The sequence below is a fragment of the Helianthus annuus genome, chromosome 1, assembly GCF_002127325.2.
Source record: "Helianthus annuus cultivar XRQ/B chromosome 1, HanXRQr2.0-SUNRISE, whole genome shotgun sequence".
In the NCBI taxonomy this organism is placed as follows: Eukaryota; Viridiplantae; Streptophyta; class Magnoliopsida; order Asterales; family Asteraceae; genus Helianthus; species Helianthus annuus.
The window spans coordinates 88,511,414-88,583,502 of NC_035433.2; the positions used below are offsets into that span (position 1 = coordinate 88,511,414).

The following is a 72,089-nucleotide window of genomic DNA, read 5'->3' on the forward strand; positions in this document are numbered from 1 at the left end:
CTGAAAAGGAGACGATCTCTTGGCACAGACGGATGGGTCATATTCACCTCAGAAAAATGAATCACCTTGTCAAAAACAATCTGGTGAGAGGTGTCAATGTGAAGAATTTTCAACTTCAAGATGTCTGTGTGCCGTGTCAGAAAGGGAAGCAGATCAAGAAATCTCATCCATTGAAAAAGGTTAACACTGTAAACATGCCACTCGAACGTCTGCATATGGACCTTTTTGGCCCAATCAAACACAAGAGTGTGCACGGGGAGGTCTTCTGCTTGGTAGTCACTGATGACTATTCAAGATTTTCATGGGTTGCTTTCATGGTCCACAAGAGCGAGACTCCAGAAATTCTAAAGAATTTGATCACCTTGTTGGAAAATCTTTATAATCTAAAGGTGAGGCGAATTCAAAGCGACAACGGAACCGAGTTCAAAAACAGGGTTATGGATGAATTTTGCACTGCAAAAGGAATCCTTCATGAATACAGCACTCGGTACATGTGACATTTGTGCTTGTAGACATTGTAAACAGTTCAGTTATCAATGAAATAAAGTTATTTGATCCCAATGTTTGTTTATTTATGTTTGATGTTTTTCATGTTTTGGCTTTTATTCGATTTCAAACCCTATATCGCTTTCTGGAGAATTATATGCAAACTGGTACGAAAACGTAATCAGTTATATGCAACAAATACTCCGGAACATGAATTTATGCTTAACATACCTTAAATAACCTTTACATAACTTAGAAATAAGTTTCGAAGGCTTTGGTATGGCAAAATCTAGTTTATTCGCTTACAGTGACTAAAATTGACAAACTGCGAAAGTATGCCAATCTGAACTGTAACGAACATTCCGAAACATGATCATAAGTTAAACACACCTTAAATATCCTTTACATAGCTTAGAAATAGGCTTTGAGGGGTTTGGTGTGCTAAAATAAACTTTATGCTCATTCAGGGACTAAAAGTGTCAAAAACTGCATAAGTTTGCACATTCGCGCATATCTTACGTTCTGAATACTTCCGGACATCCAAAAATTTATGTAAGCATTAAAATATTATGTTTTAATGTTTGGCATGAGAAAAATCCATTCGTCGCGCAATTTGGATCGTTTTTCGCGCTTATGCGCATTCCGTCGTAATTAAGCAAACATCGCGATCGTATGACCAAACGAACCGACATCCGAGATATTTTTGAGCATGGTTTGAGTTCCCTATACTTTAACTTCATTTTAGAGGCTTGAAGTGAGGTTAACGGGCCTTAAACGTGTCAAAAATGGCCTTAAACGCATGCAGGGACCAAAACTGTCATTTTGCAAAGTTTTTGCTGATCTGACATGGCTAGGCGGCCCGCCTAGCATTTTGGTAATTCTCACGCGGGCCGCGTGAGGTCCCCAGAACTGCAAAAACAGTTTTAACAGCTGCTAACAGCTGTTATGCACTCAAAAACCCATTGCAAATGGTATTTTCGAATCAGGGGACTGAAATAATGGGCTCAAATGGTTTTTAAAAACTATGGGTACACATGGATGGCCAAGATCGAAGCACGCTTTGCGAGAAACGATCTTAACGGTTCACCAAATCCTATATATACCCCTCCATGTCTTGCCCATTTCCCTCACACTTGAATTCAGAGGTTGCTCTCTAAGTTGGGGTGCTTTGACACTTCATACCTGAGAGTACTCGGAATTCAATCTTGCGGGGACCCGTTGTAAGTATTCTTTCGTTCTTTTATTGCTTTTCGAGTCCGAAAGTCAAACTTTGTTTGACTTTCTGCATTGACCAGTTTATGGTCAATGCGAAGTTCGTTTGAACTTCATAACGTGAGCGTAATCACGTTGGTTATAGTCCCTAGCGACTATACCTACTGATTACCACGTTATCTAGGCTTAGTGACGAGTCGTAGTTTCGGTCAAAATGCGTTTTCTTGCGCATTTTGTAACCAAACTACTTTAGGGTATTAAAACCGTTTGTTTTAATACCAAACCTGTTCTCTAAACATGTTCTAGCATGTTTAGCTCGTCGCTTTTAGTTTTGTGCTTGTCTAGGGTCGTAAAGGTAAGCGATCTAAACAATCGCTTATGCTTACGAACCCGACCCATTTGGTCGATCATTAGGATCCGACCAAACACATTAGGTGACCATAGTGTATAGGGAATAACCTTCCGAGGTTATACCTTATGGTCACGCCGTTTAAGTAGTTGTATGACAAGTGGTTCTTATGCCTTAGGTAAATTACCAAAATGCCCTTTTTACACTAAAATTCATTTTAAACTTATGTAACATAATTTTTTTGACACCTAAACTGATTTAGCAACAATATTAAGTGTGTTAAGGCATATCTTGCTTGTCATAGGGCTAGTTAGGCGTTTCAAGCGCGTTTTACGCAAACGACGCGTTAAAGTAGCATAAGCTACCTAAGCGGGTCGTACCGGGTCTAAAGCACTTAGGTAAAGTTTCGATTAGTATGTAGGCTTTGTCAAACCATATTACATAAGTTCCCACACTTATTTGGTTTGCAAACCCTCGTACTACCCGATCCTCCAATAGGTCCGGTTATTAATGTAGATGCCTTTATAGGTGCCGTTTGATTCCGTGATCTTCTAGCATTGCTTAGTGGTTGTTCTACGACTTCTAAGCAATCTCAAGTGAGTACATAGTCCCCTCTTTTACTGTTTTCCAAACATTTTGGGGTGAAACACATGTGCCTACTTGTTACTTTCATTCTTTTCATGCTTTCATATCATATACTTGCTATGTTCATTAATACATTTGTTTTACATGACATTTTCACGCTATGTATGTTCATCATACTTAGTACATTTGTTTTACATGACATTTTCACGCTATGTATGTTCATCATACTTAGTGCATTTATTTTACATGACATTTTCACGCTATGTATGTTCATCATACTTAGTGCATTTGTTTTACATGACATTTTCATGCTTACATTTTGGGTATGACATTTGGTTTGTTTAAGTGGGACAATATACATTCATTAACATTGATCACGCCGCTCGTTAGTAGGTAATGGTACCATAGGAATTGACAACTCCCGTTCCTGAAATCCTGGGTATGTTTGGATTGGAAGGAATGACCGAATTCGATTAAAACATTTAGACAGATAGACCTTTAATTTGTTTAAAGGTTTATCACCACAGTTGCAAGGCTTGGATGTATGCATTTTCACAATACCGCATAAATGTCTGTATTCATTATAGCATGCATTTTCCACAAAACATAGCGTTGATTTAAACCATGTTTTACTTCAATACACTGTTTTGTGCATTTTTCCTATGGTTTAGTTGATACATATTTCACTAACCATACATTGACATTTTGAGTACACATTACATGATTGATATTTGACATAGACAATGTTGATATTGATATATACATTTTGACATGGTTTTCACAATAACATTGGGCAAATGGTTTAGACATGGGCAACTTTCATTGGGTGGTTTATTTAAGTCATTCAACTTGGACTTATTCATTTTTCTTACAAATAACATATTTTTCACAAGACATTGTTTTACAACACTGTTCGATATATATATACAAACTCATTTTACTTAGTTATTCATTTAAACCTTACATTACTTTTTCACATATCATCTACTTTATCATCGCTTTTCAAATAATTTATAAAACAAAACATGTTACAAGGATCATGACTGACTTTGTTAAACAACCCTTTTCTAAAACCTAAGTCATGAATCCTATTTTCACAAAACCTATGTTACTCACTGGCATTTTTATGCTAACGTACTTTATTTTCACATGTGTTTCAGGAGCAGATGCGTAGGATGATCGTGACACGCTAGGGTGGACTTGGGCCTTAGTGACATAAAACAAAACTAGACGTAGTTTAATTTCGTCATGTGCTCTTTATTTCTGTAGTTTTAAGACAATGTGGCTTGTTGGTTCTTGTTTGAACAATGAATTCCACCCTCGGGTGATGAATAAGATAATACTTTAAATGCCATGGTTGTGAAACAATAATTCTGTTACAACACTCCCCGACGTTTCCGCCACGATTTGATGTTTTACGTGGTCGGGGTGTGACAGAAGAGTTGGTATCAGAGCCAATGGTTATAGGGAATTAGGTTATTAGTAATGCTTTGACCTAGACTATAACCTTTCTAGGACCCCAACACAAGTTGTCTTGTGTTTAGATTTTAAAACATGCACTTCACCTATCCTTAGGTGATCATCAAAACAAGAACCCAGATTTCTAAAACGATTTTTGAAAAACAATCCTCCATTTTTTTTTCAAATGATCCATTTTATTGTTTTGAACCCTTTTGACTTTTCAAATTGATTTTGGAAATTTATCATTTGCTTTAATGATTCTTTTGGCCTTGTGCCTTTCGAGTTTTCAAAATCCCGTCAAAGTTTGGGTCTAGATGATGTGAACACGTGCAAACTGGAAGGGTGAATGCCTGTACCCTGGGTTTTCTGTCTAAGGCTAGAGTGTTCGTACAAATCCACATAATCGGACCAGTCACTCTTACCTGGGAACTCTTGGGGTGAGTGTTCACTTATAGGCGAGCATGTCTTCGTTAAGCATTGTTTATGGACCCATTTACTTTGATTAGTCACTGTGCGTCATTTGTTTGCTTTGTGATACAGACAAATGACCACCATCCTTGCTTTGTTGATTTTGTTTCATCTCGTTCTTTTCATCTAATCTTCTCACTCATTCCTCTCGTGTTTTTCCTCTTTTTAGCATGCCTCCTCGATGCGAAAATCAGCTACCCAATGCCGAATTGGCGGAAATCATCGCACAGCATATGGCTGCGGCGTTCCCGAATCTTATTGCTCAGTTTAACCAAGCAAACGTCAATCAGAACGCTCCTTGTAACTTTAAGAGTTTCAATTCGGCTAAACCACTCAAGTTCAGTGGTACCGAAGGAGCAACTGGGCTTCTTCAATGGTTTGAGAGCATTGAGAATACTTTTCGTCATGTTCAGTGTCCTGATAATCGCAAGGTCGAGTTTGCTTCAAGTGTCTTTCAGAAGAGGGCGTTGACATGGTGGAACGGGATTATGAGAGATCGTGGTGCTGAAGTCGCTTTAGCACAAACGTGGGCTGAGTTAAGGACTCTCATGATGAGTGAGTTCTGTCCTCGTCATGAATTGCGAAAGTTGGAAAGGGAGTTTGACGATCTGAAACAGGTTAGTGGTGAGCACCGGGCGTATACTGATAGATATGAAGAGTTGAGTTTGCTATGCCCAACAATGGTCACCCCACTTGACAAAGCTATCGAAAGATACATCGATGGTCTACCTGATTCTGTGCAAGACATCGTTACTGGTAGTAAACCTACCACTGTCCGTCAGGCAATTGAGTTAGCTGCGACATTGACAGAATCGCAGGTCAGAAAGGGTAAATTGCATATGAAGGGTGACAAGGGTAAGAAGCAGGATTCTGACAAGAAGGATAGCAAGAAAGGTAAGAAGGGGAAGGATTCTGGCTCATCAAGGGGCTCTAGGAAGCGAAAGGCTTCCCAAAATTTTGCCATCACTGCCCAACAGAACCAGGCAGCTCCCAATCAGCCAGCGCAGCCTCCCGCGAAGAAACGATATGAAGGGAATGCACCTTTGTGCAATAGGTGCAATAGTCATCATCAGCAACAACTCCCGTGTCGTTTCTGTACCAACTGTGGGAAGTCGGGTCATCTTGCAGAAGTTTGTCGTTTTGCTCGAAATCAGGTAGCTCAACCACCTGTTCAACAGCAAGCTGCACGACCTCACTACCCTCCCGGCTCATGCTTTAATTGCGGAGACCTGACTCATTATCGAAACCAGTGTCCAAGGCTGGTTAATGCAAATCCAGTTCAGGCTCAGGCTCGTGGACGAGCTTTCAATATGAATGCTGTTGAGGCGCAGGCAGACAACGAGGTGGTGAACGGTACGTTCTTAGTTAATAATCAACCTGCGTCTGTTCTTTTTGATTCAGGGGCCGATAAAAGTTTTGTGTCTTTATCTTTCGAACCATTGCTTCGCGTGTCTAGAACAAAACTAGGTAAACCTTTGACTGTTGAAGTTGCGAATGGTGAACCCATTGTTCTTAATTCCATTCTTCGCAACTGCCAATTAAACCTTAGCAACCATCTTTTTCCTATTGACCTCACGCCTATGCGTCTTGGAAGTTTCGACATTATTGTGGGTATGGATTGGTTAGCCAAGCATCGCGCAGAAGTGGTTTGTTTTGAGAAGATCGTTCGTGTGCCGCTCCCGTCAGGTGAGATCCTACAGGTTCGTGGTGACAAACCTGTTAATAGCCTCAAGCTTATGTCTTGTTCTCAAGCTCGAAAGTATCTGCGAAAGAACTATGTGGCCTTCTTGGCACATGTTACGGCAGATAAAGACCAAGGTAAGTCTATTCAAGATATCCCTGTTGTTCGGGATTATCCGGAGCTGTTTCCTGAAGAATTGCCTGGTCTACCCCCAGCACGCCAAGTCGAGTTCCATATCGATCTCGTACCTGGTGCAAATCCTATTGCTAGAGCTCCGTATCGCCTTGCACCGTCTGAGATGCAAGAGCTATCTAAGCAGCTTCAGGAGCTTTCTGACAAAGGTTTTATCCGTCCTAGCTTTTCTCCTTGGGGTGCTCCCGTTCTTTTTGTCAAGAAGAAGGATGGATCCTTCAGAATGTGTATCGATTATCGTGAGCTGAATAAGCTTACCATCAAGAATCGATATCCCCTACCTCGCATTGATGATCTCTTTGACCAATTACAGGGTGCTACTTGCTTTTCGAAGATTGATCTTCGTTCTGGGTATCATCAACTTCGTGTGCATGAAGAGGATATTCCCAAAACAGCATTCCGCACTCGATACGGGCATTATGAGTTCACAGTCATGCCATTCGGTTTGACCAATGCTCCTGCTGTTTTCATGGACTTGATGAATAGGGTCTGCAAGCCTTATTTAGATAAGTTCATCATCGTTTTCATTGATGATATCTTGATTTATTCTAAGACGCGAGCTGATCACGAGCAACATCTTCGTCTTACTCTGGAACTCCTAAAGAAAGAACAACTTTTTGCCAAATTCTCCAAGTGCGAATTTTGGCTTAAGGAAGTTCAATTTTTGGGACATATTGTCAACGAACAAGGTATTCATGTAGATCCCTCCAAGATCAGTGCGATTAAGGATTGGGATACGCCAACTACTCCTACTGAGGTTCGTTCTTTTCTTGGTCTTGCGGGTTACTACCGCCGCTTCATTAAAAACTTCTCGAAGATTGCAGTTCCCCTAACTGCTCTAACTCAGAAAAACAAACCCTTTGAATGGGGTTCTAAGCAAGAAGAAGCGTTTTAGACCTTGAAGCAGAAGCTTTGTGATGCACCTATTCTAACTCTGCCTGAGGGCAACGATGATTTTGTTGTCTACTGTGATGCATCGAAATTGGGTCTTGGCTGTGTTCTAATGCAAAGGAACAAAGTCATAGCCTACGCATCTAGACAATTGAAGGTACATGAGAGAAACTACACCACTCATGATCTCGAGTTGGGTGCAGTTGTCTTTGCTCTCAAAATATGGAGACACTATTTGTACGGTACAAAATGCGTGGTTTTCACTGACCACAAAAGTCTCCAGCACATCTTTAATCAAAAAGAACTCAACATGAGGCAAAGACGTTGGGTCGAACTCCTAAACGACTATGATTGCGAAATTCGCTACCATCCTGGTAAAGCGAATGTCGTGGCTGACGCATTAAGTCGTAAGGAACGTACTCTGCTTCATTGTATTCGTGATTAAACTGCTATCCAAGCTCGATCCGATATCCAAGCGCGCATTTCTCAGGCTCAGCATGCTTGTGTTTCACAAGACTTGATGGGTAAGGAATTACCCTATCACATTAAGCCTGATCTTGTTCTGAAGGAAGATGGATTGTATTATTTCATGGACCGTTTGTGGGTCCCAAGCCAAGATGATCTTCGTACTTTGCTTATGGATGAGGCCCATAAGTCTCGTTATTCTATTCATCCTGGCTCAGACAAAATGTATAAGGATCTTCGTACTCGGTATTGGTGGCCTGGTATGAAGAAAGACATTGCCTTATACGTTTCAAAATGCCTTACTTGTCTTAAGGTTAAGGCTGAACACCAACATCCTTATGGTCTTTTAGAGCAACCAGAGATTCCAATTTGGAAATGGGAAAACATTGCTATGGATCTCATTACTAAACTTCCGCGCACTAAGAAAGGTCATGATGCCATCTGGGTAATTGTGGATCGTCTTACTAAATCAGCGCATTTCTTGCCAATCCGTGAGGATTTTTCTGCTGAAAAGTTGACTAAAATCTATGTGGATGAAATTGTATCACGACATGGTGTTCCTTTGAACATTATTTCGGATAGGGATGCTCGTTTCTCTTCTCGATTTTGGAGAACCATGCAATCTGCTATGGGGACCCAACTCAATCTGAGCACAGCCTATCATCCACAAACTGATGGCCAAACTGAAAGAACAATCCAGACTTTGGAGGATATGCTTAGAGCTTGTGTGATCGACTTTGGTGGTAGTTGGGATTCACATCTTCCATTGATCGAATTCTCCTACAACAACAGTTATCACTCCAGCATCAACATGGCTCCTTTCGAGGCTCTCTATGGTCGAAAATGTCGTTCACCAGTCTGCTGGAATGAGATAGGTGAGGCTCAGATTACTGGACCTGACCTCATTCTGGAAACAACTGACAAGGTAAAGAAAGTTCGTGATAACTTACAGGCAGCTCGAAGCCGTCAAAAGAGTTACGCGGACCTAAAACGCAAGCCCTTGGATTTTCAAGTCGGTGATCAAGTATTACTTAAGGTCTCACCTTGGAAAGGTGTGATCAGATTTGGAAAGAAAGGAAAACTTGCACCTAGATACGTTGGACCATTCCAGATCATTGAAAGAATCGGTAAGGTAGCCTACAGACTTCAATTGCCTCCTGAACTTGGAAATGTTCATCCAACTTTCCACGTATCCAACCTCAAAAGGTGCTTAGCTGATAAGAACCTCCACATACCTCTCGACGAGATTCGTGTTGATAAAACACTCCACTTTGTTGAGAAACCTGTGGAAATTATGGATCGTGAAGTCAAATGGCTTAAACGCAAGCGCATTCCGTTGGTTAGAGTTCGCTGGAAATCTAAACGTGGACCTGAGTTTACTTGGGAACGTGAAGATCAAATGAAGGCGAAGTATCCACATCTATTCCCACGAGTTTCCTCTAAACGAATTTCGGGACGAAATTCCCACAAGTAGGGGAGACTGTGACATTTGTGCTTGTAGACATTGTAAACAGTTCAGTTATCAATGAAATAAAGTTATTTGATCCCAATGTTTGTTTATTTATGTTTGATGTTTTTCATGTTTTGGCTTTTATTCGATTTCAAACCCTATATCGCTTTCTGGAGAATTATATGCAAACTGGTACGAAAACGTAATCAGTTATATGCAACAAATACTCCGGAACATCAATTTATGCTTAACATACCTTAAATAACCTTTACATAACTTAGAAATAAGTTTCGAAGGCTTTGGTATGGCAAAATCTAGTTTATTCGCTTACAAGGACTAAAATTGACAAACTGCGAAAGTATGCCAATCTGAACTGTAACGAACATTCCGGAACATGATCATAAGTTAAACACACCTTAAATATCCTTTACATAGCTTAGAAATAGGCTTTGAGGGGTTTGGTGTGCTAAAATAAACTTTATGCTCATTCAGGGACTAAAAGTGTCAAAAACTGCATAAGTTTGCACCTTCGCGCATATCTTACGTTCTGAATACTTCCGGACATCCAAAAATTTATGTAAGCATTAAAATATTATGTTTTAATGTTTGGCATGAGAAAAATCCATTCGTCGCGCAATTTGGATCGTTTTTCGCGCTTATGCGCATTCCGTCGTAATTAAGCAAACATCGCGATCGTACGACCAAACGAACCGACATCCGAGATATTTTTGAGCATGGTTTGAGTTCCCTATACTTTAACTTCATTTTAGAGGCTTGAAGTGAGGTTAACGGGCCTTAAACGTGTCAAAAATGGCCTTAAACGCGTGCAGGGACCAAAACTGTCATTTTGCAAAGTTTTTGCTGATCTGACATGGCTAGGCGGCCCGCCTAGCATTTTGGTAATTCTCACGCGGGCCGCGTGAGGTCCCCAGAACTGCAAAAACAGTTTTAACAGCTGCTAACAGCTGTTATGCACTCAAAAACCCATTGCAAATGGTATTTTCGAATCAGGGGACTGAAATAATGGGCTCAAATGGTTTTTAAAAACTATGGGTACACATGGATGGCCAAGATCGAAGCACGCTTTGCGAGAAACGATCTTAACGGTTCACCAAATCCTATATATACCCCTCCATGTCTTGCCCATTTCCCTCACACTTGAATTCAGAGGTTGCTCTCTAAGTTGGGGTGCTTTGACACTTCATACCTGAGAGTACTCGGAATTCAATCTTGCGGGGACCCGTTGTAAGTATTCTTTCGTTCTTTTATTGCTTTTCGAGTCCGAAAGTCAAACTTTGTTTGACTTTCTGCATTGACCAGTTTATGGTCAATGCGAAGTTCGTTTGAACTTCATAACGTGAGCGTAATCACGTTGGTTATAGTCCCTAGCGACTATACCTACTGATTACCACGTTATCTAGGCTTAGTGACGAGTCGTAGTTTCGGTCAAAATGCGTTTTCTTGCGCATTTTGTAACCAAACTACTTTAGGGTATTAAAACCGTTTGTTTTAATACCAAACCTGTTCTCTAAACATGTTCTAGCATGTTTAGCTCGTCGCTTTTAGTTTTGTGCTTGTCTAGGGTCGTAAAGGTAAGCGATCTAAACAATCGCTTATGCTTACGAACCCGACCCATTTGGTCGATCATTAGGATCCGACCAAACACATTAGGTGACCATAGTGTATAGGGAATAACCTTCCGAGGTTATACCTTATGGTCACGCCGTTTAAGTAGTTGTATGACAAGTGGTTCTTATGCCTTAGGTAAATTACCAAAATGCCCTTTTTACACTAAAATTCATTTTAAACTTATGTAACATAATTTTTTTGACACCTAAACTGATTTAGCAACAATATTAAGTGTGTTAAGGCATATCTTGCTTGTCATAGGGCTAGTTAGGCGTTTCAAGCGCGTTTTACGCAAACGACGCGTTAAAGTAGCATAAGCTACCTAAGCGGGTCGTACCGGGTCTAAAGCACTTAGGTAAAGTTTCGATTAGTATGTAGGCTTTGTCAAACCATATTACATAAGTTCCCACACTTATTTGGTTTGCAAACCCTCGTACTACCCGATCCTCCAATAGGTCCGGTTATTAATGTAGATGCCTTTATAGGTGCCGTTTGATTCCGTGATCTTCTAGCATTGCTTAGTGGTTGTTCTACGACTTCTAAGCAATCTCAAGTGAGTACATAGTCCCCTCTTTTACTGTTTTCCAAACATTTTGGGGTGAAACACATGTGCCTACTTGTTACTTTCATTCTTTTCATGCTTTCATATCATATACTTGCTATGTTCATTAATACATTTGTTTTACATGACATTTTCACGCTATGTATGTTCATCATACTTAGTACATTTGTTTTACATGACATTTTCACGCTATGTATGTTCATCATACTTAGTGCATTTATTTTACATGACATTTTCACGCTATGTATGTTCATCATACTTAGTGCATTTGTTTTACATGACATTTTCATGCTTACATTTTGGGTATGACATTTGGTTTGTTTAAGTGGGACAATATACATTCATTAACATTGATCACGCCGCTCGTTAGTAGGTAATGGTACCATAGGAATTGACAACTCCCGTTCCTGAAATCCTGGGTATGTTTGGATTGGAAGGAATGACCGAATTCGATTAAAACATTTAGACAGATAGACCTTTAATTTGTTTAAAGGTTTATCACCACAGTTGCAAGGCTTGGATGTATGCATTTTCACAATACCGCATAAATGTCTGTATTCATTATAGCATGCATTTTCCACAAAACATAGCGTTGATTTAAACCATGTTTTACTTCAATACACTGTTTTGTGCATTTTTCCTATGGTTTAGTTGATACATATTTCACTAACCATACATTGACATTTTGAGTACACATTACATGATTGATATTTGACATAGACAATGTTGATATTGATATATACATTTTGACATGGTTTTCACAATAACATTGGGCAAATGGTTTAGACATGGGCAACTTTCATTGGGTGGTTTATTTAAGTCATTCAACTTGGACTTATTCATTTTTCTTACAAATAACATATTTTTCACAAGACATTGTTTTACAACACTGTTCGATATATATATACAAACTCATTTTACTTAGTTATTCATTTAAACCTTACATTACTTTTTCACATATCATCTACTTTATCATCGCTTTTCAAATAATTTATAAAACAAAACATGTTACAAGGATCATGACTGACTTTGTTAAACAACCCTTTTCTAAAACCTAAGTCATGAATCCTATTTTCACAAAACCTATGTTACTCACTGGCATTTTTATGCTAACGTACTTTATTTTCACATGTGTTTCAGGAGCAGATGCGTAGGATGATCGTGACACGCTAGGGTGGACTTGGGCCTTAGTGACATAAAACAAAACTAGACGTAGTTTAATTTCGTCATGTGCTCTTTATTTCTGTAGTTTTAAGACAATGTGGCTTGTTGGTTCTTGTTTGAACAATGAATTCCACCCTCGGGTGATGAATAAGATAATACTTTAAATGCCATGGTTGTGAAACAATAATTCTGTTACAACACTCCCCGACGTTTCCGCCACGATTTGATGTTTTACGTGGTCGGGGTGTGACAGTACACGCCACAACAAAACGGAGTCGCTGAAAGAAATAACAGAACCTTAATTGAGACTGCAAGAACCATGTTGGTTGAGTCTCAGCTTCTAGTTCGATTCTGGACTGAAGCTGTTGCCTCGGCTTGCTACACGTTAAACAGGGCTCTCACAGTGAAAAGACATGGCAAAACGTGCTTCGAACTCCTACACAAGAAGACTCCTGACTTGGAATATCTAGAACCTTTTGGTGCACCATGTACCATGATTGAGCCTGACGGGAAGTTTGGTGCCAAAGCTATTGAAGGTTACTTCCTTGGGTATGCTACTCCTAATCTGCGAGTATGGAACCTGACTACCAAGAAGATTTAAGAGTGGGGTGAAGTAAAAGTTCAAAGATATTCTAATCCACCGAAGCCTTCTGGAGACCCATGGATGTTCGATTATGATGGTCTTTTCGACTCATTCAATCTGCCGACATTTGATGATGACAATGCAATTGCTCAAATGTTTTCTGAAAGCGAGAATGCGACTGGCTCTCAGTTAGTTCGCCCAATCATTGTTGACTCACAAGCATCTTCTTCTGTCAACAATCTCGTTTCAAATGAGGTGTTTAATGATGTTGTCGACTACAATTTTGTCATCGGAAGATGAGGAGTATGTTGATGCAAATGATGGTGATGCACGGGGTCCGGTTCAAGGTACTTCAGAAGCAACGGATCCAGTGTCTGCGCCAATTGTCCAAGAAGAAAATGCATCATCTTCTACAACTCAACAGCTTCAGAATGATATCGGGAATTTAAATATCAATAACTTGAGGACCAATGTTGAAATTCCTCCAGTTCCTGAAACCCGAATTCATAACATTCATCCTCAGCAGAATATTATAGGTGATGTTCTCAGTGGTGTAAGGACAAGGAATCAAATCAGAAATAACGAAAATGTTGGCTTGTATGCTGAGATACGAGAATCGGGACAACAAAATGATTGGTCTTTCGCCTGCTATGTTAGCCAAGAAGAGCCTAGATCTTGGAAGGAGGCATTGAAAGATGATTCCTGGGTGGAAGCAATGCAGGAAGAACTGCAACAATTCCAGAAGCTAGGTGTCTGGAAACTCGTAGAGAAACCTGCTGGTTACAAGAAGATCGGAACCCGTTGGGTGTTTAAATGCAAAAAGGATGACCGCGGAGTTGTTATCCGGAACAAAGCACGTTTAGTCGTTCAAGGTTTTCGTCAGATTGAAGGGATCGACTACAACGAAGTGTATGCACCTGTTGCACGTCTGGAAGCAATTCGGATCTTTCTGGCTTATGCCTCATTCAAAGGATTCAAGGTTTACCAGATGGACGTCAAAAGTGCATTCTTACATGGTGTGGTTGAAGAAGAAGTGTATGTCGAGCAACCACCGGGGTTTGAAGATCCATTACATCCTGACAGAGTTTTACTACTTAACAAGGCGTTATATGGTCTTCATCAAGCACCCCGAGCCTGGTATGAGACACTGTCTACCTACCTGCTGAACAACGGGTTTAGACGGGGTTTGATCGATTGTACCCTCTTCATCAAAGAAAAAGGTGAAGATCTTCTGTTGGTACAGGTATACGTCGATGACATTATCTTTGGTTCTACCGATGATAAGTTATGCAAGGAATTTGAGAAGGTGATGCAAGATAAATTCGAGATGAGTGCTATGGGGGAAATGACCTTCTTTTTGGGCCTACAAGTACAACAAACAGAGTCTGGGATATTCATTCATCAGACTAAATATGTTGGCGACATCTTGAGCCGGTTCCAGATGTCTAATGCAACGCCCATTGGTACCCCATTGCCACAAAATCACGGAATTACTCCAGACTTGAAGGGTGAAGCTATTAACCCCTCATATTACCGCGCAATGATCGGATCTCTTATGTACCTCACAGCATCAAGGCCAGATATAATGTATCCAACGTGCCTGCTTGCCAGATATCAAGTTAACCCAAAGGCCTCACATCTTGCAGCTGTAAAAAGGATCTTTCGTTATTTGAAGGGTTGTCCTGACACCGGTCTATGGTACCCTAGGGATAATAACTTTGACTTGATCGCTTTCAGTGATTCTGATTTTGGCGGATGCAAAATCGACGGCAAATCCACAACGGCTGGATGTCAGTTTTTAGGAAATCGCCTAGCCACATGGCAGTGCAAGAAGCAAACGTGTGTCGCTACTTCAACATGCGAAGCTGAATACATTGCTGCCTCAAGTTGTTGCTCCCAAGTCCTTTGGATCCAACAACAATTACGCGACTACGGTTTTGAATTCCTAACTACTCCTATTTACGTTGATAATTCTGCTGCATTACAGATCACTAGAAATCCTGTGCAGCACTCAAAGACCAAACACATCGATATCAAATATCACTTCATACGTGATTGCTTTGATAAAAGGCTAATCGATGTTGTTAAGGTCCACACCGATGACCAACGTGCCGACCTATTTACCAAAGCGTTTGACAAATCAAGATTTGACTTTTTATTATTGGTAAACGGCATTAAGGTCAAGCAAGAGTAAACCAACATCGGAAAATCATTTTTGTAAATATCTTTGTGTTTTAAATTTGTCTTAGTTTCTTGATTTTAGGGGGAGTAAATCCAAAAATCTGAAAATCCAAAAACATCGAAAAATTTCAAAAACACAAAAACAATAGAAAAACAAAAATGAGTTTCCTGGCGAGCAAAAGAGAAAATGATAGTACATCAGTGGTCTATCCAAACCTCTTTAAACCTTAAATGAAAAACGATAAGCAGCTCTATATAAGATGTATCGGTAGGCTCACAATCATTTTAAAGTGTGCAGGGTGATATAAATCTTAAATCGACTGAAGACCAGGTGGGAACCGCTCATTGGCATATGGTCTTGGTACCGAAATTTCGTTTGATAGATTGCCGAGGTTCTGAGATATTCGGGGTTTATGCTGTTTATCATCTGGGTATCATGGTTGTTTCTATAAAGGACGTAAGTCTAGATCTTCCATGATACTATACATACGTGTACATACTGCATTCGACCTCAATAAGTGATAAACAATCACATGTCCAAACAAATAAGTGATAAAATATCACATTTATCCGGGAGTCAAGTTCGTCTCTCTGCTGTACGGAAGTACTGACCTGTTCACGGACTTGCTCCTGTGCCTTCATGCATATGAAAATCAAGTTCCTCATCAATAAGTGATTCTATCACATAGGGCTTGTTTTCAAATCAAAATAAGTGAGAATCTCACATCATATACGGTCAAACAGATGATAATCGGTATACTCACCGGTAAGATGAAACCTCGTGCATACCTTGATACGGGAATGTGTCGTGATGTGGATGAACACCGGTCGGTAAGTATAAATCATACCTTAACGTATCTCCTAAACATGATTACATCTGATAAGTTGAGCTTAAGTGGACAACAATACCGATAATTGTTATAGGATGCTTATCTTGATGCTAACTAACTGAACAACAAGAGCGTTTTGGCATGACCGTACACTGATATGATTCTCTTACCCTCGAAACTCACAAAAAGAATGTCTGTAAATATTTATTTACTGCTTTTAGTCCTTACATTTCAAATATTAAAAATACCAAAAAGATTTTAGGTGTGTTTTAATATAAACTTTATAAAAGCCAAAAAGATTTTATTTCTATTTTATTTTCGATCGTACGATGTTGGATCTCGAGTCTTCGTTACCTGAAACCTGAACGAAAACCGAATTGACTAAATCTTCATAAACGGTCGAAATTTGCAAGTTTTGAAAGTTAGAAACTAAAACTGACAAATTTACTAAACTTTCAAACTGTCGGACGGTGTTTGATTGTGACATGGTCATTCGTGTGTCATTTGTTTATATAAACTATATTCCAAGCAGTTGTTCTCATTACGCGTTTAGATTTCTTGCATGTGCAGATTCTAAAGGCAAGAAGAACATGGTCGATGACAAGCTTCGGAATGAAGACACGACGTGAAGGCCCTCAAAAGATGAAAATGATCGAGTTGCCGCTGACCATCATCAACACCACAAGGATCTCAAGCTATAAGAATCAAGTCTTTCACGAGCATAATTCAAGGGGGAGCTTATGTTAAGGGGGAGTTTGTCAACACACTTCCTACATGAAACGGGGAGTTTGTTGATACACTTTCTGCTTTCAAGACGTGAAGACTTTGAAGATCCTCCGACATTGAAGACTTGAAAGGACGTCAGAGACTTGAAGACACGAAGATCGAGACAAAGCTACAGCCAAGGGGGAGTTTGTTGGTGCACTTGTGTCTATACTTTGTCTGTATTTTGTCATGATACAAAACGATGTCTTTTGTTAGTCTGGGTTACGTCTTAGGTTTGTTAATATGTGTGTTTGATGTAAGTTTGACCAAGTCAACCATCCTCCTGGTTTGACTTGGCCAAACAGTTAGAACATGGTTTGTAACATGTTTGTGTCGAAGGATGAGTCATCGAAGGATTGTTTAGATCCTTCGATGAGCTCGAAAGATAAACCTTCGATGGATGTTGATGGACCTCGAAGGATATCATCCTTCGAGGTATATGTGGATCCTTCGATAGGTTTCAGATCGATAGATGATCCTTCGATCAGTCTATCTGATCCTTCGACCAGACGAGCTGTGATGGGTATATATACTCATGTAATGTGTTCACTTCATTTTAGGGAGTGTAAAAGTATGTGAGTGAACTTAGTCTTGTAGAGAGCGTATTTTCAGTTTGGTCAAGGGCTGTAACCGTGTCCACTGAAATACAAAAGAAAACTTTGATATCTCGTGTGTCTACCTTTCTCTTTGTAGCTTGTGTTCTCATATAAACTACCGGTTTGCATTCTAGCTTGGATTCCGCACTTGCTAGTGTGTTAAACATAACAAGGATAAGGTTTAACCTCAACCTCCGAGGGACCTACAACTTCTCCCCAACATACCGGAGTTCGACATTTTCTGCCATATAACAATTCATACGGGGCCATCTTAATGCTCGCGTGATAGCTATTCTTATATGCAAATTCGACCAAGGGTAGATGGACATCCCAACTACCTCCGAAGTCAATAATGCAAGCCCGCAGCATATCTCCCAACGTTTGTATTGCTCTTTCACTCTGCCCATCCGTTTGTGGATGGTAAGCAGTGCTAATGAACAATTTAGTTCCCATTTGTTCTTGGAATTCACGCCAAAATTTCGAAGTAAACCGAGTATCTCTGTCTGACACAATGGATATCGGTACCCCATGCCGTGCTATGATTTCATTGGTGTACACTTCCGACATCTTCTCGGATGTATAGGTCTCACGAATTGGAATGAAGTAAGCGCTTTTCGTCAATCTATCTACAACTACCCATATAGCATCAAACCCGCGGTTAGTTTTGGGCAATTTGGTCAACAAATCCATGGTGATTTGTTCCCATTTCCAAACCGGAATTTCCAACGGTTGAAGTTTACCGTATGGTTTTTGGTGCTCCGCCTTGACTTGTAAACATGTCAAGCATTTTTCTACGTTCTTCACCACATCTCTTTTCATCCCGGGTCACCAATAGTTTTGCTTTAAATCATTGTACATTTTGGTCGCTCCCGGATGAATTGAATATCGGGATTTATGAGCTTCCTCAAGTAGAAGCGCCTTCACCCCACAAGTATTTGGAACCCATATTCTCCCGAATCGAGTCTTCAAGCCGTTATTCCCATCTGTCAAATCTTTCAACTGCCCGATTATTCTTTCCTTCTTCCAATTCTCCTCTTTTACTGCTTCTAATTGTGCCTCTCGAATACGTTCAAGTATGCCCGAGGTCACCACGAGTTGCATCGACCTTACCCGTATTGGGACGTAATCCGCTTTTCTGCTCAGAGCATTCGCTACCACATTTGCCTTTCCGGGGTGGTAGTGTATTTCACAGTCAAAATCCTTCACCGTTTCTAGCCATCGCCTTTGTCGCATATTTAACTCCTTCTGATCGAAGAAGTATTTCAAGCTCTTGTGGTCGGTGAATATGGTGCACTTTACCCCATATAGGTAGTGCCTCCATATTTTTAAGGCAAATACCACCGCAGCCAACTCAAGATCGTGCGTGGGATATTTCTTCTCATGTATTTTTAATTGCCTTGAGGCATAAGCTATAACTTTGCCCCGTTGCATCAAAACGCATCCGAGCCCCGATAGTGAAGCATCCGAATAAACTACCATATCTTCGACTCCGTCCGACAATGTCAGCACCGGAGCTTGAGTTAACCTTTCCTTTAGCGTTTGAAACGCTTTTTCTTGAACGACACCCCAAATGAACTTTTCTTTCTTTTGGGTTAGCTTTGTTAGCGGTGACGCAATCTTGGAGAAATCTTGGATGAATCTCCTATAGTATCCCGCAAGCCCCAAAAAGCTTCTAACTTCCGAAGGGTTCTTCGGGGGATTCCATTTTGACACAACCTCGATCTTGGATGGATCCACCAATACTCCGTCGGCACTTATGACGTGGCCAAGAAATTGTACCTCTCGTAACCAAAAGGCACACTTAGAGAATTTCGCATACAGCCTTTCTCATCTAAGTGTCTCTAACACTTCTTGCAAGTGGTGTGCGTGTTCAGCTTCACTCTTCGAATACACCAAAATATCATCGATAAACACGATGACCGACTTATCCAACATTGGCTTGCAAACCCGGTTCATGAGGTCCATGAAAGCCGCGGGTGCATTTGTTAGCCCAAATGACATCACGAGGAATTCGTAATGTCCGTATCTCGTGCGGAAAGTCGTCTTCGGCACATCTTCTTCCTTGACCCTTAGTTGGTGATACCCCGATCTAAGGTCAATTTTTGAAAACCAATTCGCGCCTTGTAATTGGTCGAATAAGTCATCTATCCTCGGAAGCGGGTATCGATTCTTTACCATGAGTTTGTTTAACTCCCGGTAATCGATGCACATGCGCATGCTTCCGTCTTTCTTTCTCACGAACAGTACCGGTGCGCTCCAAGGAGACACACTAGGCCTTATGAATCCCTTGTCTAGCAGATCTTGAATTTGGGACATCAACTCTTGTAATGCCGACGGTGCCAGTCGGTACGGTGCTTTAGCTACGGGTTTTGCGCCTGGAATCAATTCGATCCCGAACTCTACTTCCCGTTCAGGCGGTATCCCCGGTAAATCCTCCGGAAACACATCTCCATAATCTCGTACTACCGGTACATCTTCAATCCTCCATGATTCTTTCTCGGGTTCATTTGCGTATATCATGAATGCCTTGCATCCTCGCTTCATAAGCTTGTGAGCTTTCAACATTGAGCACACTATGGGGTTACCTCCTTTTTCGCCATAAATGGTGACGTGTTTCCCGCTTGGAGATATTAGTTTTATCTCTTTACGAAAACACACGACTTTTGCATGGTGCTGAGATAGCCAATCCATCCCAACGACTACTTGAAATTCCCCCATTGACATCGGGATTAGGTCTATCAAGTATTCCTCATCGTCGATGCTTAATTTGTAGCCTCGACAAACATCACAAACTATAAAACTTTTGTTGTCTCCTATTTCAACTTCTAAGGGCACAGGTAATTTCGTCAATACAAATGGAGGATGTCGAATAAATCCATGCGAAATGAAGGATTTATTCGCACCCGTATCAAACAATACACGTGCTGGAATTGAGTTACTTGTGAATATACCTGAAACCACATCGGGTTCTGTTTTCGCTTCAGCTGCGGTAAGTTGGAAGGACCTAGCCTTTGCTTTGGGGGCTTCTGCTGGAGACTCCTTAGCATCTCTCTTTCCAACTAAGTCCGGGCATTCGGACTTTTTGTGGCCGGGTTGATAGCAATTGTAGCAAACTGATACTTTTCCCGGGCATAGCGAGGCCGTGTGCCCCGTCTTATTACATATGGGGCATGGCTTGTCTTTGAATCGACATTCCCCTTTATGTCCCTTCCCGCAGACTTTACAACTTGGCGACCCACCTTCTTTCCCGATTCTCCTGTTCGGGCTTTCTTTGTAGGGCTTGGATTCACATCATGTGCCCTTCGCTCACCTTTTTCCACTTGTTTCTTTAACTCGATTTCCCGTTCCCGGGCGGTGTTGATAATCTCCGTGAGGGTTTCGTATTTTGACGGAGTCATAAATTCCCGGTACTCAGCACTCAGCATGTTGTAATAGTAATATATCTTTTGTTCTTCAGTGGTGACTAACTCATCACAAAATCTGAGCTTATCCATGAAGATGCCCGTGAGCTTATCGATTGTTTCACCCTTTTGTCTCAGCTGGATGAATTCTTCTTTGATTCTGTTAATAACCGCTTTGGGACTGTGGTGTTTAAGGAACGGTACCTTAAACTCGTCCCAAGTCATAACCCTCGCCGCTTCGGCTCCCATTTCCTTCTTTTTGTTATCCCACCAATCCTTGGCTTGATTTCTCAATTTACCTGTTCCGTAAGCAACAAAGTCACCTACGTCACAATGGGTTCGTTCAAACACTCCTTCAACATCACTTATCCATCTTTGGCAAATTATCGGGTCAACCTCCCCGTTATAGATTGGCGGTTTACACGCCATGAATTCTTTATATGAGCACCCTTTACGTTCTCCAGTTTTGTCTTTCATAAGGTTGACAGTATCCTCCAACCTTTTAACTCGTTCTTCTACGAGCGACAACACCGTGCTTTGAATCTTGTCTATAAACCCGGATAGACTGCCTTCAATTGCCTTTCCTACTTCCTCGGCAATTATTTCTTTCATTTGTTCGGTGCTTGTCGGCACCGGATCATTATTGTTCCCTTTCGACATCTTGAAACTGAAATGTTTACATCAAACATTAAACATTTCATTCATGACATTGCTTTGTTTGTTTCGGTTTACCCAAGTTCCTAACTTGCTTTAACCGTTCACATTTAATGCACTTTCCGGGTTTGAGTGTGTTAACACGCTCTTCCCATGCATAACAATTCATTTCTCATTCCTTACATAAGACATAATCTACTAACATAATAAGTTAATTCTTACCGGACGATCGATCAAGCTTGAACCGAACACTTTGTTGACAACCTAAAGCTCTGATTACCAACTTGTAACACCCGTATCAAATTTACTTGAAATTAATAATAAATTATACCATTACAAATAAAGTATTGATTAAAATAAAAGATAACCTTCATTGAAGAGATCCATAAGTAGCATTAACCTTAGTCAACTAACGACTAAGTTAAAACGTTACCAAAAGTTGTTTAATAATTGTTTACAACCCATACACAAAGTCTATTAAAGATTTAAAACATTGCGGAAGCTTCAAAATGTAGTGTTCGGTTCTTCATCATTCGCTTGATCGCCATCCGTAAGATCCACTTCATCACCTATGGTCAAAACCGTTAAAACATTAGTTTTGACATTATTATATAGTATATAAACATGAGACCCAACATCTGATTATGAATAATAAACTATAAGTTTTTCTGGTTCCACCGTAACTTACGGTGTCACCGTAAGTTACGGTAGGTCCTGGAAATTCCTGGTCCACCGTAAAACAGGAGTAACCCACCGTAAGCACCTGACCTCTACCGTAAGTTACGGTACTACCGTAACTTACGGTAGTCCCTGGAGATCCATTATTATGTTTGATTTGTTCATTTCACTCAACCTAACTCTCGGATTTCGCTTCTCTAACATACCAATACATTAAATTCTCGTATTTCTAATATGTTATATATTAACCAATATCAAAGATCAACCCATCATATTTCCGGAGCATTAACCATGCCTTACTTGATTATTCGACCCGTTTGGCTCGTCTAAGGAACCCTCCCATATGACGACTACCAACGAGTTCCAACCAATTTTGACCTATTATTCAATGTAGCGACATCACCGCTTTAATTCAAAACAACTCTTATTCAAAAATTCAATTACATATTATATAATCATCAAAATCTACTTAATGTAACGGGTCAAGTTACATACCTTCAAAGCAAGCCCTTCAAACGTGTGTCCACACCGGTTTGCCCGCTAGATGCCCCGGCTTCCTTTCCTATAGAGTTCAATCACTTTATGTTTAGAACTCTTTGTTTCACATACATAACACACATTTTGTCGTACATCATAATTATGCGTTTTTAACTTATAATTCAGTTTCAAGTCTTCTTTGAGGCATTTCAACAAACACTATAAAGGCAGAATTTTTACATGTTTAAACATCAAATCTCTAGTTTATTATTTAGCCCTAATTTCACATCATTCAACCTTTTTACATGATTGATAACTTCAAATTTTCTGGAATCACCTCAAAATGGTCAAATTACACTAGATTCACAATCTATTTCCTAGTGTTCATCAAATTACACATAACCCACTAATCACCTACAATGGTGTTCATGGATTCACCAAATTTTCTTATGACTTCAACTTCTATTTGTCTAGGGTTTGTCCCTAAACACCATAGTTGTTCCTAAATCATCATAAGGCAAACATGCAACTAGAATTTCAGATTTTTCCCAATTCATGAGAATTTCAAGTTAAGAGTTTTCATTAAATTTTACTTACCTTATAATCCTCTTGCGATGAGGATCACGATTCTAAGCTCGGATTTTCGTTTGGACCAGATTTGCACCTCCAATTTGAGAGTTTAAGTAGAATTTTAGGGTTTGAGAATGGGGGTGTCGCCCCTTGCTTGTTCTGATCGACCAGACCCCCAAAATGGGGTGTTTGGTTTGTTTAATAAAAATCAAGTTTCAATTTTAACAACTTAAACCCCTCCACTTTGTTCAACATGAAATTTGGTTGCTTTTTAATCCTACTATAAGTTATTTCTAGACTATTAACTAACTAGGTTATAATTCCTAGTTAGTAAATTCTTGTTTATTTATACTTTATAACTCTAATATAAAGTTTTTTATTTTCAGGGTGTTACAGCGTGGGAAGAAGCAGAGGCAACGCGTCAAAATGAAGAAAGAGAATTAAACCGACGCCGTTGGAGTGCCTTGTATGTCTCTCAACAAATGGCTGTTAATATTGCCAAAGTGCTCCACGATCAGGAGCGACACCAAAGAGACTATCAAGCCGGCCTCCCATATGCCGAGCACTCGGGATGGACCAATTACCCCGACCTTCCCCACCCACAAGGTCCATCCGACCCGACTCCTCATTGGCCCGAAGCAGTAGGGTCTAGTTTTATCCCGATTCCGTACCAACCACCGCCTCAAGGGGAGCAGAGCCCATTGGATAACTATAGGGAGATGTTTGAGGCCCTCACTGGTTATCAATACCAGCCCAACCCGCCAGTGGATCCAAACGAGCGATATCAGCGGTAGAGGTATGGTATATTTTATGTTGTTGTTGTTGTTGTATATTTTGGTTCTTTATTTCTTTGTCGTGTTTATTTAATTTCTGCCTAGTTAAATGAACGTTGTGGGTGTGTTCCCTATATAACCCTCACGAGACCTCTCGTCCTCCCGAGCTATCGGGAGGTTTAAAAGGGCTTGTTGCATAAGCTAAATGCAACCGTGATTCCTACGAAAGTGAGTTAGGTTTGTTGTTGTTGTAAAATATTTTCCACATAAATCGAAGTGAAATAACGCATGGCTTGGTAATGTGTTCATAAAAAGGGTAGAACTAGGTAACTAACAAATTTTGATGGTTGTGAGAAGCATGCTTCTACACAAGGATTAGAATTTGTAGGTACAACATGTTCGCGGGACAACCATTTTTATGAAGAGACGAAGGAGATATGAGTATCAAGCGGAAAAAAAAATCAGGTGCATGTGTTTCCTTTTACTTTGATTCTTAGTTAGGAATAAGTGGATTGTATTTTGTATTGTATTTTCCGGGGTGAAATGTTGGGAAGGTTAGTCGTGTCACGTCCCTTGTGCAATTTTAAAACTCTAGTTCCTACACATTGAGGACAATGTTTACCTCAAGTGTGGGGATGGGGGAGTAGTAAAAATTTTCGATTTTGACCCATTCATTTAAACACTACGCATTGAGGACAATGTTTACCTCAAGTGTGGGGATGGGGGAAAAATTTCAAAAATTTCATGTTTCAAAAGCGATCTTAAAAGCACAAGTAACCAAGTCAACGAGGGATGGCACAACCCATTTGGTCTTTTATCATGGTCAAGTTCAAATTAATAGCATGACCGGTATTTAGCGGGTGGTTATTTGGGAATAATCCGCTTAAGGAACTAGTATATCATGCATATCACATATCATACCCCTATACGTGAGGTTTGAGCCACTTTTATATCATAGAATTGCATTTATATGTTTCTTTGTTGAGTGGACCATTAGTCGCGTATTGTAGAACTTGCAACTTTTGATACGTTTGAGACCATAGACCGAATACAAGCACGAGAATGATTAAGGCATTAGGTAAACCTTTTCCTTTTACACCATTTTTATATCCTTACCCAAAAATTATCCCCTAGTAGCCAACTTTGAGCCTAAACCTTTCGTTTGACAACCCGTTTAGCCCATAACCATAAGCCTTTTTCTTTTTAAACTCGTGTGATGAAAATTCGATTATAGGAGTTTAAGTTGTATAGTTGTGATTTATATATATATATATATATATATATATATATATATATATATATATATATATATATATATATATATATATATATATATATATATATATATATATATATATATATATATATATATATATATATAAATGTTGCGAAGAAGAATGAAAAATTATTGAGAAAATCCAAAAATATGTGTTTCTAGTTGTTGAATAAAAGGCGAAAATCATTGCCTTATAGTTGATGTTTATAGTTTATTTGAGTTTAGAATAGTTGAGTTGTAATAAGAATCGAATTTTCATCACCTTAGCCACTTTAAAATATTCTATTCCCTACCCTTAGCCTAGCCCATTAAAACCCTTCAAAGACTTTATGACTTGTGCTTAGTATTCGTGATCAATGGTGGAGAATGATTGAGTTGCAAGCCTATGCGGGTACGTGTTCTAAGCGGTTTTGAGCGATTAATTGATTGAAGTGCTAATACATTATACACATTAGCCAAATTATAAACCGAGTGGAGAGAAAATTGTGAGAGATATGTATGACTTGTTAGTTTTACGGACGGGTTAATCTTGGATAACCATTATTATAGGTGATTATTCACTTTACCGGTAAATATGTGGAATTTGTTAAGAATGTGAACTTTTGTATGACAATAGACCTTAACCTTTGTCTCAGGAATGGGATGTGTATTCGTTGTTCGACCCACGTGAAAGTGAAAAACAGATTTGCTTGAGGGCAAGCAAAAGACAAGTGTGGGGATGTGATACGTGGTTGAAAACCGGTGCTCGTAATGGTGTAATGTTATGTTTTTATATGAGTTTTAATCTTGAATGGCCTACTTTTAATTAGATTTGTGATTATGCAGGTTTAATGAAGTTTAAGAAGCTTTTCGAGAGCTTTACGGGTCACCGGATCGAAAACTGGAGCACTGGGATGCGTCACGGGTCAACCGGGAGTGTCGGGAGCGAAAAACAGAAATCTCGCAAACGAGAGCCCGTCGCCGACGGGGTCCAGGCCGTCGGCGACGCCCTCCAGAAACACCCGTCGGCACATAAACCCCGTATCTAGTTAATTTACGCGTCGGACGGAGTCAGTAAATCCGAAGCCCGTCGCCGACGGGTTGAGGGCCGTCGGCGACGGCTTGTCAAATCTGGAAACGCGATTTTTTGTTGATTTGGGGACTAAGCTCGAATTCTATTGGCTCGTGGGCATTGAAGTCGTAAGTTACACTTGTTTGGGAGTTTGAATGTTGTTCTTGGAGCCTAATTGAGATATCCATCACCTACCATTCAAGCACTACAACATCTACAACCCGAATCATCAAGAACCTTGAATCATCATCCATCCTACAACCCATCATCAAAACCCTAGTTCATCCAATTCACCATCATTCTTACCATCATCATACACAACCCCTAATCATCCATCATTCCTTCATCCATCAAGTTTCAAGATGACTTCATTCGCGTTCCAATCATCCAGTGATCAAGCTTCTTCAACTATGAGCGGCTAATCATCTCGGTTTCACCCCGGCGTAGGTAGTTGTTAATTTTAGGGTTTCGATTTGTTCTTGTTTCAACTTAGTGACAATTTGTGTTTGATTTTTGAAACCTTTGATAATAGTATTACATTTGTTACGAATTCGTAAATTGTTGAACGATGTTAAAAGTTATGACTTTGCGAAATGGTGATATGTAATTGTGCATTGTCGTGGTTAGGATTTACTTGTGTTAATTAAAAAGTGTATTCTTGTCCGTTCTTCGGGACGTTGATAGTTATTAGCACCTAAGTCACGGTACACTAAATCCGCTAATCTAATGCATTTGAGTTGAATCTAAAACTTGTCGAAACCCTAGGTTAACAATTACTGAAACCGCCCGTGATTCCTTTTTATTATTATTGTTCTAGTAACCATTTTTCTTGCAATTGTTAATTAGTAGTTGTTAATCATTCGCATCAATTCATCTAGTTCAAAATCATATCTCTCAATTAAACGAAAACACAAAATCATTCTAGCAAGCTTCATAAATTGTGACATTTGTTATAATTCAATCGAATCCACACACAAACCACATACTCTTCGTGGTTCGACCCCTTACTACCACTAACACATAGTTAAGGGTAAGTTGGGCTTATAAATCTTATCTTTGACCGGAGCGCGACACTTCGATCACAACGACGTAAATGTCTTCACACTCACCATAACTTTTCATATTATTCTTCAATTTTCATGTCTAACATTATCTTTAACTTCATCTGGTGGTGGCGGTGGCAGGTGGGTTAATGGTGGTGGCGGTAAGGTGTTTGTGGTGGCGGGTTGATAGTGGTGGCGGTGGCGGGTTGATGGTGGTGGCGGTGGCAGGTTGATGTATGTGTTTATGCAAAAGGGTAAGGATTTGAGTTAGATCGGGTGAATCTTGGGGATCTGTGGAGGCTTTAATGTGTGAAAAGTGGAAGATTAAGAAGAGGATATAGATGAGGGAATACTTGCCTGTGGAAGTCATAGAGAAGACAAACGATGAAGGAGGTTAGGGGTGGTTGATTGGCAGCATATAGCTGATTTAGTGTGGTTGAATCTAGAAGGAGTGAAGATGATGATAATAATTTGATTTTAATAAGAATAATAATAATAATCATAATAAATATGGGGTAAGATTACCAAAATACCCCTGCCTACAACAACAAATAACTGTTAACTGACGGCAGGGGGTAAAATTGCGACAGAACATCAACGTTGGGGGGTAAAATTGCAATTATTTCGTTAGGGGGAGGGGGTAAGAGTGCCAATGACCCCAAACCCCAGGAGGTAAAATTGCAGTTTACTCTATTTAGTATATAGCCCCTCTCAAACCAACAAATATATTCTATATATTTTTATACTCAATCTTTTAGGGGTTTGTGTTTGATGGCCCAAATATGCTTCACCAACTTGTAAACTAACACTACTTGTGCATTATTAAGTTGTAAAAAAATCAACAGTAAAACTAACTCACAAAGCAAATTTATAAATCAATATAGAGGAAATGTGGTTTTAGTTAGTACCACAATATGTTTACTTCAAACTTCATGCCTTGTTAACATTGTAAATTCACACATAAAGAAAAATAGTCTCATATTTTAGTTTTAAAATTATATAGTCTGTGTAATGTGTGTATATGTATACACATCACGTTTTTTAAATATTATTTGTGATTTCATATGTGTAACGTGTGTATATGTATATACATTAAGTTTTTTTTTTTAAATATTATTTGTGATTTCATATGGTTTGGTTATAAAAATATTGGTGTGAAAGTAAAAGTTGTGGTCCATAAATCACCACCTATTTAGAAATCTTGATCCAGATATGAAGAGAAGAATATTTCCATGTTGGTAATTTGTTGTCAAGTTTATTAAAGTTTATAGTAATAATTTTTAAATAATTAAATAAAAAAATTTGAAGGACCCATGTGAATCTGCTATATCGTCTTTAATATTGCACCTCATCTTCTTTTGTCCTGGATGCATATTTTCATATATGCCCAAAGCCCCCATGGACTATGGTGGCAATTTTTGCTTTTTTTGGCTTTATAACTAATTTTATAAAGTTTCAAACCAACACAAAATTCGGTCAACTTCGACTTAAGATGATTACGAACTTTTGGTCTTTTCAGTTTTGAAAATAAAAAGAATTATAATGTTCGATAACCTAATAAGAATCTAATTTGGTTTTGGGTTTCAAATTGAACTTCAGAGTGTGTTAAAAAAATCTTAGGGGCTGTTTGGCATACTCTGAACCAGTAAGAGGTCTGATTGGGTAAGAGGCTTTACCCATATGAGGGTATTATGGTCATTTTACTCTCATGTGTGGTCTATTTGGTCAGATTTAACAACAAAAATAACATTATGTGGGGTCCATTTAGTCAGATTTAACCACAAAAATTAACTGAGTTAGGGTTAAAGGACATAACTTGCAAGAGTTTGCAAACATCGAGTACGTTTTCTGTAATTATTGAAGATAATACATAAAGGACGATTTTTGTAATTTACTCATAAAAATAACAATATTTTAAACATAGTTAACTCTGAAAGATAACTTATATACCGTTAAAGCTATTGGGTAAAGTTCACGTACAAAGAGCCTTATCGTACAAAACATATGAAAGACATGAAAAAACACAAAAAAACATGATGGTATTTTCATAATTATTTGCTCGTAGGGTAATTATCAAAATTACTCTACAAATTATCTTTTATGGTAATTTTGATCTTTTAGGGTAATTTTGTAAAATGATCTTGTAGGGTAATTATCAAAATTACTCTACAAGATCATTTATAAAGTAATTATGATACTTTACAAAATTACCCTACAAGATTCATATTACCTTACAAGATCATTTGTAGAATAATTATGATACTCTAAAAAATTACTCTACAAGATCAAAATTACCTTACAAGAACATTTTACAAAATTACCCTACAAGATCAAAATTACCCTACAAGAACATATGTAGGGTAATTTTGATAATTACTCTACGAGTAAATAATTACTAAAATGTTACCATGTCTTTTTTACATTTTCACTCTATTCATACGTTTTGTATGATAAGGGTATTTTGTATTTGATTTTTTTCTAAAACTATTTCATACGCAACCAAATATTTATATATCAATATACTATTATTTTTTTTAAAACACCAATAATCAATTACAAATAGGAAAACCAGCACATGATTGTCTCATAAATGGAACAATAACACACACTTTTCCCACATCTTGGCCTGGTTGTCCCTTTAACCATCTCCTTTAGATTCATGCCTCACTTGTCTTATCTAAAAACACCCTTCTTTACACCTTTTTCAATTAGTATTTAGAAAAAAGACCATTAACTAATAAATCAAATCAATTAAATATAAAAAATAGCTACAGAAAACGTAAACCAAAACCTGAACTTTTTTTTATAAGTAGCTAAAAGCTCACATTTTTTATAGATAAACCCAAAATAATAATAAAAAGAAAAAAATCTCAAATATGCTTATTTATTAGATACTAGTATTAAGCCCCTGTGTTGCAGCGGTTATCATAAAACTGTGTTAAATAGTAGCAATACAATATCATTGTCACCGACCACCAACACCAGAAAACCTTGTACGAACAAAATAAATAAAAACAGGAAAAAAATAAGCCGAGCGAAAAGCATACGTAAAATATTTGAATCACGCACGCTCGTTGTTGAGAAATTAAACCGAAACGTAAAACATAAAAAAAAAAAAAACTAATCCATCCAGGACCCGCGTGTTGGACGAACTTGTCAAACACATAAAAAATAGATATAACGCGGCGGGCCAGTCTAACGGTAAAAAAATATACGAAAAAATGTTGAACCACACACGCACGTTGCGGTGCGTTAACTCACAAAATTTACAACGAAACGAAAAACTTGGGAAATATGAAAAGTATGGTGGACCAAAATTGAAAACAAAAAAGGGTCGGGATTAAATTGCAAGAGATGAAACTTTGGGTTAAAAGTAAAAAAACAAAGGGTCTAAATTGCAAAATTAAAGTTATTTATTAATTTTAGATAAAGATGAGGATAAAAATAAGTGATATATATACATTGATTATTAATTAATATTAATATTAAAAGAAATTTATTAAACAAATATAAATAAAATTTATGAGGTTAAGAAGAGAATATCATGTTACATTATTTGGAGTCTTTTATTATAAGTTAGATTAGATATCCATACATTTACATACACTGAATTTACAACATAAACCTAAAATAATAATAAAAAATAGAGTTAATTGCTTGGATGGTCCCTGTGGTTTCACGTTTTTTCACGTTTAGTCCCCACCTTTTGAAAATAGCAGGTATGCTCCCTATGGTTTGTTATTTTGTTACTCGGATAGTCCCCTGAGTAGATGTCAGTTAGTTTGGAAATAGCAGGTATGCTCCCTATGGTTTGTCATTTTGTTACTCGGATAGTCCCCTGACATTTACTCAGGGGACTATCCGAGTAACAAAATGACAAACCAAAAGGGAGCATACCTGCTATTTCCAAAAGATGGGGACTAAACATGAAACCACAAGGACCATCCGGGCAATTAACTCTAAAAAATAAAAAAAAATCTCAAATATGTTTATTTATTAGATATATCCATACAATTACATACTCTAAATTTATAATAGAGTTAAATCCCATTTTAGTTCATGTGGTTTGGACCATTTTACCAGTTTAGTCCAAAGGTTTCATTTTTAACATGTGGGTCAAAAAAGGTTTCACAGTTGCCATTTTAGTCCACTGGGTTAACTTCATCCATTTTTTCTGCTGACGAGAAGACCAATTCGGTCATTTTATATGGCTGAATTGCCATTTTAGTTAACAGAATTACATACAAAATGACCGAATTGGCCTTCTCGTTAACATAAAAAATGGATGAAGTTATCCAAGTGTACTAAAATGGCAACTGTGAAACCTTTTTGGACTCACAAGTTAAAAATGAAACTTTTGAACTAAACTGGCAAAATGACCCAAACCACAGGGACTAAAATGGCATTTAACTCTTTATAATATTTGTGTGAAGGTGTGTATCTCATGCTTTGAAAGGTTTTAAAAAAATGATTTTTTACTTTAGCCCAAAACTATTTGTTTTTTTACTTATAAGTTATAACATCAAAACTTTCATCTTTTACAATTTAACCTCACAACTTTTGTACTTTCAACTTTGCCCACTATGCTTTTCATCTTACGCAAATTTCGTTTTTAAGTCCTTTAAATTTTGCGAGTTAACACGACACAACGTGTGTGCGGTCCAACGTTTTTACGTCGTCTATTTTTTCCCGTTTGATATAGATTCGTCGCAACGCGTGGTTCCTAGATCAACTTAGCTATTCTTTTCTATATTTTACGTTTCGGTCTAAGTTATTCGCATTAACACACCGCAAGTTCAATGTTGATGACCCCACCGCAACGTGGGGTGCTTAATACTACTTAGTGTTCATTTTAGACAAGATCTTACCCATACAGTCATAATTATATTTGAAATCTTTTTGTGAATTTGCTTTAGTTTCACATATCGTCCGAATCATCTTGGATCGTAGAAACCTAACTCATTTTATACTTTATAAAATTTTAGATTTTTGATATAAATATTGCATAGATGAAAAAAGTTAATAGAAAAGTAGAAATTTTAGAAAAGGAAAAATTTGACAAACATGAAAATATATGTGAAATTTGTTTAAGATCGTATAAAAAGTATACGAAATATCTAGGAGGTATGAATATACATGATATTTAGACACAGGCAGATTGAGGAATCTTGGTCCTTGGCATCGCACACACGAAGACAGCACAGCTAGATCTCCCATGTGCTGTCCATTTGACCAACGTGTCCCACCTCTATTCCTATTTTATTAACTTATATTTAACCAGTTTTTGCCCCGCCCGCGTTGCGGGGCAATAAGCCGAATATTTCTCTCTCATAACATGTATGTCTATACAGAGGACCAAATCGTAACTATATTTTGAATTGGAGGCGAAATCATAATTTTAATCTGAGAGCAAAATCATAATTTTGAGTTAGGGGGAAAAACATAATTTTATTTTGAACTGTGGGCAAAAACGTAATTTTGAGCTGAGGGCAGATTCGTAATTTTGAGCTAGAGGGAAAAACAACATTTTATTTTGAACTGGGGGCAAAAACGTAATTTTAAACGGAGGGCGAAACCGTATTTTTGAACTGGGAAGAAAATTAAAAGTGAGTTTTTGAACAAGGGGCAAAAGCGTAATTTTAAGCTAGGGGCAAATGTATAATTTTATTTTAAGCTGGGGAAAAAACGTAATTTTAAACGAAGGACGAAAGCGTAATTTTAAAATGGGAATAAAATTAAATTAAAAAAAAGTTTGATCCAATGGGGGAGTGCCAGGCAGCTGCCTGGCACTATTCCCCCATCATACAAATGTATATGTAGTATAGTATAATACATAATTAAATATATAATTTTGTAATTGTAAGTCATATAAAGGGTGTTGTTAGGGATGAAAACGAACTGAACGAATACGAACAAGGATTTGTTCGTGTTCGTTCATGAACACATATCAAACGAGATTTTGTGTTTATGTTCGTTCGTTAAGAAAAGGAACGTGTTCACGAACACAAACACAAACGAACACATATAAAGGCGAGGAAGACGGCTATGGCTAGAGCACTACTAGAAAATTGCCAAGTTTGTGACAACCAAATTTGTAGCAAATTTGTCTGAAATTGGCCTTACCTACAAATTTCCTACAAAAAAATTCATAGGAAATAAACTTGTGGGTAACCGGATTAGCTACAAAAATACGACAAAATCTCCTACAAAATTCCTACAAAATCTCTGGTCGCAAAATTTGCTACAAAATACTGACAAATCGCTCTTTTTGCAAAATTCCGACAATTCTTCCACGTTTTTACCTTTTTATATTATTTTATGATATTTTATTTTTAAAATTAATAACATTATTAAAAAAATATTTATATTTTTTTTTATTTTCCCGACAAAATTCCTACAAATTATAAAACGTTCTTGCGACAAAATTCCTACAAATTATAAAACTTTTCTGCGACAAAATTCCTACAAATTATAAAACTTTCTTGCGACAAAATTTCCTACAAATCATAAAACTTTCCACAAGTTTCCTACAAATTTATAAATTTTCTCTAAACAATTTGCTACGAATTATCTACAAAACTAACGGTTTCCAACAAATTTCCTACAAAGTTATCAACACAGTCTGCGACAAATTTCCTACAACTAAACCTTAAAGCCCTAATCGTTAAACGAAGGTCAATAATATTTTTCGATGTAAATAATGAGACGGAAAGTGGAACAGTGCATAAACAAGGTGGAGATAGAGTTTCCTATTTTATTTGTTTAGGTAACGAGATAAATAAGAATTAAAGAATATAAAAAGTTTAGATAAAATAAATAAATGTTAAATAATCTTTAATGAACAACATAAATTAAACGAACATGAACGAATGTTCACATACGCAATTGATCTAACGGGACATGTGTTCGTTCATTTAACTAACCGAACATAATGTCTTATTCATGTTCGTCCATTAATTAAACGGACGAACGTAAACGAACTTCCCGCCAAATAATTCACGAACTGTTTACTGAAAGTTCGGTTCATTTACAGCCCTAGGTGTTGGTCATGGTTTATGAGTTAAAAAAGGGTTGAGCCAGATAAAAAATCACAAATTTATATGAATCTGAAAATTGTTTGAAACAAAATTCAAATCCATAAATTTTATGTTAAGTTCATATCATGTTAAATAGGTTATAGGTACACGCTAGCAAACTCAATCATGTCTAAACTTTGTCAATGAACTCAATGTACAAAGTTGTCACAAAATATACAAGGTATAGAAGAGATTGAATTTTAAGATAAAGTAAGCCGATTTACAGCATATGTTGATTCATAAATGTTTTAAAAGTTTAATACTTTCAAAATAGAACACTTAAGTTTTGATATGTTTGACCCACTTAAGTTTTAAATTTGGTCCTTCTTGTTTTACATGGCATTTGACTGACCCTAGGTTTTAAATAAACGTTCATTAAACCTTTTGTAGATTGAATGAGTTGCATGTTCATTAATTTAGTGAATAAATAAACATTAAAAACATCTTTTGTTTATGTTCATTTATTTAGTAAATAAACAAAATCTTACTAACATATTTTGTTTATTTCAAATACTAATCTAAAAACTTGTGAAAAGTTCATTGAGGTGTGATAAAGTTATAAAGATTACGAGCCAAATTGGGTAAACGTAAAAAAAAAAATTGTCCTGCATGTGGTTAGTTTACTTAGAAAGTATAATACTATTATTTTATAACAATATAGTTTTAAGTTTTATAAACACATGTAGTGTATTAACAATTTATAAGATAAAATATAATGTTATTATGATCAACCCAATCTATATAAACCTATCTCCAGATTTTAATTATCTTCACACATATTATATATTATATAGGGTCAAGTTAAGTAAATGAGATGGTATGATCATATCCTCATGTATCTTATTCTTAATACTACATCAGTGGCGGACCCAGAAATTATTTGCTAGGGGTGCGGATGAGTGGTTCAAGCATATTTTCAAGGGGTGCGGTCAAGTTTTTTGCCTCAAAAATACACTAAATTTGTTTTTTCAAGGGGTGCGTCCGCCCACCCTGGGCTTAATGTAGGTCCGCCCATGTACTACATATATACCTTATAAAAATGAAAACACCACATCATTAATAATCTTTAAAATACAACAAAAATAAATTAGCATAATTAGAACTTATCTATAATCTTATTCTAATCAAAATCATTGAGGACACCATGTTCTTACTTCTTTATTAAAGCACAAGCACACATGAACAGATTCTACATTGGTTCCTCAAGGTGGCACTTGAACAACCAGCAGCACCACCCCCTCTCATGGCTATGTTCAAGTTATAGTTGGAGGAATTCCGGTGTGTTTTTCGATGAAGATGAAGAAAGAAGACATCACTCGAGGACTAAAGTTCGGCGGTGCTCTAAAGAAAGATGATGTAACGGCTTGCGTGGGAAACAAAGTTTTGCCCGTTAATGAATCGACCACCACATCTTCATCGTCAAAAAACCCGAATTCTATTCTTGATATGATGAACAAAAAAGGAGATAAAACAAAAACCATGTCTAGAATGAAAGAGTTGTTGAGGTGGGCTGCTGCTGCCAAATCTGAAAAGGGTGGGAAATACATTGCAAGAAAGGTTTATATTTACTTGGTTTGATTCTCACTTATATATATAGATATATACCCATGGCATTATAGCCTAGTGGTATCTTGGTGGTGGGATAAGGCTTATGACCATTAGGTCATGGGTTCGATTCTCACAAAGGGGGTTTTTCCCAGATTTATTGGGTTTCCTCCTGAATTGGTGTATAGGCATTATTGCCTAGTGGAGATGGATATGATCGGGTGGTTCTGCTGGTGGCACGATGATACTCCAGTGGTCCGTCAGTGATCCAAATTTGCCGTTCAAAAAAAAAAAAGATATATCTTTAAAATACGCGTTTAATACATAACCAGTTTTAAATAGAGAAGTCCATAACTGCGTTAACACATGTATCTATCTATTGTTTCAACTGTGGCGTATATATGTTTCAGGTGTCTCAGTTTAGAAACAAAGTGACACTGAAAACAATACAAGATGATGATAAAATGACCAACGACTCTCCAAAGATTAGTTTCAGATGGGAAGTAGAAAGTTGTTCGACATTTTCGTCTGCATTATCGGTTTCTTCGACAAATAAGAATGATCAACACGTTAACTTTGAAATTCATTCGAATCCTGATGGAAATTCGAGCATTGTAACCTTGAGATCAGGAAGCTGGATCACAACCGATTCAGATTGTAAGTTTATTTCTTATATAATTTGTTTATAATTGTGTTTATATATTTAGCAATTATTGATTTGAGTTTACAAAGTCAACCAATCATGATTAATTGAGTTTTTTTTTTTTTTTTTTTTTTTTTTTTTTGCAACAGTTGTTGTGTTGGAGCTTTAACTGGCGTACGACATTATAATGTAATGTTTTTTTGTTTGGGACTTCCAGCTTCCTGCTGGTCCCTTTGTTCTATTTTATGATTATAATAAAATAGTTGCGGTTCAAAAAAAAAACTGTGGTATGAGTAACAAGTGAAGCTTATGAAAATTAACTGGTTTTAAGGATGGAGACGGTTAGAAGTTATTGTTAAAATCTTATGTTGTTTTCTTAAGACAAATGTTTATGTTAGATGTTTTGTTGATCAATTGTACCAGATGTTAATAAAAAAGGAAACATTTAACTTCATCACTAACAAAAATGAATCATTGATCCAATAGTTCCATAAAATTAGGGACTAAATTTGGTTTAAAATTTACTTATTAATTATATCAATTAAACATGCTAAAAGAATACCCAATAAAACATAGAATAATTAGTGATAACAATAGTTTCTAGCCACACTTTAGAAGAAATGGGGATCATAATATCAAATCAGATTTTGAATAATGATCCATTTTGTCCATATAATTATTCCTTACTTTTATCCACATTGCAAAATCGTAAATCCATAAAAAAAAAAAAAAAAAAAAAAAAAAATTGATGGATGAGATCCTTAAAGTGCTCTGGTTTGTGGATTTTTTCTTGAAGGGGTTAAAATTTGAAAAGGAGTTGCAACTTAAAAAAAAGTAGTTTAAAACTGTAATTTGCTATTAAAGGTTTGAAAATTAAATACAAATATTAATATATATAAGATTTAAATTTGTAATAAATTTTGTAACAAAACAAGCATAAATGTAATATCGAAATGGAAGTTAATACTACGACCATCACCTAATGGTCTTCAACAACAATGGTGGCGGTGGTGAGTACTAGGGATCTCAGGGCGGCGACAATGGTGGCATTTGCGGTGACAGTGAGGATGGTTGCGATGACGGTTGTGGTGTGGTGATGGGATGGCAGCGGTGGCGGCGGAAACGGTGGGGCCACGGGAGCTTTAGTGGTGATGACAATATTGGTGGTGGCAACGAGATGGGAGCGACTATGGGGTGACGAATGTGACGAAGATGAGTGGTGAAAGATTTTAACTTCTTTGGTTGAATTCTTTTACATCAAAAATTACTAGTGAATTAGTTTCATTCCAAGAACACATTAAGAATAGCATTCAGACTTTAATTCCAATAGATCATGTTAATTACACACATTAAGAAATGAAAATCGTATTTCTGTTTCACTTAATTTCATGAATCAAACACACTGTTAGTGTCCTCAATGTAAATGCTCTTATGCCAAGCAGACCTGGCAAACGGGTCGGGTTGGGTCGGGTCGGGTCATGGGTCAAAACGGGTTCGGGTTGAAACGGGTTCGGGTCAAAACGGGTCAATTAAAAAAGGGTTGTTTTGGTTCGGGTCAAAACGGGTTCGGGTCGGAACAGGTTCGGGTTAAAACGGGTTCGGGTCGGAACGGGTTCGGGTCCGGGTCGGGTCGGTTAAAAAAAATTTTTTTTTTTTTTTGCAACACAACAATTATGTTTTGCATTTATATAAGTGCAAAATACCAAATGTTACAGTACCAAGTTTTGCATTTATTACATATTTCTTTATAGATATAGACATACTAGGTTATAACCCGTGGTACCCACGGGTCGCTCTATTTTAAGAATATTAATATTATATTAATTTTATTAAAATCGTTTTTTTTATAAAATTTGTGAGGATATATATTCAATAATTCAATGTTAATCGTATATAAATATACATATGCAAACAATGCGATTTATCAAAGGTAACAATTACCATATAATTTTCAACATATAACCAGATAATTTTCTACGTATGTAGAATGATTCAGACCAAGATGAAAGGATGATAGAACATCTCGACATTCTATGTATACACGTTTGAAGCGCTGAATTAATATAGCATTTAGCTTGGTTAAAATCTCAAAGAGTAGCATTTTAAAAGGAATATAAACCATTGTATGAACGAATGAAACATATAATGTATTATTGAGTATAATATGTATATTAATAACCTAATTTATATAAGTAAAATGAAAATGAACTTGAAACATAAACTCAATTTAGCCCATTTCCATCGATTGAAATGTTGATTACTATTTAATAGAATCAACTAATCCATTTAAATATTTGTTCAAAGTTATTGCAAATATTCCATTTTTTCAAAATGTTGAACCATCAATATCTTAGCAATAATATAAAGATGTGATTTTTATATTTTGAATTTTTTAAATATGAAAAAGTTGATTGTTAACATAACGTTAGTTGTAGTATTTAATTTAGAACCAATATTTCAGTGACTTTTACAAAACATATATTTCGAATTATTTAATTATTACTTAATAGATGGGCGATTAGAAGATAATTTATTAATTAAAAAATGAATTCGTAAAAATTAAATCAAAATTCCATTCATAAACATGGGAGTTGTGTGGCTACTGAAATATAAACCTTAGTAAAGTAATTTAAAAATATATGTTTTGTTATCTACCTGTGTGATACAGGGGATAAAGAATTTAATTTTGATAAGAAATTAAAAAACTACAAAGAATGAGAATTATAAAAAGCTTATAAGTGTAAATAATTGAAATTAAGCATTAATAAGAAATAAAATATGTATTTGAATTCACCAAATATACAAACAATTCATAAATCTCTAAATATCAAAATATTTTCCATATACAATTTCAGTTATCACCCGGGATTGCTTCCTAGGCTCAAGAAAGTTATTTAGATTCATTATTAATATTCGAATGAAATAGTTCAAACAAATTTGATAAGTTATAATCATAGTTTAGCAATCATGATAGAAATTCAAAATCTAAACACAAGTCGAGTACAAATATCTTACAAATAATCAATTTCAGATCCAAAAACATTACCACACCCTCAACGTTGGGGAATATAGCATCACCAGATCTAGAAACAGTGGGAGCCACTTATGTCTTCAGGCCTTCAACACCGACCTACAAGGATTTTTTCACATCATGTATACAACAACGCACAAATAGGTCTAAAAGGGTTGTTTTAATATAATATAGATTAACATTGCTAGTTAATCATTATTTTTTGCTCACCTACACATTAATGCATGTTTCATTCAAGCACATTAAGTAATAACCATAAATCATATTTTTTGAGAGAGAAATGTTTTTTCAGCCTAAGTTGGCTACCCAAAATTTGTCAACAAATGTGAATCAGCACTAAATACTTCATCATATTCATGTCTGTACATGTTGAAATCAATTAAAAAAGAAAGTGACTATCTTAGGCTTGAACAAACATCAATTATTAACATATTTGGTGCTTATAACCTATTAACCTCATGTATAATATTATTATAAAACATCGATTATTAACATAAACAAAAACCACAAATAAAATACAACCTAAAATTGGAAACTTGGTATAAATTTACATTAATATGATTTACAAATTAACACAGAATTATCTAATCTAAGTTACTTTTTGCAAATTCACACAGAATTACCCAATACATCTAATCTAATCCGCTACTGCAATATAGTCTCAGTTAAGAAATAAGCATAGAAAAAGTACTCTAAAGCTTTTTTAGTTTTAAAATTGTTGGCATATAGTTAAGCTTTTTTTTTTCAAGTTTAGCCCTCATTATAACCATCAAATACTTCTCCAATGATTAAGCGCTTTAAAGTGAACTTGTAAACGATATCATAATAACGTAAAAGGACAACATCTTAGCTTCCAAATTAGCATGTGTTTCTTTATTAAACAAATACCAAAACAACTAAGTTAGAGGAGACAATGATATAGAAAATTTGGTCAGATACCTTATAAAAGCATTTTTGCAGAACCAAATTAAAACAAAAAAAAAGAACTAACATATGAGAAGATGGGCTTACGTAGGAGGCATATCGATCACGCATTGTCCCACCAAAGCGAGCTTATTGAAGCATCAACTTCAGCTTGATTATTTCTTTAAATCTCTTTCTTGTCAAATTATAATTAGCGTAAGATAACACTCCGAAATTAACACATTATCGATCAGAATTGATAAACCCAACTGAATCATCATAAAAGGCCATACAAAACCCATATTAACTAAAAAGAGCCTTTTACCGAGAACCTGTTTTCTCATGAAATTTCATTGACTAATTTTTCAATAATTTTATAGATTGCTAACGGTTGGTACCTTTGCAGGTCGATCTTATTTTTTTAAACATGTATCAAATAAGATATTTTGATAAAAATATAATCAGTAAAGTATGATATTCCATAATTTCCTTTGAAGGTGAAACCATAAAATAAACTATTTTGCAAATTATTTACTTTTATCAGAAGAATCAGTATAAAAAAATCCCATAAGTTCAATAATTTTTATTTAAAAACAATAACTCTTTGTTCAAATTTATTCGAAAGTAACCCATAGTAAAATAAGCGTCTGCATAGTCATACCGCCGACCAGACCCATCCATATTCCCCGCATAATGTTTTCAATCAAAGGTCGTTTACCATCCGACCGGTCAAATTTTCTTATAATAATCTTTTATTTTTTTCGGCTAATTATAGTCGATAAAGTAATAAATAGAGCACTAAATATTTAATTTACATCATAAAGTTATATATAAGGTTAAATGTTTAATTTATCAGAGAAACAATTATTATTATTGTCATACCTTAGCACCAAAGTTGAATATGAAGGCTGGCAAAGAACCAAGTGGCACTCGAGCCACATAATAACATCCAACATTCACATATGCAAGAAATGCTTGCCATCCACATCCATCCAAAGTTAACCTTCGTCTTTTAACTCTTGTCTCTTTTCACATTTATACAAAGTAACCGGTTTACCTAAATCCGAATCTCCCTGTTTCATTGGTAAACAGATCAAAGTTGTGAAACGCGCTCCTTGTACAATGGTAGTTAGAGATGAGCTGGATGGGCAAGTTTCAACACAAAGATCACCACTTATAAACTACATAAAACCAATTGTACCAAATGAAAGAATAGTTCGCTTACCCTTACAGGACATAATTGTTGAAATAATTGGTGATGGTATTTGCGTTATCGAAGTCCTTGCCAAAGAGAGTGGCAATTGAGTCCTATACAGTAGCTTCGAGAAAATGGCCACTGTGAAATTGTTTGAAAGTTAAACCACACAAACACTTGACGTATATGGTTATGACGGAAAAGACTTATCCCTAGTTTTCAAGTTTTATTTTTAACAATTTTTTGTCGGCTTGAGTTAATACAGTTGATATCTGGTCCACTTTCCTAGTGTCCTCAGAGGGGTATGGTAATTTTCTAACTTTAACCAAGCAATCTAAATTAGCATGGATGTACCTATCAAGAGTTACTCCTGCCAAGTCTTGTTCTCACTATGCCAAACAGTAAGCCTAATAAAACTTTGTTTTGCAACTACACATGATTTTCTTTTTCATATGCCCATAAAATTTTACATATTGGTGAAGCTAATGAGGAATGGTTTATATATAGTATTATTTTAAGCTAGCTTCCTTGATTTTTTTTAACTGCCAACAGAATCAATCCCAAGCACTCTCGGGGCACCCACTGGACCAAACGGAGTACTTCGAGAGTAACCCGGGTCCACCACCAATTCCGAGGAAAACCCAGCAACCCACCCGCCCGTAGGCACGATGATGAAATTACTGGTAAAACTCGTTTAGCTCAAGGATCCAACCCAGGTTTCCCTGGGTCTCCTATCATTGCCCACCAATACCTCACTCTGCACCAAATGGGAGTTGAACTTGCAGCTCACAAGAGAAATGCAAGTCTTCCACCACTTAATCTAGAGATCATTCATTTCAATATTGGTGAAGCTAATGAGGAATGGTTTATATATAGTATTATTTTAAGCCAGCTTCCTTGATTCAAATTGCCACTCACATTTAAAAAAAATAATGTTTAAAACTTACTTTTGTGGGAACAACAAAGGACATATGTCACACCCCGATCTCCACGTGTCACCGGTGGGCCCGGTGTGGGGTACAGTGACGTGGTTGGCATTGTCATAGACAAACAACACAATATAATAATGCACAGCGGAAACAGAAATAGATTCATTTCAACTTTAATTAAAATGTAATAATAAACATCATAAGTAGTTGAAACGGATCCACAGGCGGATCAAATAAAATAAGATAAATTGTTCAACAGTTTATTTGTCGTCCGAGCTTGCGAGACTATAGTGGACGCTCTTAGGAAACAGCCAGCCTAGTTCGTTTAGTACCTGCACTTAACCTTTTGGGAAAAATACGTCAGTTTACACTGGTAAATACAAATCAACTGACTCATTTTGAAAATGATTGAAAATTTATTTAAATGCACAAGGCATAAATATTTTTATTAACTTGGGATAATTATGCAATATAAACTTGTGAACGAATTACATGTTACTCGTACATTTGGTGGCCCGGGATCTGCTGTCCGGGCTAAAGATTAAATGACACACCACATTAAAGAGTTATACACGTCGGGTGTACGCCTACACCCCGTGCTCTGGTCGTGGCCATCTCGTAAGATAATGCCAAGGATATCCGGGACACGGTCAATAACCCCCCCCCCCCAAAGCCTAAAGTAAGAACAAGACTGTTTAAACGAGTCGCACAAACTATTCAAGACTGTACACCCATAGGGTGCAGGATTTGTGCGCTCGATCAAGCGGTATTTTAAATACCGTACCCCAAGCCCGTATAGGGAAAATAAGTCAAAATGTATTTACCTGAGCAAGTATGAATCACAATTGGGTAAGTGTTGGTAGCTTTTACTGGGCCTCCTAATCTGGAACAAAGGTATATATTAACCTATTAGATTCCTAACGGGTCTTTTATTTAAGCCTAAGCTTTGACCGGTTAGTTTTAAGGACGATACGGTACAAGCGCACGATTAAGCGAAAGACCGGATAGAATGTGATTTAGACCCGACAAGTTTGAACACTTGTATAATATGGGTATACTAAATACATTCTGGATTTTGAGACAAAAATGATAACGTTTGACCCGTTTCTGTCAATTTACGCAAACTAGTTACGTAAACCGAACCGAACGCAAAAAGGGCGTTACGGGTAGCCAAAAGAGTCAAATGCAAGTTTCCTGAGATAATATGCTTTAAATATGATATAATATCAGTAAGTTATGTTCTATTATGCCCCGAATAATTTTAAACTCAATTTATGCCTCAGAAGGGCATTTTGGTCATTTAAAGGATCATAAAAGAGTTAATTTGGAAATCCGAGTTACGGGTCTGGTTTATACAGTAGATATACTTTATTTAACATATTATAACAGTAGGGTATGACCCATATACCAAACTTATCATTTAAAATCAAACTATGCACCGTAGGGGTATTTTAGTAATTTCACAAGGGCTAAAAATGCCAAAACTGGAAATCTGAGCTCATATACTTATACTTACTGTTATTATATGAAAATATACTAATTACATCAGTAGGTATGAGTCTTACATGTTTAAAATGAGTATAACGCTTACTATGCGTCAAAAACGCTTAAAATGCGATTTAGAGCCGTTTCCGGGTTTTCAAAAGAAAGCTGAAATTTTTATATTTCCAGAAGGCTCAAAATAATTTATTTAACATATAAAATCAGTAGAAAAAGGTTTCGGGTCAAAAGAATGTATAAAACTCATTTTATGGCTTAAACGGTCAAAACCGGCATTAACCGAATCGACTAAGCGATCTAAGATACGATCAGCCAAAAATTAAATAAAAATCATCAAAAATCCCAAAATATTATATAACATCAGTGGGTAAAAGTTTTATATCAAAACGTGGCCTGAAATGGGTTATACGCGTAATGCGTCGTTTATTAAACATAAAGACATAGTTTTACGCTATCGGCCATAACTCAAAATCTGGACCACCAACTGATCTCAAATTTTCGGTGCAAGTTTATAAATTAGTAATAAAGATTTCTACTCTTTCACTTTTCCAAAAATCACGTTTTATATCACAAAGGGCAAAATAGTCAACTTTAAGCATAATAGGAAACATGCAAATGAATCGGCTAAGTATAGACTCGAGATATAAAAATTCCAGAGAGAATAACCAAAATTAAAATTGTCAAAACTAAGCTCCAATACAGATCTCAAACATGCATGCACGGATCCGAATCGATAGTCAACGAAAAAGTCGTTTTACAAGACTTTCGGTTCCGATTCGTATTTATACTAAAGATTGTCGAGTTGATTATGATAAAACACATTCTTATATTCATTATAAGCTATTTTTGATGATCAAACTGATTGCATGTCATCTACATTACCATTTACGCTATTTTTCGCAAAAACGATTTCTGTTGACTTTTTAAGAACATCTTTGACTCGACAATTAGCATGCATAAAGTGGGAATCAGAGAATACCCCTTTGAGGGTTTGTTTCCCACATAAATACCAACATATAAGTGGTTTCAATTTGAGAAATGACAGAGCCAAACTCGTTTAATCGAAAAGTCAAACTATATGAACAACGGTTTGACTTTTAACTAATAATCAAGGCAAGAACGAATCATAGAATGATATGAAGGCTTACAAAGGTCCTAATGAAGCTTAGTTAACACTAGGAGTCTGCTTTGTCGACCAGAAAGTCCCTGGAGAAGCCTTGAGAGCTCTTGCAAAGTTTGGGTGTTCTTGATCACAATGCAAGTGCCCAAAAATGTGAGCTTTTGATCTAATTTAAGGTGTGATCAGGTGTTGTAGGAGTATCACAAGTGTCCTAACATGCATGCTTATCTATTGGTGCAATTTGGAGGTGGCAATAGCTGTTTTCAACTCACAATTTGGACCAGAATGCAAAAATTCGCGAAATTCAGCATCTGATAGGGTCACGCGGCCCGCTTAAGATATCCCAGGCGGGCCGCCTGGGGTTCTGCAGGTCCAAACAGTTTCAAACTTGACAGCTTTGGTCCCTGTTCTTGCACGCGATGCTTTGGCTACTTATTTTGACTCGTAAACCCCCAAACTTGGTTTCTAAGAACCTTGGAACATTTACCAACATGGTAATGTCCTCGGATAACTTTGCGCTCAACCGAAAAGCCATGAAATTTGACGTTGACGCTTTTAACCCCTCAAGTACGATTTTGGCCATAACTTTCTCATACGTTGACGAAACTTCACGAAATTTTTACCACATATTCTAGTGAGTATATTTTAGCATTACAATGCTTCGGGTCTGCCAAAAGTTCACTCAGAGGTATAAATTCAACATGTTGACACTTTTGGCCCCTATAGTTTGTAATTTCTCACTTTTGGGCATTTCTCGCTTCGTATGATCCATGAACCAACCGTTTAAGGTTATAAACATTATGTAGGGTTATCATAGAGTCTATTTATCCATTGTTGACACTTTGGACCCTTACGTTCCATAGTTTTCACTGTTTGTCAATTTTAGTCCCTCTAAAGTATATTTTCACATACCGGAACTTTATGACACGTGTCAATACATTATTGGACGTAAATTTTCGAGGTGTTACATCCTCACCCCCTTAAAAGAAATCTCGACCTCGAGATTTACTGAAACAAATGAGGATATTTCTCTTGCATCGTGGATTCCACTTCCCACGTGTATTCGGGACCTCTACGGGCATCCCATTTGACCTTAACAATAGGCACGTGCTTCCTTCGAAGCTTTTTCCACCTGTCGATCTTCAATCGACAAAGGTTTTTCCACGAACTTCAAACTCTCATCTATGTGTTTATCTGTATGCGGTATAACCAGTGATTCGTCAGCGAAACACTTCTTCAAATTACAGATGTGGAACACATTATGGATAGCGCTAAGTTCTTCAGGCAAGTTTAACTTGTAAGCGACTGCCCCGACACGTTCGATAATCTCGAAAGGTCCTATGTATCTCGGGCTTAGCTTGCCTTTCTTACCAAATCGCATCACCCATTTCCAGGGCGATACCTTAAGTAACACTTTATCACCTACATCGAAGTGAAAATCCTTGCGCTTAGGATCCGCATAACTTTTATGCCTATCCCTGGCAGCTTTCAAACGATCGCGAATCTGATCGATCTTGTCTGTCGTCTCAAAGACGATATCTGGTCCTGACAGTTGGACATCTCCAACTTCTGCCCAACAGATGGGCGATCTACACTTTCTACCGTATAAGGCCTCAAAAGGCGCAGCTTTGATGCTGGAATGGTAGCTATTGTTGTAGGAGAATTCAATCAGTGGTAGGTTCTTATCCCAACTACCACCCAAATCGATCGCACATGCACGAAGCATGTCTTCCAAAGTTTGAATAGTACGCTCACTCTGACCATCAGTCTGAGGATGATAAGTCGTACTAAAATTCAAACGAGTGCCCAACGATTGTTGGAAACTCTCCCAAAAATGCGATGTATATCTAGTATCTCTATCGGAGATAATAGATACAGGTATACCATGCAACGCTACAATCTTATCGACGTATAATTGAGCTAACATATCGGAGCTATACGTCTCTTTGATGGGTAGAAAATGAGCTGACTTAGTCAGTCTATCTACTATGACCCATATGGTATCATTTCCCTTTTTCGTCTTCGGCAACTTTGGTGATGAAATCCATTGTCACCATTTCCCATTTCCACTTGGAAATTTCAGGTTGTTGAAGCAAACCTGACGGCTTCTGATGCTCAGTCTTGACTTGCGCACAAGTCAAACATTTAGCAACATGCTCAGCTACTGACTTTTTCAAACCAATCCACCAGTAGTATGCTTTCAAATCCTGGTACATCTTATCAGCTCCAGGATGAATGGAATATTTAGAGCTGTGGGCTTCCTGGAGGATAACATCCCGAAGTCCTCCATAAACTGGAACCCATATTCGTCCGTTTAGTCGTAGCATTCCATCTAAGCAAGGTCTCCAAAGGAGCAGCCTTGATACTTATACCTCAAACATTATAGAAAAGCTTATCTTAAATGAGAAATGGTTATTCCATCCATTACTTAAAACTAATCTTAAGGGATAGTTAATTCTCACAGTTAGTCGAACAATCGACGATCCTGGGCAGCTGATGGAAATTCTTAATTGTTGCCTATTTTGGGTCGCGGTATTTCATGCATAAGCAAAATGAACCGTCTTTCTTAATGAACGATACCGATTTCTTCAGGATATCGAGTTAGGCTAAATGAATCCTTTATTTTAAAACTTACTTAATTGGGGTTTCAAATTATCCAATGATGGTACTAGCCGACTTGGGGATTCATAAAGATACAACCCTAAATGGGATATAGAAATCTTAATTCTACCTGCCTCTCAGGAGGTAAACAGGGAAGTCAAGATACAATGAGGTTACAGAGATTTTCTGAATCTCAGACTCCAGTTCATCCATCATTGCTCGAGTCATATAAATGACACATTTATGTTATAAGTCCACGAATTTCCTTAATCGGGAACATTTGCATGAAAACTTCCATTCTGGATATCTTCTTTGAATACCATTAGTTGACTTTAGTACCATATGACCATCGGGATATCTTTGTGGCCCCATGCATTAAACCTCCATACTGATCAGGCATGGAAGCAATCTATGGGACATGTTAAGATATACAAATCCCCATATGGCGCTTTTATCATACCATCTGACATTCGTAATCGATTGAGATCAAGGAGATATCAACTGTACATGCCGACGCACCTCCTTTATAGAGAAGGTACTTCAAAATTTTACGGCTGAAGGTTTTTGATGAGAACAGAAAAATGGTTCTTACGATCTTGCTTGTAAGTTTTACCGTACACTTAATATCTGAAGTTATTACGGGATATTTTCTAAAAGTTTGCTAAGCTTAAAATCTTATGAGAGACTTAGCAGTACTTGAATCCGAACGTAACCCTTAACCAAAAGAATCACAATAAGGGTTTACCTGGCGTCATTATTAATGTGAACTACCTCTAATTATTCACCAGGAAGGTTAAACACCTCCATTCTTAATCCTTTTAAACTTAGCTATAGGATCTTTGACAATTTGTAGGGCAGTCTAGGCTTGACTGGTTATTTCCTTAATTTATACAATCATAAGTAGCGGAGGTGGATCCATAATGGATTCATAGCAAGCAGGCTTTGAAACCTTAATGTGCCCTCTCGTTGCTGATGTTTAAATCTTAATATATATATAGAGCATTAAGCTTAAATTCTAGGTTAACCGAACAAGAGCACTATCTCAACCAATGAATTGATGTTTGCAACCTACTGCCGATAGTTTTTAGCTCTTATGGGGGTCGGAAAAATTCCTATTCCATCTTTTCCACTTTGCAAAGTGGATACCAAGTTTTTCTAATGAGGTCCTTAAATTTTTGGACCATCTCGATACTGTATATAAGGGGACTCCATTATTGTCCTCATAATTTATGGGTATTACCACCGAATGTTTGTGACACATACCTTACTGCGTGCTTTGCAGCATAACCATTGTTATATCTAATGGTTTCTACTTCTCTCAACTTTTCCTTGCAATCAGTGGCCCCCTTTTAACTATTGAAGTCTCTTGACTTCCAAGAGACGAAGTACTTTTTAAGTACGTTCTAAAAAGAATGGGCTCCTTGCCACAGATGATTTTATTTGGGTCATTCTTTGTATATGGAGTATGAATAAAATTCTTGTTTGAGTAGTGACATGTGTTTTAGAGTAATCAACATTTGGCTTCTTGAATCGCCTCATGTGTTTTCTCATAACCCTTCCAACAACTGCGTTAACTTTGGTTTTGGAGATTAACTCCTTTAACTTTGAGGTTCCCTCTTGATGCACCGTTAATATTTGTCGCATCTCTAGCATTGCGACTGTTGTCGTCTATTACGAGTTTTCTCTACTCAAACCCTTTGGTATTAAGTACTAAATGTAACAATTTATTGTGTGCACTTCAGCAGCTTGTCATCGCCCTGATGACTCATCATACATTAACCATGGTATTATTAAACCATATAAACATTCCTAAGGAGTGTTATCTGAGTGTACTTCAATCATATTCGGCCTAAGTCACACAAGGATCATTAATGGCCTTTAGGGTTTTGACCGAGTCCGTTACCCTTTTAACAGGGGATCAAAATGTCCCAGCTGTCTTTGGCATATAGATGATTTTAGGTATCTCGAATGCTTGCCATAATGGCTTCCTAAAATATGAAACATTAGTCCGTCAGGGAGGACATAAATAATCATATGGCACGAAGGCCTTGTTGCATACGACGTTATAAGATATGGCAACAAATGCCTGTCATAGAGGACATTAATTTATAATCCGCAATCTTATTAGATTAGGGGTTTTAAGATTTGAATCTAGTTCTTCACCATTGGACAGGGAGTCATAGGCTACCCTCGTCATCGTCTTGAAAGGCGATTTATTTTTATTTTGGCACATAGGCAAATCCTAGGACATCATTAATGGATGTTTACATATATACATATATGTATATATAATTATCATCATTGAGTATATCAGTCATGATCTTATCGATCTCATAGGCTTTAAGGTTTGGGCATTACCCATCACCTTCGACGATGTACCGCAATGGTCATAATTGACAATGTCTCTAATGGACAATATAACATATAACCCGTGGGTGGTATAGATCTTATCAGTGATTCAGGATAACACCACGAAGGGTAGGACAATAAACACACTTATATATAGGAAGTACCAGCAGCGTATCCACCATGTGTTTATTGCATTACTCTAGTTTCGTTATCTAATTCACCGTCGAGATGCATACAATCATAACCCTTGGGTCGGAAAGTACTTCTTGAAGTCTCCTTATGAAGATAGGGAGGCCCAAGATTGTACTTCAAATTTTCTATAAAATAATAGGATCATCGTATCAGATGATATTAGTCATGATCGAACTGATCATGTATACTGTTAGGCAATGTTTTAAAAACCGGTTTTTAAATCAAACCGGATTAGGCTAAAAAATGGTTCAACCGGTTGAACCAAATTGTACCGAGCGGTTCAACCGGGTTGACTAGCTATCTCTATAATTTCATAAATTAAAACATCAACTCAAAAGTTAATCAAAAAATGCATGATTACATATTAAAAGATAACCCAAAAGTAAATCCATAACAAAAAATAATCTAAAAGATAATCGAAAATCATTCAATTTTCCAACAAGCCCTTTTAAATGAAAGTGTACGATATGTTTAAGCCATTTGAGTGTTGAATACATCAACTATTTCCGTTTCACACAATACTAAATAAGATCTTTTAGTTACAAATAATCATAATATATAAAAATTACGTAAGATAATTAACATATATAATAAAAATAAATAACAACCCAAACTAAAATAACTTTGGGCCGGTACTGGTATTACGTTTCAAACCGGTATACCGGATTTTACCGCCGGTACAAACCTTATGCCGTTTCACTTATTTACCGGGGTGTTTCGTACCGGATTTACTCCTGGAAACGGTAATACCGGTATAACCGGCCGGTATTTACCGGTTTTTAAAACATTGCTGTTAGGGTTGAGTATAACCCACCACTTTGAACAGGGGTCATAAAGTCCACCACCAGCTTTGTCCTATCTTAAATAGAACAAAGTATAGCCCATAGGCTTTTCATCACTAGGGATGTTAATATTATGGTGACCATACTGATGTTACTGGTCAGGATCGCGTTGATCATATAGACCATGGGATTTGAGCATAGCTCACCCCCCTTGGGCAAGGAATAAAAAAATCTTAATTGTCTTGTCACTATTGGACAATATATTATATCCCGTAGGCAAAGTATCACTAAGGGATGTTAAATAACATGATCATCCTATTAGATGATATTAGTCATGATCGCATTGATCTTATAGACTATTATGTTTGGACCTAGTCCAATGTTTTTAGACAGGGAGTCGTAGACCACAACCGTCGTGTTGTCTTATTGGACAACAGGTTTAGCCCGTAGGCACTTCATCACTAACGGATGTTTATAATATGATCATCTTATAGGATGACTTAAGCCATGATTTCTAATTACTAGGCCAGACAAGAGAATTGGAGGAGTCCAATATAAGGATGACTGTTGTGATTTTTCGAATCACATTTGTTAAGAGGGCTAACACGTTTTTAGGCGTTAACAAGGATCTGAATCCCTTGAGTAGGTTTCACCATCTTGGCCGTGTAGGCTAGGTCTTACCTTTAAGATTCTTTTTAAACTGCATACTGGCAGAGAAGGAAAGATATTTATTTTATTCAGGATTTTCATTATAATTATCCTAAATTGTTTAAAATATAACTATGGCACAAAAAGCGTAGTCAAGTAGACAAGTTAGATTTTTAAGCCATGATTTCAGAGAATTGTGGCATTAAGGTTTGAATCAAAGTTCATTACCTTTTCCTGACAGGGAGTTGTAGGTTACGACTGTCTTTATTAAAATTTCTGGCCCGGGGCCTATCAATTAACATCTCGTAAGATGTTAAGACATATAGTCATTACATTGATGATACGTTCAGCGGTCACAGTAATGACATGACGACGTGATCAGTGCCATTAATTTAATCGACTGTCGTTCAGTGGTCATAATAATGACATGACGGCAGGATTAGCACTTAATTTAAATCAACTGTTATTCAGCGGTCATAAAAATGACATAACGACAGGATTAGTACTTTAATTTAAATCAACTGTCATTCAGCGGTCACAATAATGACATAACGACAGGATTAGTACTTTAATATAAATCAGCTGTCATTCAGCGGTCATAATGATGACATAACGACAGGATTAGTACTTTAGTTTAAATCAACTATCATTCAGCGGTCATAATGATGACATAACGACAGGATTAGTACTTTAATTTAAATCAACTGTCATTCAGCGGTCATAATGATGACATAACGACAGGATTAGTACTTTAATTTAAATCAACTGTCATTCAGCGGTCATAATACTGACATAACGACAGGATTAGTACTTTAATTTAAATCAACTGTCATTCAGCGGTCATAATAATGACATAACGACAGGATTAGTACTTTAATTTAAATCAACTGTCATTCAGCGGTCATAATAATGACATAACGACAGGATTAGTACTTTAATTTAAATCAATTGTCGTTCAGCGGTCATAATAATGACATGACGACCAGATTATCGTCTGGAGGGCTTGAGCATAGCTCACCCCCCTTAGGACGGGGAATCTCAAAAGATCACAACTGTCGATGTCGCAATCGGACAGTGTATTATAACTCGTGGCACTTCATCCTTAAGGGATGATTATTTTAATAAGGAAGGTTTGGAATAACCCATTCTAGGGATGATTTACGTGATTTCATCGAACCACGTTTGCCAGGAGTGTTAACATTTTTCAGATGTTAACAGGGATACGAATCTTTTAAACAGGTCTTACCATCTTGGCCCGGTCTTATAATTGACCCGGAGGCTAGGTTTCACTCTTAAGATTCTTAGTTTATAATTAACGCAGAACAATTTTAAATTGAAATGTTAATAAGGATCTGAATCTAAATTAAGGAACTGCCATCTTGGCCGGGTCTTAATATGACACGAGGCTAGGACTTGTCCTTTTTAGATTTTTCTATTTTATTATGATGGTAGATCTTATAACAGAATTGTTATTTTAATTTACTTCATATATTATATTCATATATAATAATATAAATGAAATTTAGATAAAACATCCCAATGGTTTCAAAAGGGGTATAGAATTGCCCAAAAAGGGACTTAAAAGAAATGATGTTGTCCTCAAAGGGACCAAAAGATACATACCGTTATAAAGACCTCTAAGGAGACGATCTTCAGTAAAAGGAGTCTCTTCCTCGATATTTTATTTCTGAATGCTTTCTCCTTGGATGTTCATTTCATTTTAGCCGTGGTACGAAGCTCAGCATCTCGGGGCTCCGGGTGTGGAGAACTCCTATTACGGCCCCTTCGCTTGGCGACGTATCCAATATATAAAATAATTGGAAGCAATAAGTTCCAGATTAGAATCGGGAGTATTCCTATGTTAAGTCTAGACTCAAGTATGTGCAATCGTGTCACTGAGATTAAACACATTAGGATAGTGTTTAATTCACTCAGCGTTGGCTCTGATACCAACCTGTCACACCCCGATCTCCACGTGTCATCGGTGGGCCCGGTGTGGGGTACAGTGACGTGGTTGGCATCGTCATAGACAAACAACACAATATAATAATGCACAGCGGAAGCAGAAATAGATTCATTTCAACTTTAATTGAAATGTAATAATAAACATCATAAGTAGTTGAAACGGATCCACAGGCGGATCAAATAAAATAAGATAAATTGTTCAACAGTTTATTTGTCGTCCGAGCTTGCGAGACTATAGTGGACGCTCTTAGGAAACAGCCAGCCTAGTTCGTTTAGTACCTGCACTTAACCTTTTGGGAAAAATACGTCAGTTTACACTGGTAAATACAAATCAACTGACTCATTTTGAAAATGATTGAAAATTTATTTAAATGCACAAGGCATAAATATTTTTATTAACTTGGGATAATTATGCAATATAAACTTGTGAACGAATTACATGTTACTCGTACATTTGGTGGCCCGGGATCTGCTGTCCGGGCTAAAGATTAAATGACACACCACATTAAAGAGTTATACACGTCGGGTGTACGCCTACACCCCGTGCTCTGGTCGTGGCCATCTCGTAAGATAATGCCAAGGATATCCGGGACACGGTCAATAACCCCCCCCCCCCCAAAGCCTAAAGTAAGAACAAGACTGTTTAAACGAGTCGCACAAACTATTCAAGACTGTACACCCATAGGGTGCAGGATTTGTGCGCTCGATCAAGCGGTATTTTAAATACCGTACCCCAAGCCCGTATAGGGAAAATAAGTCAAAATGTATTTACCTGAGCAAGTATGAATCACAATTGGGTAAGTGTTGGTAGCTTTTACTGGGCCTCCTAATCTGGAACAAAGGTTTATATTAACCTCTTAGATTCCTAACGGGTCTTTTATTTAAGCCTAAGCTTTGACCGGTTAGTTTTAAGGACGATACGGTACAAGCGCACGATTAAGCGAAAGACCGGATAGAATGTGATTTAGACCCGAAAAGTTTGAACACTTGTATAATATGGGTATACTAAATACATTCTGGATTTTGAGACAAAAATGATAACGTTTGACCCGTTTCTGTCAATTTACGCAAACTAGTTACGTAAACCGAACCGAACGCAAAAAGGGCGTTACGGGTAGCCAAAAGAGTCAAATGCAAGTTTCCTGAGATAATATGCTTTAAATATGATATAATATCAGTAAGTTATGTTCTATTATGCCCCGAATAATTTTAAACTCAATTTATGCCTTAGAAGGGCATTTTGGTCATTTAAAGGATCATAAAAGAGTTAATTTGGAAATCCGAGTTACGGGTCTGGTTTATACAGTAGATATACTTTATTTAACATATTATAACAGTAGGGTATGACCCATATACCAAACTTATCATTTAAAATCAAACTATGCACCGTAGGGGTATTTTAGTAATTTCACAAGGGCTAAAAATGCCAAAACTGGAAATCTGAGCTCGTATACTTATACTTACTGTTATTATATGAAAATATACTAATTACATCAGTAGGTATGAGTCTTACATGTTTAAAATGAGTATAACGCTTACTATGCGTCAAAAACGCTTAAAATGCGATTTAGAGCCGTTTCCGGGTTTTCAAAAGAAAGCTGAAATTTTTATATTTCCAGAAGGCTCAAAATAATTTATTTAACATATAAAATCAGTAGAAAAAGGTTTCGGGTCAAAAGAATGTATAAAACTCATTTTATGGCTTAAACGGTCAAAACCGGCATTAACCGAATCGACTAAGCGATCTAAGATACGATCAGCCAAAAATTAAATAAAAATCATCAAAAATCCCAAAATATTATATAACATCAGTGGGCAAAAGTTTTATATCAAAACGTGGCCTGAAATGGGTTATACGCGTAATGCGTCGTTTATTAAACATAAAGACATAGTTTTACGCTATCGGCCATAACTCAAAATCTGGACCACCAACTGATCTCAAATTTTCGGTGCAAGTTTATAAATTACTAATAAAGATTTCTACTCTTTCACTTTTCCAAAAATCACGTTTTATATCACAAAGGGCAAAATAGTCAACTTTAAGCATAATAGGAAACATGCAAATGAATCGGCTAAGTATAGACTCGAGATATAAAAATTCCAGAGAGTTTAACCAAAATAAAAATGGTCAAAACTAAGCTCCAATACAGATCTCAAACATGCATGCACGGATCCGAATCGATAGTCAACGAAAAAGTCGTTTTACAAGACTTTCGGTTCCGATTCGTATTTATACTAAAGATTGTCGAGTTGATTATGATAAAACACATTCTTATATTCATTATAAGCTATTTTTGATGATCAAACTGATTGCATGTCATCTACATTACCATTTACGCTATTTTTCGCAAAAACGATTTCTGTTGACTTTTTAAGAACATCTTTGACTCGACAATTAGCATGCATAAAGTGGGAATCAGAGAATACCCCTTTGAGGGTTTGTTTCCCACATAAATACCAACATATAAGTGGTTTCAATTTGAGAAATGACAGAGCCAAACTCGTTTAATCGAAAAGTCAAACTATATGAACAACGGTTTGACTTTTAACTAATAATCAAAGCAAGAACGAATCATAGAATGATATGAAGGCTTACAAAGGTCCTAATGAAGCTTAGTTAACACTAGGAGTCTGCTTTGTCGACCAGAAAGTCCCTGGAGAAGCCTTGAGAGCTCTTGCAAAGTTTGGGTGTTCTTGATCACAATGCAAGTGCCCAAAAATGTGAGCTTTTGATCTAATTTAAGGTGTGATCAGGTGTTGTAGGAGTATCACAAGTGTCCTAACATGCATGCTTATCTATTGGTGCAATTTGGAGGTGGCAATAGCTGTTTTCAACTCACAATTTGGACCAGAATGCAAAAATTCGCGAAATTCAGCATCTGATAGGGTCACGCGGCCCGCTTAAGATATCCCAGGCGGGCCGCCTGGGGTTCTGCAGGTCCAAACAGTTTCAAACTTGACAGCTTTGGTCCCTGTTCTTGCACGCGAAGCTTTGGCTACTTATTTTGACTCGTAAACCCCCAAACTTGGTTTCTAAGAACCTTGGGACATTTACCAACATGGTAATGTCCTCGGATAACTTTGCGCTCAACCGAAAAGCCATGAAATTCGACGTTGACGCTTTTAACCCCTCAAGTACGATTTTGGCCATAACTTTCTCATACGTTGACGAAACTTCACGAAATTTTTACCACATATTCTAGTGAGTATATTTTAGCATTACAATGCTTCGGGTCTGCCAAAAGTTCACTCAGAGGTATAAATTCAACATGTTGACACTTTTGGCCCCTATAGTTTGTAATTTCTCACTTTTGTGCATTTCTCGCTTCGTATGATCCATGAACCAACCGTTTAAGGTTATAAACATTATGTAGGGTTATCATAGAGTCTATTTATCTATTGTTGACACTTTGGACCCTTACGTTCCATAGTTTTCACTGTTTGTCAATTTTAGTCCCTCTAAAGTATATTTTCACATACCGGAACTTTATGACACGTGTCAATACATTATTGGACGTAATTTTCGAGGTGTTACAACATACAATGTGAAAAAAAATAGGACTTTAAGCCCACTGTAGCACTTGAGAAGATGTTATATTTTCGACTCAGAGGTTGATCCTACAGGTAAATTTAGGGTGTCAAACTATTCATTCGAAAAACACACAATTTATCTTATAATATAAAAACCATTTGACTTGTTAAAGGTTAAGCATAACCGATCAAACAGGTTAAGCGTGTCGTAAAGTGTGCAAGAGATGATTGAGTTTGGAGGTCAAGTGTGTCTTAAAGTGTACAAAACCTGAATTATTCCAGCAAGAATCTAACTTTTTTTATATTAATTGAGCTTGGAGGTTTTATGCTCTAAAAATACTCTTTAAGAGATGTTTGACCCATTTGGCCGATTAGAGATTATGCATAGCCCAAAACCTAAATTTTTATCAAACTTTTCAATGATAATCCAAATCGTCAAGTAATATATGGAAAGAGAGGTTGATATTTGCTTATAATTTATATAAATTAGGATAAAGCAATAAAATGACAATAGAACTCACCTAATTTGAGCCGATTGTCTTTACTCCGGCCTTGAGTTCATCAAATGTATTTTTCCCACCACCATCAAAGTCCCATCAATGCAAACATATCTTTAATCCTTCTACTTCTTCAAAAGATAGGTGTTATGCAACCACCTACATTATCCAACCAACACAATATAAACCCATCACTAAGATTCGAATACGAAACTATTGAGTTCTAAAAAAACGCACGAGTGCACGACTGATATCAACTCTTAATGCCAAAGTGAACATGCAATTCAATTGCCTTAAAATAATATTTTATTCAAATCATAAGAATAGAAAAAGAATAACAAAAAAATTAATTAATTTGTATTTGTATCTGTTTGTAATAAACATCAAAATTCTAAAGAACACCATGAAACAAAAAAATACAAAACCCAAAGATAAAAAAAATCTACCAGAGTTGAGTGATCGCCAATACCAACTCCGGTTGAAACCCATCTACTCGAATATCTTCGGTAAATTCATAACTTTGAATATTAACTATGATTTATTATTGAAAACAATATCTCGAATCGCCGGGTTGATGTTTACCCCTACAACCATCATCGGCGCCTTTGCTTCCTCGGTAGGACGATTAAAATGCATCGGTGCCATCAAAACCATAAAAGACCATCGTCATTGGCGGATCACACTACCACCACTTCAATCTGATGTCTCCAAAACGGTATGTACATGAGTAGAAGAGACAGAGACGATGGGAGCAAAAAGTAATGTCAATGTCTTATCTAACAGAATAGGTGTCACTGGAAGACATCAGAAGAGAAACTTGGCAAGGCAACAAACAAACACGTGCAAACATAACCCAACAAATAATCATATGCCACATGTGTTTGGCACTATTCCTTTTGCTCTTTTTAAATATAGAGAAGACCTGGTTTGACAAAGGCTCATAACATATGACGTTACCCAACTTGGTTGTTCAAGTCTCACATGATTAATCTGATACGACCAGTTACCCGACCTCATTTGACGAACACTGGAGAAAATGTTTGCAGGTCAACCCAGTCGCCCCAAACCCATGTGAACCATTGCCTCAGCCGACCAGTTTTGAGAAAAAAAAATGAACAACAACTCTAGGGGGTCAAGATCTAATTGGACCATAGTATATATGACCCATTACCTGACCTAGTCTGACCAAAAATGGAGAAAAATGTTTGCAGGTTAACAAAATTTGACCCAAGTCGTTATGACCCATTACCCGACTATCATTCTGCCAAAAGAATAGTAGTTTTCAATTAGTTTGTTAGATATCTTAACGATCAAGCAACACCTGAAATAATCAATATAAAACCTAAACATCGTTAGATATGACAATATTCAAATAAATTAAAACTCAAGAAAGAAATTAATACTCGATGAAATTGTCATATTCGATGGCCTTATTCTGTCATGTCCACCATTTTTGTCAAACTTGGACACCAGCAAATCCAAATCCACCAGCCAAACCGCAGAGCCCTCACTGAAAAAGGCCTCTATCAGTTCATTGGCACTTATCTTTTTCAACCCACTCGCCATGCTGTTAAGAATGAGACAATTAAAATATAGTAAAAAAATCATAAAGAGTAAAGTAATTGCATGGTTAAGAGTGTTTTTACCATTGTCTTATAAGCTATAAAGTTTCTGGGAATAGGCCATAGCATATTGTCGCCCCTAAAAATGAAATAATATAAAAAATAAAGATCATAAAGATGCAGTTTCAAAGCCCTTTTACTTGTGAATAGGCCCCACACAATTAATTTTTGCAGAGAACTTACTTGAGTAGCATCACATATAGTGTTGAAACTTATGAAGTGTTCAGTGACATTTTCAACTCCATATTTACTCATCATGGTCATTTTACAGCTTTAATTTATATCATATTACCAGTTATGAATCCATTGCCGAACATGTTATGTTGAAAAAAACACGAAAAAGACTTATCCCTAATAAAAGCCTAAAATTTACTCGTTGGAGAATTTCATCGAAGCTGGTGGTCGTATAAGAAAACAGTAAAAAAATTGCAAATCGATAGGACTTTGTCTTAGAAGCTTTACAATAACTTGTTTAGAAACATCAAGAAAAGAAATAAATACAAAAGAGAAACTTACGAACTTGCCGGAGTTCAATCGGAAAATAAAGAAATCCAAAAAGGAATATTACCTTGTTGTTCCACGTTATAAAGAAACCATATTCAAAGAAACAATTTAACTTCTTATGTAAAGTTATCAAACATGATTTAGACACAAAACATTTTAAGATTGAAACCCTAAAATCTAAATAAACTAATTAAACCATAGGAAACATCAGAATGAAAATATAAATCTGAACATATAGTTTATAAGAACCTAATGAACCCATCAATGAGGAATATAGTATGAAGCGTTTAATTTTGTATACTTGTCCTGGAATATAGTCGTTGAGGATGATTGGAAGCCCCCTGATCAACTCCTCAGCAATCGTGCCAGGCCCCGCCTACAAAATACGATGAAATTAATCAATACCTAGAAATCTTTTGAAATTAAAATCCAACAAAGATGAACTTGAAAAGATGAAAATTTCTAGAGAGCCCTTTTGCATATTTAATAACACAAAAAGTCATATTTTAAAAGCTGGTATTCATAAATTGATAAACCCGAATGCAGGATTTGAGTAGATCATACCTTGGTTATAACGAATGCAGTCACAAGCACCCATCCATTTCTGCATCTGTGTCTCAAATCCTCTAACCTATAATAAAAAAAAACGCAAACCACACTTATGTTTTTTGCTTTAAAATCAAGATTTAAAGGTGGCAATCATAAACCAACAATCGTATTTCTAATCATAAACCAAAGTAGATCATCAATTAGAACACAAAAATCGAATTTACAAAAACAGTTGACCCTCGATGAAGTCAGAATCTAGAAACGGAAACCGTACCCGTAGTGGATTATGAATCTTGAAAAGGTCTGCATCAAAATCAGGTAAAAAAATGAAAACTAAATCACACAATTTGAATCAAAGACCTAATTTATCTGATCATCAAACAGCATCTACACTCAAAACACAAACATATGTTTTTATAAAACTTGACTTATGAAACTCTACATCATATGTTTTCTGTTATAAGGAACTTATATTTTTTTTATAGAACTGGGTTAACTTCACCCTATTAATCGATCAGTAACAAAAAAAAAAACAAACTGTGAGATAAACAAAAGACCTAGACATACCTGGCTGTGCTTGGAATGGGGCTGAAAAACAACAATCTTGATTGATAGGTATCAGAGATCTCTGGATAACAGGGGAAGCAGTGAGAACAGAGGCCAAGTGAAATCAAATTAGGGTTAAGAGGAAGAAGGAAATCTGATAAATAGAAAGACTTGGATCGAGTTCTAGTACCTTAGATCGAGTGTATGATTCTCGATAGGTGAGATTTTGTGGAACTGAGGAGGGATCTTGGCGGTGGCGATAGGAGGGAGAGAGAGAGCTGCAACTATGTTTCGTTAGGGTTGTGAAAGAAGAATGAGGAAAAAGGAAATATAAAGGATCCATATCTGTTATGCTTGACCCATATTCCGACCCGAATTATTTCGGATCCCGTGTCCAAAGAAAAGTGGACGTTTTCCCGCCAAAAAGCAAAATTTAGAGGCCTCCTAGCTTGACACATCAGCAAAAATTAACACATTTATTATATATAATAGATGTGTAAGTTTGTTTCTGTAATATGAAGTGAGCGAAGGTGAAGTTTCTTTATAGATATAGACACTAGGATTTTGACCCGTCGCGCGTTGCGGCGGCGTCAAAAGTTAAAGTAACTCGTATTTATACTTTATATTTAACCTGACTCTTTACTGAATAAAATTACGTCGCCGTCGAATGAAAATGTATTATATTTGACCCAACTCGCTTTCGAATCCAGTTTACGAACGTACATACAATAAGTATAAAACATATTATTTTTTAACAGACTCACTTGAGAAAAAAAGTTTATGTTAAAACGTGAATTTAAGATGACATGTATGTTAAAACTGCGATACGCAACACGTTACATTGGCGGCACCTTAGTTGTTTATAGCGGATGACACATTATGTGATGCGTTGACCATATATATAAAACACGTGTTTGATGTATCCGATCAAACTCAGTGTAACCTATATAAGCATTGTGGTTACAATGTACAATGATGGCAATAACGTGTGATGCCCGCACGTGACATTACACGTTTTTGACTTTGTTACACACGGTACTTTCGTGACATTAACGTCATTATGTATATATACGGTATGGCTTGATCCTTGTGGTGTAAAGTTGTAACAATATTTTAGACTATCGTGTAAAGTCGTAAAAGTAATCTAGTAATTAACATGTTTATACATAGATAAAAAATAGTATAATAATGTGTGGCGCTATGGTATAAAGTCGTAAAAGCAATTCAAATAAAATGAGACGTCAAGTTATTAAGTAGAAAAAGTTGGCGGATCAAAGTTGTCAATTACCTGTAAAAATGGTATGAATGACAGTGAAATAAGACAAACAGAACCACAACACCAGAAATAGTGGCAAAACGGTGACAAAAAGTGTTATTACTTAGCCAACCCAGAAAAACACCCAAACCTCCCTTGATCTTACAAAATGTAAGATCTATGAACAATACAAGTAATAAGCAATCAACTGATGATAAATCAGTTGATTATATGAAACGATACAACCAGAATGAACTATGATCCACAGGATCTAACAATACAAAAGAACAACAGATCAAGATCTGTAATGAATCTTCAATATGCTGCAGATCTTCAACAGCATGAACTTAAGAACTACGAAACCCTAGTTTCGCCCCAAACAACCAGAAAGAAGTGAGAGAAAATATCTGAGTGTGTGTAAGGATCTGAGCACACACATCTCCTTTTATATCCAAGTTTACACTTACCACCCTTGAAGTATCAACCCAGTAACAACTTTTGAACCGCCTGTAACAAACACAACAACTTGAAACCCATTAGAAAACACAACTGGGCCAATTAATAAGCCCACATATGTTTAGCCCAATACTGAGAATACACAAGCCCAGACATGAACGCATTTGATCACATTATTTTAACACTCCCCCTTGATTCAAACAGCGAACATGTCAACTAACCCTAAATCAGAACACAATGAATCATGCTGAACACAACTCAGGCCTTTCGTAAACAAGTCAGCCAACTGAAGATCAGTGGCAACTTTTTCAGGTGTAACAACCCCATCAGCTATTTTTTCTCGCAAAAAATGAAGATCTATTTCAAAATGCTTAGTTCGCTCATGAAACACTGGATTCAAGGCGATAGAAATAGCTGATTGGCTGTCACAAAATAACTTAACAGGCAATTCATAACTAACGTTCAGTTCCTTTAAAATATTCAAGATCCACATTATTTCACATGTGGCAGAGCACATAGCTCTATACTCTGCCTCTGCTGTGGATCGAGACACAACGCTCTGTTTTTTACTTTTCCAGGAAACTAAAGAGTTTCCAAGGAATATACACAACCCCGTAACAGACTTTCTTATAGCTAAACATTTAGCCCAATCAGAATCAACATATCCCTTTACACTAAACACACTCGCTTTTTTAAACATAACTCCTTTTCCTGGGGACAACTTTAAGTACTTCAGTAACCGTAATGCAATTTGCAAATGACCAGAATTAGGAGCATGCATAAACTGACTTAGAAACTGAACAGCATAGCTAATATCAGGTCGGGTTATAGACAGATAAATCAGTTTTCCAATTAACTTTTGAAATCCTGTAACATCTTTAACAAGATCTAAATTTTTATCTAACTTGCCAGCTAAAACATGACTCTGTTCAATTGGTGTGTTAACCGGTTTGACTCCCAAATACCCAAACTCATCTAACAATTCTAAACAATACTTCCTTTGGGTTAAGCACAAACCATCATCAGCATACAATACTTCTATTCCTAAAAAATACTTCAAGACTCCTAAATCTTTAATTTGAAAGTTTACACTTAAAATTTGTTTCACATTTAACACTTCAGATTCAGAATTTCCTGTAACAATTATATCATCAACATACACCAAAAGAACAACAAACACAGAATCTTTAGACAGAGTAAACATAGAATGATCACATACACTCCGCACAAAGCCCATAGTAACTAAAACTTGGGTTAGTTTTTCATTCCACTTTCTAGGTGCTTGTTTAAGCCCATACAAGGACTTAACAAGCTTACACACTTTGGTTTCATTTTCAGAAAAATATCCAGGAGGTAAAGACATATAAACATCTTCTGAAATTGAACCATATAAAAAAGCGTTATTAATGTCAAGTTGAAAAATAGGCCAACTATTTTGAACAGCTAGACTTAACACACAACGAATAGTAACCATCTTTACAACCGGAGAAAAAGTTTCTCCAAAATCCACTCCTTCTCGTTGGCTATAACCCTTAGCAACAAGTCTAGCTTTAAACCGTTCAACCTCACCATTAGACTTGTATTTTATTTTATAAATCCACCTACATCCTATAGGTTTTCTATCTTTAGGTAAGTCAACAAGAACCCAAGTTTAATTTTTATACAAGGCTTCCATCTCCTTATTCATAGCCTCAATCCATCTAGGATCTTTAACGGCTTCTGAATAGGAAGATGGTTCAACCATCTTATTCAAACTAGACACAAAACACAGATTTTCAACAGATAAGTTTGAATAGTTAACAGACTTTTCAATACCATATTTGACTCTCCCTTCAACAACATAATCACTATATTTTTTAGGAAACACAACACTTCTGGATGACTTCCTAACATTATGTGTACCCTCAGAAAGGTTGGTGTCTTCATTTAAACCTATCATAACTTGCAACTTTATAAGGACCCCATAAGTCTAAATGTATTAAATCACCAACAAACTTTGACTTGTGTTCACTCAAAGGAAATGGAACTCTTACTTGTTTAGCCCTGTGACACACATCACATGGACCATGTTCATTTGAATTAATATTTAAACTTCCTTTTAACACAGCTAAGACCTGATCTGAGGGGTGTCCTAACCTAGTATGCCACGTAAAAGACTTAACAGAACTATTAAAGCAAGCATTAACAGCATTACCATTATTTCCAACAAAGTACAAACCACTATCCTGACTACCATTCATAAGAATTTTCTTGGAACTGGAATCCTGTAACATACAACTATTCTCTTTAAAGACAACAGATACATGGTTATCCTTAGCTAACTTATAGACAGACAGCAGATTCACACAGTAATCAGGGACATAGAAAACATCTCTCAATACTATGTTATCATTCAGTTTTAGATCACCAATTTTTAAAACTTTCACACTAGTTCCATTAGGATGACCAACAGTAATATTAAACTCAGACACATCAACAACATTTAACATATTTTTATCTGATTTAACCATATGTTGACTAGCACCTGAGTCAACGATCCATACAAAGTTGTTACTAAAACTGACTGAACTAGAACAACTCACAAAATTAGACACATTAAGACACTCACCTCCCACATTAGCACTCTGAGCACTTGACCCACTCTTTTCACCAACTAAACTCAACAGCTTCGTAATCTGTTCAGATGTGAAAGGGAACACAGGAACACCAGTAGAAGCAGATGATCCAACAACATTATTTGATTTATTATTATTATTATTGGTACTAGAGTTGGTTTTATTAGACTGATTATTATTTCCTCTTCTTTTAAAATCTGGAGGATAACCAACAATCTCAAAACACCTATCTACAGTATGTCCTATCATATTGCAATGAGTACATTTCAAATTAGGATTAGGACCTCTGTTATTTCTTTTTTTAGGATCAAATGCTTGATTAGGCTTGGATACAAAAGAAACATTCTGTGTTTTAGACCCACCACTAGACAACCTATGTGACTCTTCTCTAGAAATAATAGAAAAAGCCACTTTAACCGAAGGAAATGGTTCTCTTGTTAAAAGATTCGTTCTTACTGGTTGATAAACATCATCAAGTCCCATGAGAAACTGCATTAATTTTATTAAAGTTGAAAAATCATTGTAGTCCTTGGCAGCTTGACAAGAACATGAAGGCAGATGCAACATTGCATCAAACTGCTTCCACATAGTTGTCAACCTATTGTAATAATCTGCCACAGAACTACCATTTTGAGAAATATTATTGATCTTTTTATACAAATCATACACAATAGAACCATCTACCTTATCAAATGACTCTTTAAGATCATTCCAGACCTCAGATGCTAACTTAGAGAAAACTTGACCAAGAAACAATTCCTCAGATATAGAATTCAACAACCAAGTAAGCACAACTGAGTTACATCGATCCCACTGGGCAGACAACACATCATCATCCTTTGGTTTTTCACATTTACCATCTATAAAACCATACTTATTTTTAGCTTCTAGTGCAAGCTTCATTGCACTAGCCCAAACCGTATAGTTTTCAGTACCCTTAAGCTTTATATTAACAATAGTCAACGCACTAGAATCACTAGGATGCAAATAGAGAGGTGACCCTATGTCTAACTTACTAATAAGAGTAACCGAAGGTCCAGGTCCGTCACCCATAATAAGAACACACAATCAACAAACAAAAACCAAAACACAGAAAAGATCACAGACAACACACAACAAGAACCAAACAGACCAAACACAATCTAAGGCGAAACTGAGTCAGGGACCAGATTCCAGGTTCGTCACTCAGAGGTGCCTGGACAAGCCTTTACTCAGGAGCCGTAAACCCTATCAAGATAACACAAGCAAACCAAGAATACAACCACTACCACATATAACAATGCACAAACAAAAAAACACAGAAAAAAAATAAGAACAGATCAGCAAACAAGAAGAACAAACAACAAGAAATATGTGCCGGTCCTCACTACCCCGACTTCAACTATTCAACAACAGGAAAGAAAAAGATAGAACAGAACGATCTTACAGAGGGTGCAATTCTTTCACCAAATACCAGATCTGTAGTTTTCAAGAACTACAAAATCTGATATGCAGAAAACCAAATATCACAACTGGTTAGTTTGCTCTAAAACCTTCAAGGGTTTTAGAGACCAACGCAGTTTGAAGATCCAGCAGAATATGAAGCCCACACACGAAACAGGAAACCCTAAGTTAGGGTTTCAGCGCACAGATCGGAACAAATACTCCCAAGATCAAGACGATCTAAACCAAAAACAGAATGATTCGCAGCCTTAGAATACCAATAGCGAACCTAAACACAACAATAACAAACAAATCAGTAACGAACAGCGGAAAGAAACAGATCAGGAGCGATTAGCTCTGATACCATGTAAAAATGGTATGAATGACAGTGAAACAAGACAAACAGAACCACAACACCAGAAATAGTGGCAAAACGGTGACAAAAAGTTTTATTACTTAGCCAACCCAGAAAAACACCCAAACCTCCCTTGATCTTACAAAATGTAAGATCTATGAACAATACAAGTAATAAGCAATCAACTGATGATAAATCAGTTGATTATATGAAACGATACAACCAGAATGAACTATGATCCACAGGATCTAACAATACAAAAGAACAACAGATCAAGATCTGTAATGAATCTTCAATATGCTGCAGATCTTCAACAGCATGAACTCAAGAACTACGAAACCCTAGTTTCGCCCCAAACAACCAGAAAGAAGTGAGAGAAAATATCTGAGTGTGTGTAAGGATCTGAGCACACACATCTCCTTTTATATCCAAGTTTACACTTAACACCCTTGAAGTATCAACCCAGTAACAACTTTTGAACCGCCTGTAACAAACACAACAACTTGAAACCTATTAGAAAACACAACTGGGCCAATTAATAAGCCCACATATGTTCAGCCCAATACTGAGAATACACAAGCCCAGACATGAACGCATTTGATCACATTATTTTAACATTACCAAAAGTTAAAAGTGAATGTGTAACTTACTTAGTTTGAAAGTGTGAAGTGAAAGAATTAAAAGTATAAGGGGTTAGAAAGTAAAAGTATTGGAGTTAGAATTCTAATATATGAAAATTGAAAGGAGATAAATGTTTAGAGGCTAAATGTGTATTTATGTAAAAGTTAAGAACTTAAAAGACAAAAATCCACGGACTTTGCCTTTTAAGATGTTATAAAATATAAAATTTAGTTAACAAAATAGAGGTGTCAAAATGGAAAATGTCAACAGAAGGGGCAAAAAAAAAGTGTTACAAAATATAAGGGGTCAAAAAGGAAATAACACTTATGAGCAAATAAGGCAGAATATTAAGGGGTAAAAGTGATTACTTTTCAAAGTTTAGGGGTGTGTTTAGGTCGGTGGCAAAAACCACCGACCTTTGTTTTTAAGAATATAGGTAATATGTGTAACTGTGTAAGTTTGTTTGTTTCTATAATATGAAGTGAGCGAAGGTGAAAACGAAAGCGTACAGTTGCATCCTGTGTGTATGTATGTATATGCAAAACATAATTGTTCGGATCGAAACGGTTCGCGTCGACACGGTACGTGTCGAAACGGTACTGGTTGAAACGGTACTGGTCGAAACGGTACGGGTCGAAACGGTTCGCGTCGAAACGGTACGCGTCGAAACGGTTCGGGTCGAAACGGTTCGATTCGAAACGGTACCGGTCGAAACGGTTCGCGTCGAAACGGTAGGCGTCGAAACGGTTCGCGTTGAAACGGTACGCGTCGAAACTGTTTGATTCGAAACGGTACCGGTCGAAACGGTTCGCGTCGAAATAGTTCGATTCGAAACGGTACTGGTCGAAATGGTACGGGTCGGTTCGCGTCGAAACGGTACTGATCGAAACGGTACGGGTCGAAACAGGATTCGAAATGGTACTGGTCGAAACAGTTCGCGTCGAAACAGTTCGCGTTGAAACGATACGCATCGAAACGGTACGGGTCGAAATGGTTCAATTCGGAACGGTTCGCCTCGAAACGGTACACGTTGAAACGGTTCGTGTCGAAACGGTACGGATCGAAACGGTACGAAACTCGTCCCGACCCGAAACCTGCCCCGTTTCTTTAAGACACTAACCCACATCAACCCATTTCTTTAATGTTGTCGACCCGCTTTGAACCGAAAATAACAAGATGGAATTTCAAGTGACCCATTGTGACCCATTTAGTTAAAATATCTTACCCAAACCAACCCATATAATTTTAAAAGTAACCCAAATTAACCCACTTGGAAGGCTTTGGGTCAAGATTGCCCCCTCTAACGCCAAGTAATTCCCTCATAGAACCTATGAAAATTACATCTCTACTCCTTTAACACTATTATACCATCAAAAACAATATGAACAAATCTTATCTTATATATATAATAAATGAAAATATTTGGGCTGATGTAACACTAAATTAGAGCTTCTCAATTTCACTTTTGGCTCTAAATTCCGGGTCAAAGATTTTTGTATGTGGTTGACGCGGGATCCGTATCTTATTATTATGACCCGACTATGTTTGTACGCATGTGGTTTCTTTTGTAAAACCATAGATTTGACTCTTCTTTCTCCTTCTGGTGTACTCCTCTTCTCCTTCCCTTCTGATACAATCCTTCATCTTCTACCTCCCTTCTGATACAATCCTTCATCGAAATTCCCCAACACATGTAACACCAAAATAATTTGATCTGAGAGTGATTACACGCCTCTCTTATTGTCCGGTTTCATAAAATTCCCCAACACATGTTACATGTTACATTTTACTTTCGAATGAAATTTGATAAAATCCCGTAAAAAGAGTACAAAATCGAATAATCTAAGATGCTAAATCATCATAATCACAAATGAAAGAGTAAAATGCTCGGATAGTCCATGTGATTTTGTAAAGTAACACTTATAGTCCCAAACTTTTGAAAATTACACCGGTGCTCCCTGTGATTTGCTTTTTCTTACTCGGATGGTCCCTGGAGTAGATGTCCGTTAGTTTTCACCGTTAAGTCCATGTGAAATTACTTATTTACCCCTCTATTTAAAAAATTAAAAAAAACAAATATTATACACACTCATATTATTATATTGAAAGTGTGGGGCCGGCAAACTCTTTGTCTTATACAAAACAACCAGCCACCATCACCATAGCCACCCACCTCCACCTTTACCTACACCTCTACCTCCACCCACACCCACCTCCGTCGCCTAAATCTAACCCTTACAACCCTTAACCCATCACAAAACACCACCACAGTCACCACCGCCACAAAAGCAGCCACCATCTGAACCACTACCATCTCTATACACATTTAGAGAGAGAAACAACTAGAGGGAGAGAAATCGATCAGAGAGAGAGAGAGAGAGAGATTTTGGGCTCGGATAGTCTGAAACAGAGGCTAGTAAACGTATATAAACCCTTACGCGACCACATGTTACCAATTTGGGAAAATGTTATCTTCACACATTCATACTTCCATCAATGAGCAACACAATCGATTAAGTACCGTTAGGGTTTGGATTGTGAGGTTTATATGGCGGAGCACACCGACGAAATCGAGCCACGAGGAGACAATTCCTTCATGGATAAGGTTACGGAGAAGATTCGCCGCGACGATTCTACGTCGTCGGATTCTAAATCGGAGAAGAAGAAACACGATGATGAGCTGAAGAAGAAGCATCATGATCTCTCTCTCTCTCTAGTTGTTTCTCTCTCTAAATGCGGTGGATGAAGGGATCCGAGATGGAGGAGGGAGTTCATGTGGCGGAGATGTTGATGTTGGTAGAGTTGCAGGTGGTGGCGGCTGGTGGTAAGTGGTGGAGGCAGGTGGTTGTGAGTGAGTGTGTGTGTGTGTGTGAGAGAGAGAGAGAGAGAGAAACATACAAGGACTTAAAAGGGTGGATAAGAAGGTTGGTGGGTCGCACCTTTAATTTTATATCTATTTTAGTGTTTTAATTTAATTCTAAGGACATGTTGGTCATTTTACGTGGAGTTAACGAAGAAAACTAACGAACATTCACTCTAGGGACTATCCGAGTAACAAACTGTCAAACCACAGGGAGCACCGGTGTAATCTTCAAAAGTTGAGGACTATAGATGTTATTTTACAAAACCACATACACTATACGCACGTTTTACTCCAAATGAAATATCATTTGTTTTTTCTAGAAAGAAAGAAATAAAGTCCATTGAATTAAAAGCCATTTAATGGGAGGAAGTATTTGGTGTAGCAGTTGGACCAATTCCTTGAATTTTCCATAACCACAATTCTCAATTCCTCCCAATCCATTTATATTCACTCAATCAAATTCTTCAATTTCATCCAACAATCATTCATTTCAAATGGAAGATTCAATTCCAAACACCCTCAAAGAATCAGTAGAATCCTTGAATTTCCTCAGCTCTGATTTAATCCAACTCATCTTATCCCACCTCCCAATCCGCTCAATCATCCGTTGCTCCGCGGTTTGCAAACTCTGGCACGCGATCACCACCGCCTCGTCGTTCTCCCCCACCGCCACCAACACCCCGTGGTTCTTCCTCTACGGCCGTAACAACATTTTTGTCAAAAAAAACCAAGCCTTCGCTTTCGACCCGTATTCAAACGAGTGGATCAAACTCCCGCCAAATCTCTTCCCGCCTTCAATTTCGCACGAATCGTCGTTCATTGGATCCGACGGGTTTTTCTTCAACACGGCCGCGAATAATTTTAGTTTTTCTCCAATTTTGAAACCCTTGTGGCGGGAAACCACGCCTTTAAAATTCTCACGGTTAAACCCACTAGTGGGTGTTATTAACGAGGCCGGCTCGAATTTGAATAATTTAAAAAATTATTCAAATTCGAGTTTGCCTCACATTATTGTTGTTGGTGGAGTTAGATTTATTGGTGGATTAGTTGACATTGAAGACAATCTAGCCGTTGAAATTTATAACCCTAATTTAAATTCGTGGGCCCACTGCCCGCCGCTGCCCGTAGATTTTCGGGCAGCGAATTCGTCACAATCATTATCGTCCGCTTTGATCAAATCAAAATTTTACGTATTCGGAATTTATTCTTGTTTCATATCATCATTCGATTTGATTAATCGAGTTTGGAGTGATGTTCAAACGCTTCGGCCACCGGGAGTTATCATTTCGTTTATAATATCT

General features: G+C 37.0%; 2 protein-coding genes and 1 long non-coding RNA gene across 4 annotated transcripts in view; 2 read left to right on the forward strand and 1 right to left on the reverse strand.

The window, feature by feature from the left end:
- The first annotated feature begins 35,758 nt into the window (after positions 1-35,758).
- On the forward strand, positions 35,759-37,134 carry LOC110937766. The gene is made up of 3 exons (XM_022180227.2): positions 35,759-36,106; positions 36,505-36,751; positions 36,887-37,134. Exons 1-3 carry the CDS (start codon positions 35,840-35,842, stop codon positions 36,904-36,906), a joined length of 534 nt encoding a protein of 177 aa, XP_022035919.1. The 5' UTR covers positions 35,759-35,839; the 3' UTR covers positions 36,907-37,134.
- A 2,548-nt stretch (positions 37,135-39,682) lies between these two features.
- LOC110871112 lies at positions 39,683-42,068 on the reverse strand. Of its 2 annotated transcripts, XR_002553489.2 has the most exons (4): positions 41,897-42,068; positions 41,554-41,811; positions 40,780-40,863; positions 39,683-39,867 (listed from the first exon to the last, which is right to left on the reverse strand). It is a non-coding gene; the product is annotated as an uncharacterized LOC110871112 (long non-coding RNA). The 2 variants fall into 2 exon arrangements; XR_004892550.1 differs by having other exon boundaries at positions 39,683-41,744.
- A 29,067-nt stretch (positions 42,069-71,135) lies between these two features.
- The window catches only part of LOC110871100 (F-box/kelch-repeat protein At3g24760), a 1,697-nt gene continuing 743 nt past the window's right edge, over positions 71,136-72,089 (forward strand). Inside the window, exon 1 of the mRNA XM_022120058.2 lies at positions 71,136-72,089. This exon is cut by the window's right edge and continues 743 nt beyond it. Coding sequence (XP_021975750.1) covers positions 71,283-72,089 — 807 coding nt within the window. The 5' untranslated portion in view covers positions 71,136-71,282.

What these genes read in the sequence shown, in the direction of transcription:
- LOC110937766 (XM_022180227.2), top strand. Translation starts at nt 35,840, where the DNA reads ATGAAGATGAAGAAAGAAGACATCACTCGAGGACTAAAGTTCGGCGGT. An exon ending in GGAAATACATTGCAAGAAAG is followed by an intron (nt 36,107 to 36,504) that starts GTTTATATTTAC and finishes TATATGTTTCAG; the next exon opens with GTGTCTCAGTTTAGAAACAA. An exon ending in GATCACAACCGATTCAGATT is followed by an intron (nt 36,752 to 36,886) that starts GTAAGTTTATTT and finishes TTTTTGCAACAG; the next exon opens with TTGTTGTGTTGGAGCTTTAA.